General features: G+C 45.8%; 5 protein-coding genes across 5 annotated transcripts in view; 3 read left to right on the forward strand and 2 right to left on the reverse strand.

The window, feature by feature from the left end:
- The window catches only part of eepd1 (endonuclease/exonuclease/phosphatase family domain containing 1), a 22450-nt gene extending 2148 nt beyond the window's left edge, over positions 1-20302 (forward strand). Inside the window, exons 2-7 of the mRNA XM_084455216.1 lie at positions 11449-11500; positions 16320-16430; positions 18300-18434; positions 18586-18730; positions 19287-19481; positions 19820-20302. Of these exons, the coding sequence (XP_084311342.1) occupies positions 11449-11500; positions 16320-16430; positions 18300-18434; positions 18586-18730; positions 19287-19481; positions 19820-20010 (829 nt within the window). The 3' untranslated portion in view covers positions 20011-20302. The remainder of the gene's footprint in view (positions 1-11448; positions 11501-16319; positions 16431-18299; positions 18435-18585; positions 18731-19286; positions 19482-19819) is intronic.
- Positions 20303-24154: 3852 nt separating this feature from the next.
- Positions 24155-29249, reverse strand: matcap2 (microtubule associated tyrosine carboxypeptidase 2; the record flags this gene model as incomplete). Its single annotated transcript, XM_084455542.1, has 6 exons — positions 24155-24313; positions 24708-24805; positions 24920-25225; positions 26241-26373; positions 26985-27128; positions 28560-29249. The coding sequence occupies 6 exons, from the start codon at positions 29247-29249 to the stop codon at positions 24155-24157; spliced, it is 1530 nt and encodes a 509-aa protein (XP_084311668.1).
- Positions 29250-31503: 2254 nt separating this feature from the next.
- On the forward strand, positions 31504-40942 carry anln (anillin, actin binding protein; the record flags this gene model as incomplete). The annotated part of the gene is made up of 24 exons (XM_084455543.1): positions 31504-31521; positions 32874-33024; positions 33379-33860; positions 34032-34322; positions 34478-34820; positions 34998-35200; positions 35306-35410; positions 35518-35629; positions 35947-36140; positions 36250-36398; positions 36516-36666; positions 36947-37082; positions 37286-37483; positions 37587-37713; positions 37811-37859; positions 37966-38019; positions 38162-38206; positions 38397-38429; positions 38585-38603; positions 38698-38810; positions 39566-39652; positions 40278-40385; positions 40503-40675; positions 40828-40942. The coding sequence occupies 24 exons, from the start codon at positions 31504-31506 to the stop codon at positions 40940-40942; spliced, it is 3456 nt and encodes a 1151-aa protein (XP_084311669.1).
- A 1348-nt stretch (positions 40943-42290) lies between these two features.
- On the forward strand, positions 42291-52462 carry asns (asparagine synthetase; the record flags this gene model as incomplete). Its single annotated transcript, XM_084454777.1, has 12 exons — positions 42291-42302; positions 43885-44140; positions 44381-44618; positions 44885-45070; positions 45580-45681; positions 45784-45911; positions 46015-46141; positions 49617-49723; positions 49815-49915; positions 50563-50644; positions 51456-51611; positions 52253-52462. The coding sequence occupies exons 2-12, from the start codon at positions 43892-43894 to the stop codon at positions 52460-52462; spliced, it is 1686 nt and encodes a 561-aa protein (XP_084310903.1). The 5' UTR covers positions 42291-42302; positions 43885-43891.
- A 2594-nt stretch (positions 52463-55056) lies between these two features.
- tac1 (tachykinin precursor 1) lies at positions 55057-58624 on the reverse strand (the record flags this gene model as incomplete). Its single annotated transcript, XM_084455783.1, has 5 exons — positions 55057-55103; positions 55298-55354; positions 57284-57307; positions 57526-57628; positions 58511-58624. The coding sequence occupies 5 exons, from the start codon at positions 58622-58624 to the stop codon at positions 55057-55059; spliced, it is 345 nt and encodes a 114-aa protein (XP_084311909.1).
- Positions 58625-72089: the final 13465 nt, after the last annotated feature.

Genomic DNA, 72089 nt, shown 5'->3' on the forward strand with positions numbered 1-72089 from the left:
CAGTTATGGCGCAGCGATCACAAGCTCATGACAGAGTTTACAGTGTGGCCTGGCCTGTCTCCAGCCACTGGGAGGGAGGGAGGGAGTTACTGGAGTTCAGTGAACTCCTCTGTGCTTTGCTTACCAAAGGTTAACAGCCACCGCCAGCCAGCAGGGCCAGTATTCAGGAGCCCTGCAGATATTTGTAATCAGTCAGCAGTCTGTCCGTCTTCCCCTACACACACACACACACACTGGGCCGAGACTTGACTCTGAGAAAGAGGGAAGCAGCCCTAAAAGCTGGCTAGCTACCAAGAGGGTTAATGCAGTTCACCAGAATAGGGAAAGAATGGAGGTGACTCTGGCTGTCTCACACACTCCCAGTGCCTGGTTGGGATATCCCATCTCCCAGTGCCTGGTTGGGATATCCCAGAGCTGTTTTTACATGGAGTCCGCTTTCTGCTTGGGAGTTTTATTTGTGTCTGGAGTCCTTGGCTCTGCTCTAGCTTTTTTTTCCTCTGTGTAATCTTAACAGAAGAACCCGTTGAGCTGTAAAAACCCATTGGAGCTGTTCTCACTGGACTCTCCTCAGCAGAGAACTGTAATCTTATGCCACCGCGGTAGAATTCAATAGCAGTGCTGCAATTTCAGTTTTGCAACGTCAGTGGATTGCCATGATTCGCAATAGAGCTTGTGTAATTCCAACGAGCCTACTACTCAAATGATTGTCAAGCTATTTGGCTCAGTTTTGTCACAGGGCAATTTCCATTAGGATAACATGGGTATAAAGTAAGCCTGTCACTGTTGTTGACAAAATGCTCTTTGCCAGATGACGCCTGCAGGTTACCTGGGGTGAGGAGAATTGAGAGAATAAGTGGGTATGTTTTTGTACCCGGATGTCGTGTCTGTTTGTTTTAGCTAGTGCTGCATGTCTCTGGTTAACCCTTGACCTTTCTCTCCTGACGGGGGAAAGGCTGTGCTTGTTGCTGAAACCACGCACCAAGATGAAGAACCGCAGGCTATCAAAAGAGTGGCAGAGAGAAAGAGGGGGGGGGGGGGGGGGGGTAGGGAGAGTTTCAGTCTCATCTAAAAGATAGAATCACCTTGGAATGCGGTTTTACAATCTCAGTGAGTTAACAGGTTTATTATCCTTACTTTGTCACTTGATTGAACCACAGGTCAACAGAAGACAGTGTGTTGTGTTTACTTCGGTGGAGACAATCAGATCAATCTAGTAAACCATTTGCAGGTCATCCAGTATAATGTAATCACACCGTAACCACACAGCTCTTGGACAAATCTCAAAGACTTCTGATGAAACGATATTGGAAACATCTTGTGTTAGGACAGTGTTTTCTTTATTCCACCATCATGCAGTCAGAGATGACATTGAGCAGACTGTTGGTGAAAGACGCTAACCCAGACCTGTCTATTTATGGGCCTATGAGGTCAATATTATTATGATGATGATGATGATGATGATGATGGTGGTGTTCCTGTGTGGTCCTTGACAGGGATAGAGTATAGATCACAGCTGCTCCAGCCCCCTAGTTAACAATATTACTGTTAGAACGCTCGCTTTAATCCCTCCCTCTCCTGCAGTCTGGCTCCTATGACTTTCCAGGAATATGCAAGCAAGATTGTGTGTGTGTGTGTGTGTGTGTGTGTGTGTGTGTGTGTGTGTGTGTGTGTGTGTGTGTGTGTGTGTGTGTGTGTGTGTGTGTGTGTGTGTGTGTGTGTGTGTGTGTGTGTGTGTGTGTGTGTGTGTGTGTGTGTGTGTGTGTGTGTGTGTGTGTGTGTGTGTGTGTGTGTGTGTGTGTGTGCCCTCCCCAACAGACCCCTCAGTCTTGGATGAACTACTCGTCTGCCCCATCATCAAAGACCTTGATCTTCCGCCAACCTTTGAAGAGGGTCATAGTGCAGCAAGGTCTCTGAAAACAACAAGACCCCAGGCCTGACCGCATCCCTGGAGAGATCTTTAAACAGGGAGGCTACCCCTGCACCCGTGTCCTGTTCCTGTTCATCACACACGTATGGAAAAATGAAGCCATTCCTCAGCAGTGGAGGGATGCTAACATCATCTACATATACAAAAGCAAAGGGGACAAGTCCATCTGTGGCAACAGCTGTGGTATTTCACTACTGGCTGTTGCTGGCAAAGTCCTGGCCAAAGTCATTCTACACAGGCTAGTGAAAAACAACCCAGAGGAGCTGTTACTTGAGTCACTGTGTGGGTTCAGGAGGAACAGGAATACTTCAGATATGGTGCTCACAGCACGGCAGTATTAGGAGAAATGTAGGGAGCAACATCAGGACCTCTTCATAGCCTTCATCATCTTGTCAAAGGCTTTTGACACAATCAACAGGGAGCTTATGTGGAACATCTTCCTGAAGTTTGGCTGCCTACGAAGGTTTGACAACATCCTTCAACAATTCCATGGGGGGATGACCGCATGTGTGACCATTGGAGGCCAGGAATCCAGGCCCTGGTGTATGCCAGGTTCTTTTTAACATCGTCCTCCTGTGTGACATTGCTGCTCCACGAGGAGATCAAGAAGGACAGTGGGATGACTGTGGACAGACCGAGGGCTCCAAGTGGTCACAAAAATAACATCTGAGCATGTCATCGAGATGCAGTATGCAGATGACTGCACAGTTGTGACCAACACACCTTAGGCACTGCTGCAAGGGCGCATGGTAGGCTGGGTCTCTCCATGAACGTGGCAAAGGCCGAAGTACTATGCCTTCTACTCCCCTGTCTCATCTACCAACCTTAACCATCTCCTACAAACCACTTGCAATTGTGGAACCCTTCAAATACCTGGGCAGTGTCCTGACTCCTGACTGACGACTGCAGCATTGAAAGGGAGATACAAAACTGGATTAAACAGGCGTCCTCTTCTTTTGGTAGACTCAGGAGAAGGGTCTTTCAAAATAAAGACCTCAGCCTCCACACCCAAATATCTGTGTACATGGCAGTCGTCATCATAGCTCTCCTCTACAGCTGTGAGGCACGGACCCTGCACAGCCGCCACCTCAGGATGCTTGAGGTCTTCCACATCAGGTGTCTACAACACATCCTGAGGATAACCTGGCGTCACCGAGTGCCCCATAATTAAATACTCCGCAAGACCAACTGTGTCAGTATGGAGGCTACCGTCACCCAGCAGCAACTTCGCTGGCTCGGCCGGGTCATCAGGATGCCGAAAAAGCGCTTGCCACGTAAGGTGCCGTACATCTTGGCCGCCGCTCGGCAGGGGGCCAGAAAAAGCGGTGCAAAGACCAACTGAAGACCGTCGTGAAAAAGTGAGGCCTGAACCCGATCAAGCTGGAGAACACTGCTGCTCAACACTCCGTCCAGACGCAGCTCTGCCAACAAGGAGCGCAAAAGCTGGAGGAGGATCGAGGTGATCGACGGACCAGGAGACGTCTAAGGAGACATGAGGCCAGTAGCACATCCACACGCTCCCAGTCAGTGTTTTCACTGGTTCTCGTCTGTACCAGACAGTGGGGATCACGGATTGGGCTCCACAGTCGTGCGAGAACTGTAGCAGACATAACAGGCTCAGGAGGTAGAGCGGTTTCGTCCTGTGATCGTAGGGACGGCGGTTCGAATCCCGGCTCCTCCTGACGACATGTCATTGTGTCTTGGGCATGAATTACTCACATCTGCCATTGGTGTGTGTGAATGGGTGAAAGAAAGGCCTTCATTGTAGAGCACTTTGGATAAATGCGCTATATAAGTGCAGTCCATTTACCATTTACTCACAAGTAGCAGAGGCAGGACTGGCATCGTCAGAACAGGACGGACAACCTTAAGAAAGTAAGCGAGCAGTGTGTGTGTGTGTGTGTACGGGCCTGTGTGTTTTGTATCTGTACCTGTTTGTATGTAGGCCAGCCCTCTGCAGTTATTGAGTCCCCACCCCGCCCCGCCCCGCCTCCCAGGTCTGCATGTCTGGATTACAGAGTAGAAGGGGGGGATGGGAGTGGAGGGGCAAAATATTTTTCAATCTGGTTGATTTCAATCTGGTTGAAGATTTCAGCTTGAGCGTATACATGGGATACAAAGTAAACTGGTTGGGTGTTTTCAAACGCGCACGCAGCCGTGAGTGATTGCGTTACGATGGTTACAAACAGCTGATTACGGAACTGTCGAGCATGCCTTGATTAGTCAAGTCTTGAACATGCGCAAAATGAACACAGAACACAGCATCAATCCGTTTCAAGGTATACATGATGGACCAAACGGTTTCTAAAAGGTTTAAACTACCTCCTTGAAAGCGATTGGAATTTCAATCGGGTTGGGACATTTCAGTCGGATTGAGGTGTTTATATGACATATTTCCAAACCTATTTGAAACCGATTCAAACTGTCCATGTAAACGCACCTACTCATTCCTCTAATCCCTGCCAGAGCCAACCTGGGGCAGCATGCTGGGGAAGTTCACTTCACACCCTCAGCGAGAGAAGCTTTCCCCCAGCACGCAGCTGTCAGGGCGCACCGCCAGAGTGTCAGAAAATGTTTCACACACTCCCGGCTGCGTCCCGGTGGGGTTACAGCTTCTGAAAGGCACATTTTACATTCTGGTCTCACACGTCTCTGTCAGCATGTTGATGATGCTCCCAGTGTGTGTGCGCGCGCTGGTGGGGGGGGTGCTGCGACTCTGCCCAGAATTGCTGTTGAGGTCATCAAGCGTCGGCGGGTGTGTGGCGGAGGTCGGCGCTGACGCAGGGTGTTAGGACGAACGGCAGTGGGGTGAAGGCGCTCATGTAGAAAATTCCATTGGCGCAGCACTTTGTGGCGGGCAGCGAGTGAGGGGGCATTACCCAGCAAGCACTGCCAGGGTCAGTGCCAGGACGAGGCCCAAACCCCGATGCTGACCCCTCCCCTGACCAGAATGGACTGGTAAACAGTCAGCCCTGATACCAGTCTGCACTGGTACAGTTTCCCCTAAAAACAAGTTTGCACTGGTAGATAGACTGAACCAGTCTATGTTGGTAGTACCCTATTGCCCCCGAAACCAATCTACATTAGTACTCTAGAGAAATCTCCAGCTCTCCAAGGTCACATTCACTGCTGCTCATCCCTTTCACTAACACTATTATCTTGTATGCGTGTCTGTAGATGGATGGTGTCATCAGATTCTTATTAATATGAGGAGATATGTCAAGATCCTGTGTTCCCTTCATCGTGTCTCTGTTTTGGTCTCCGGGCCGCTAAATCATCGTAATGTGTCTGTTTGACAGAGCTGCAATTCTCCATTGTGATAATAACATTGAGGGATTACAGTCTTTCACTGCTGCAGAGCAAATCCTCGTTTGACCTTTTTGTTGGAAGCATTCTTGCTCACTCTCTTTTAGGAGCAAGGATGGTAGGGGTTTATCTGTGTGTGTTAATCTTATTCTATTGTGTTTTGAGGGGGAAATGAGGATTTGAGTGGTGACGGAACAGAACACAGCATTTGTCCCATACCCATGCCTCCATCTGAGAGTTCCCCGTGCTCACAGTCCTGGTTATGAAGGCCTTCCCTGCAGTGCAGTGCAGTCAGGTTATGTTGACAGCCGTGACTGGGTTGAGGCCAGTTAGGGAGGGAGCACGCCGCCAGGAGCTTTGTGGGGGAGGAGCAGGATATGACAGGGCCACTGGAACATCTTATTGTGATGATGATCACAGCCAGAGCAGAGGAAGAAGAGGGCGGAGTCACTCCAACTCCAAACCTGTTTGTTCTCATAAACAGGATCCGGGCAGTCAAGTGACGTGAAGAAACGTGATCTCATTCTCTCTCTTTCACATGCTAAACACACATGCATGGCAGGCATGGATGTGTGACCGACTTCATTTCGTTCTGCATTGTGTTTTGTGTGTCACTCGTTCCTCTGACCCATGTTAAGAGATTGTCCAGGGCGGGACGCGAACCTGCGATACTGTGCTCACACGTCGGATGTGCTAACAACTATGCCAAGAGAGATATCCCGCTCGGCAGGGTCGTTAGCTCATCCTTTATACTAGGGGAGTGACTTTCACTACTCGACAACTACTCTACTTTAGCCTCCTCATTACACATGGGCGGAATTGAATTAGGTAAACAAGGTTGTCTGAGACTGGTAAGAGCATACTGAGACTGGCAAGATCACACTGTGTGCTTCCTGTCTCGGAAAACCATTTTATCATAGTTTTTCCAACACATGTACGTATGCCACATTGACTTCCATTGTAGCCCAGTGAGACCCTGCATAAAAACTGCAGCTAGCTCAATACTGGAACGATCAGTGAAATTAAGGTCTCTACAGTATGTTTCAGGTTCATGGTAGACAGACTTTAAGGCACATTTGAAACAGCTAAAGTTCAGCCATTTATAAATCAAACGGATGCAGAAAAATTGATTCATGCTTTAATTTGAAGCTGACTCAATTACTGTAATGCACTCTTCACTGGCCTCCCCTCAGAAAACACTGAGACTTCAGCTCATTCAAAACTCTGCAGCCCGACTATTAACAAAAAACTAAGAGGAGAGAGCACATTAGTCCAGTATTAGCTGCTCTGCATTGCTTCCAGTTACATTTAGAGTTGATTGTAAGGTCCTTCTCCTTATACAAAGCCCTTAATGGGCGAGGACCAAGCTACATTGCTAACTCCCTTCAACTACATTCAAGAACACTGTGATCATCCACTGCTGGTTTATTAAAAGTTCCCAGCAACAGTCGGAAGAAGGTCGGGAGTACAGCCCGTGTCAATTATGGCCCAAAGCTATGGAGCGCAATACCTATAGATATCAGGGAAGCCAGCTCGCTAAATAGTTTTAAAAGAAAGCTAAGTGCAGTAGCTCTTCACTTTGGCTTTTAACTTACTCCTTTTGCACTTGCGGGCTACTGCACTTTTATTTATTTTTTAATGTATATCTCAGTACAATATTTTATTAAATTGTAATTTTTACAGTATTTTACTTGACTTCTTATCTTTATCTTTTATTGTGTTTTATCTTCCATCTTACTTCCCTGCTTTTTGTTTATTTTAAGTCTATTTTTACGTGAAGCACTCTGTGCAAGTACATTCTCTGTTGTAAAGCATTAGAGCTGTATTTATTTGTATGAAACGTTCTGTACAAATAAAGTTTATTATTATTATTATTAGGGGCCAAGCCCTGGGGCCTCATTTATCAAAGAGCGTGTTAATTCAGGTGTAAAAGAGGGCGTACGACGAAAACGAGAAAAGGGCGGACTGCCGCGTACGACGAGAATATTTACACGCTTTTCGGATCTATCAAACATGGCGTACACGCTGCTGCGCCGATTCCTCAATGAAAAATCCGACGGTGTCGTAGAAGACAGCGGACGTGCACGCGCCTCGTGTTCCGCCCTCTCCACGCCCAAATTCAACCATATATGGTAAAAACTATGACAGCGCACAACGTGGATACCCGGAAGGAACCGACATAATATAGCGTGGAGCAAAGGCAAGACAATTACGTTTATGGAAAAACGCAGAAAGAAGATAAACTTTTCGGAGACGGAGGTGCATGTGCTTGTTGGTGAGCTCCACGCGAGGAAACAAATCATCTTCGGAAGGTAAGCTATTTGTACTAGCCTACATTTGTCTGATTGCTCCTAAAGTTTAGGTAGCCTACTGTACGTTTCATGCATCTTGTATTTGGCGTAGGCTGCACGGACATTCTGTATTATGTGGCTGTGAGGAAAGCAAACATTCCGTGGTAGGCTATGATTGATTTAGGACCAAAAACAGGGAACGATAACACAGATGACCACTTCATAATGTTAGACCACATTAAACATTTTCCCCTCTGGGAAATTAAGACTCATCTAAATCACCCGGTAAATCACAGCATTTATTTGACTGCCAACAGAAAAACATATCAAATGAATATGGCTGCACAATGAAATGTTTAATGCATAATCAAGTTTACAGACAAACTCAAAGAAAATGACTGAAATTGTTTCTCCAGACTCTGACGTGGGGTTGGACTCAGAGGAGGGGGAGTCTGCAGTGGTCCTTGACCTGACGGTCGTGCCCCCGCCGGTTGCAGCCTCCACCTCCAGCGCCACGACCTCCAGTGCCTCCACCTCCAGCGCGCCGGCCTCCACCTCCAGTGCCATCTCCAGCGCCTCCGTCTCCACCGCCCACGCCTCCACCTCCGGCTGCCAGCGTCCCTGCCTCAAGGGTCCCTGAGGGCTGGGCTTCCTATCAGACACTGTGCTGGAGGCTCATGAGCCTAGAGGCCCAGAGGGACATGGCAGAAGGGATTGGGGCAGTTGTGGGGCAGTTGTGCAGCAGTTGGTGGAGGTCACCACACTACACCACCAGAGCCAACAGGACATCCTCACTGCACTTCATTCCCTCACACATGCTGTCACGGACCTCACACTGTCACTCACTACCACACTCACGGACCTCACACATTCACTCACAAACGCACTCACACACCTCACACAGTCACCTACCAACAGACAATAAAATGGTAAAAATGTGAACCTTACTTGTTTGTGTCTTCATAGCTGGCGCATGACCTCAGTGCGGGCCCTTTGGCCCCGCTGGTAACCCTCATGACGGGGAGGGGGCTGAGGGCTTGGGTCCTCATTTTGTGGTGGGGTCTTGACTGGTTCTCATTCTTATCAGCTTTGAATATATATCTTGGCAAACATAACAGAATGATGTACAAGGAGGGGACAGATACCTAGTGAAAGTACTATTGGTTGCTAGTAAAAAGACAATAATGAGGGCTTGGTATAAGGTGGAACCCCCAACCAAGGAGCAGTGGTGGGTGTTGTGGAGGAGATTTATGAGATGTATTTATGCGCTAAATGAGGCCCCTGAAAGGACGAGGATCCTATTGTTATTGGTAGGATTCCCTATTATTCTGACAGCTAACTCTGTGTGTGATTGGTCAAAAGTTTTCAAATTTGTCACACACCTCACCCACCTTGGAAAACTAGGCTCCAAGAAATATTGCATCGATTGGCCAGATGGTGGCACTAAAGGAACCGTTCTAATTCGCAAAGTTTGAACGGGTATATCTCATGTCCCGTGGCCTCTCCAAGGAACAAATTTGCCTCAAGAACCCATAACTTCCGGTTATATACATTTTCCGCCATTTTTTTTTTTTTTTTTTTTTTTAAACGCTTAAAATCGAACTTGTCCTACAAATTTGGACCGATCTGTATGAAACACGGTACACGCAATCTAGGGACCTATATCTACAGGACTATCAAGGCTGATTTTTGAAAAGTTACAAAAATATGCCTTTATGGGGCAATTCAGTTTGCAAAGTGATGCTTGGGCAGGGCTTATTACATAAAGGTGTATAATGTCTCAGTGGATAGACCAAACACCACCAAACTTTGTAGTCATGTCTGGACACATAACGGAAAGGGACCCTCCATTATTGGCCCAATCTAACCAAATGGGGGCGCTAGAGAGCTCATTTCCGGTCCAAGCCTAACTGCCATGCAGACATTTCCCAGACTTAGTACAGTTGTAGAGGGGCATGCTTTGATGTGTTTATTGCACTTGGCCCCTATAGAGGCTGCTTGCAGCTTTAACTATTATTATTATTATTATTATAGTATAATGGTAGCCTCCCCATTTGCGAATGGGCCTGGAAAGAAATTATTATATAATATTATTTTTTATTTTGTTTTTTTTCCACGGTGACCATTTCCCCTCACACCCGTGTTGTCTGTGGTTATCCTGCAGTCTCAGCTGCTCCTCCTCCCAGTCAGAGCACACCTGCACACACTCACTAACACTTGTTTGTTCATTGAGCAGGTCTGTTATCAGGCAATGTCGCATACAGGGTTAGCATTGCGTAATGTAATATGCTTTTGGAAGCTTGTTTTGAGACATGTTGAGCCGTTGGGCAGCTATTAATGCTGCCAGTTACAGGATCTAGTCCCCGAAACAAGTATAGACCCAAACTCTGTTGCAAACCCTTGCATTGACAGAAACTTCTGACTGATATTTTCTATTCTCTATCCCTGGCCTACCTGCTTTTTCTCCTATTTTACATTTGAGGACCCAGGCAATTCTCTGAAACATCCTTCATCTCCAGCTTAGGAAACCATTGTGCCACTCTTGGTACATGTTTCTCCCTTCGAAACACAACCCACAGAGAAGCCCAGTTCTCCCTGAGTCCTGAAAGACAGGGATGCCTCTAGCATCTCATGTGTTTCTCCATTGTGTATTCATTTATCTCAGCTGTGACTGAATCAGTCTGAGCAGCAGCTCAGCAGCTTCTGATGGCAGGGCCACCATCAAGCCCTGCAGCACCACAGTCCCAGACAGCGCGACGCCCTCGCCCCATTAGTGTTGTGACGTTGGCTTAAGTAGCTGACTCATTCTGGGGGATTTACTCTCCTGGTACGTGTCACGTATGGTTAGAATACGTATCCCAACTAGAACACAACCATGGGAAAAACGAAATTGCTGAAAATTGCATGAGGGGATTCAGTTTGATGAATGTCGGCTTTATTGTGGGAGACTGCTCGAGAGCTAAACTGCTCCTCTCCTGTGTGGTTGCAGCATTTCACAAATGGAATAGCGTTATGCAACCTAATTTCTCTCCTCATTTTAGGATTACTGGGTTAGAGTTGGTGAGGGCTAGGGCAGTGCCCCAGGCTTATTTTCCTGCACACTGCATCAATGTACAGGTATATCGCTCCTGGATTACTGGAGGTGTGTGTGTGTGTGCGCACGTGTGTGCATGCACGTTTGTGTGGACAAAGGCCTTCCTTTTCCTTGTAATCCACTAACTACAATAGTAGCACTTGGCTTCAACGGCCACCCTATTAAAAAAAACAAAGTCACTGGCATTTTTTAAAGGAAGTCTTAGTAAGGGAATGAACAAGGAACAAGGAACGTTTGCTCATTTTGTTGATTGCAAGCAGTGCCATGGAGCCAAGGAAGGGAGAGAATTGCTTGGAGAGAGAGAGAGGTGGGGGTGGGGGGCAAGGAAGGTAATCCTGCATATGCTTTGCAATTCATTATGTTTTTATTATTTTTTTATCACACTATCTAGTGGCCTGGAATGCAATTTTAAAGTAAACAGATGTTTATGGGGGTGGTAAAGCTTTCTTCCTCGCTGTTCGCCATGTTTGTATATTGTACACACTCCTATGTCTGTCCAAAGTCTACCTCTCGCTTTCTCTGTTCATCAGGATGAATAATGTTTGTGTAACATTCAGTTCAGTCTTCTCTCCTCTGCCTCAGGTGAAGTGATGAGTCATACTTTGGAGAGTCAGCTCTCTTTGCTGTTTTGTCAACATTGCTTTTATCTTTCTTCCCCCAGGCCTCATGTAGGTGACCTGTGTGTATTTCTCATAAGATGCCATGTTTTTCAGGCACCTCTGACCCAATCTCTCTCTCTCTCTCTCTCTCCCTCCCTCTCCGTCCTCGTCGTCCTTGTATCTCTTCCTCTCTCTCTCCCACTCTCCCTCCCTCTCTCTCTTTCTCTCCAGTATCAAGTTACTGGCAGTCCAACACCTGGTGGATCGAGAGGCCCTGGACAAGGTATGATGCTATTGAACTCCCCTGCACTCCTACTAGTACTATTGAACTCCCCTGTACTCCTACTAGTACTATTGAACTCCCCTGCACTCCTACTAGTACTATTGAACTCCCCTGCACTCCTACTAGTACTACTGAACTCCCCTGCACTCCTGCTAGTACTATTGAACTCCCCTGCACTCCTACTAGTACTATTGAACTCCCCTGCACTCCTACTAGTACTATTGAACTCCCCTGTACTCCTACTAGTACTATTGAACTCCCCTGCACTCCTACTAGTACTATTGAACTCCCCTGCACTCCTACTAGTACTACTGAACTCCCCTGCACACCTGCTAGTACTATTGAACTCCCCTGCACACCTGCTAGTACTATTGAACTCCCCTGCACTCCTACTAGTACTATTGAACTCCCCTGCACTCCTACTAGTACTATTGAACTCCCCTGTACTCCTACTAGTACTATTGAACTCCCCTGCACTCCTACTAGTACTATTGAACTCCCCTGCACTCCTACTAGTACTACTGAACTCCCCTGCACACCTGCTAGTACTATTGAACTCCCCTGCACTCCTACTAGTACTATTGAACTCCCCTGCACTCCTGCTAGTACTACTGAACTCCCCTGCACTCCTACTAGTACTACTGAACTCCCCTGCACACCTGCTAGTACTATTGAACTCCCCTGCACTCCTGCTAGGCATGTCTCTCTCAGGGTGGATTACCTGTACTGTTGGTTAAGGTGAGCAAAGGTCTGCGAGTACAGATCATGTCCCGTCTCTCATGGCTGTGCTCAGAGTCTGAGTGGCCCCGGGCAGGTCTGGATTGCTCAGTGTAAAGAAGGTGTTAGGCTCCTGACAGGAAATAATTATAAAGAGCCATTTGCTTTCTGCCTCTCACCCACTTAGATAAGCTCTTGCTCTCTGTCTACATTATGCAAATGTTCTCCCCACTCTCTCTTTCTCTCTCTCTCTCTCTCTCTCTCTCTCTCTGGCTGTCTCCCTCTCTCTTTCACTCCTCCCTTGTAAATGTCTTCTATTTCCAGTCTTATATTTGGGTTTGAACTGCGTGGCCACTCTCCTGTGCTTTCATGGCTAAAAATAAGCAAGGGATTGCTACATGTAGCGGGCATCTCCTGCAGGAGGGTCACTAGCCTACTTAGGGCACACTGACTAGTATGTTGTAGTTGGCTAGAATGCCTGCTCTGTGACTGGACATACTGAGGGATCCCCCACACCTCAAATGTTACATACAGTAAGGGATGGATTCTCTATGCCCCTCTTTGTCTATGGGATTAATCATATTACAGAACCTTACAGAACCTACAGATACATTATAAAGAGGATATGTTTGCATATGGTCACTGTTCTGGTATTTGGTATCATGTTACTTTATTATTTTACTTAATTTGTAATTTGATTATCCAACCCTGTTTTGATTGATGACTATAGTATATAATGATATTCACTCACATTACAGTGATGGTGTACGTTCTTAGTGGACACATCTTAAACTGGTGTTGGTGTGTCTGTATGAGCAGTTATCTGGTCCTTGGCAGATAGGAGCTGAGATTGAGAGTCTGGTCTGGCATGTGGTGCCTTCCTGGAGAGATAAGTAGGTCAGCAGACCAGAGCTGGTGTCTTAGCAAGGAGGAGAGGAGAGAGGGGAGGGATAGAGGAGAAGGGACAAGCGAGGGGGGAAAGGGAGAGAGGAGAAGGGACAAGCGAAGGGGGAAAGGGAGAGAGGAGAGAGGGGAGGGAAAGAGGAGAAGGGACAAGCGAGGGGGGAAAGGGAGAGAGAGAGAGAAAGAGAGAGAGAGAGAGAGAGAGAACAGGAGGGGGAGGGAGAAGAAAAGGGGGAGTACTGAGATTGACCACATCCAGAGAGACCCCCCCGCCTCTTGCCCCATCTCACCCTCGCATTTTACTCTCATCATGTTGTCTTTCTCTCTCTCTCTGTTTCTCTTTCTCTGTCCATTTCTATCTCTCTCTTTCTCTCCATCTCTCTATTTCTCAGTTTCTCTCTTTTTCTCTCTTTGTTTCTCTTTCTCTCCAATTCTCTCTCTCTCCTCCAGTCTTCTGATGTCTTTCCCTCTCTCTCCCTCTCTTCTGCAGTGCTGTGAGTCAGTGAGCAATAGAGAGTGAATGGCTGATTTCATGCTGCGTCCACAAAACCAGTGGGTCTGCCTCGTGCTCGGTTTTATTCTACTATGCAGAAGTAGGAATACACACACACACACACACACACACACACACACAGCATCTCACAGTTTAACTTTTGCGAATGCTCTTTTTGGCGGGTAGACAGTGTGGTGTAATTGATCAAGCTCTCAAAAAGCATCTCTTGCAGTTTCCGCATAAAACCAGGCTTTTCCTGTAAAAACCCACCCGGAACGGCCTCCTGGTGTTTATCCCTGTGAACGGCCTGTGCTTTGCGCCACCTGCGAGGGTGATCAGGCTCAGGGCAGTTCTGTCTCCCACACCGTCTCCCTGCAGCTGGCCCCCCCGTCACAGATGCTCCTTCCCTCCAACTCCCTAAAGGAATTCCTGAACTCCCTAAAGTAATTCCTGAATTCCCTAAAGGAATTCCTGAATTCCCTCAAGTAATTCCTGAACTCCCTAAAGGAATTCCATCTGAAATGTCAATTTTTCTGGCTTATTCGGGTCACCTTTAGAGTTTGACTTTTTGTTTCTTGAATATGCATCCTATTGGAATTGGAATATTTCAGTAACGGTTTACATTTCTGCGTGCTTAGTCACCGACTCACGAGTCATTCTCGGGTGTTTTCTTTTTTCTGTTTTGTAACCAAGGAATCCTCTGCGCGGTTTGTGTTATGTTTCTAGGCTGTGATGAATCATTCCTTAAAAAATGCTCTGGTTTTGCACCAGATACAGGCTGTACATTTACTGAATACATTGCATTCAGCTTTGCCACGCACGCACGCACACTCACTCACTCACTCACTCACTCACTCACTCACTCACTCACTCACTCACTCACTCACTCACTCACTCACTCACTCACTCACTCACTCACTCACTCACTCACTCACTCACACACTTTTTCATTGTAAGTGGCTTCATCTACTGAGGCACCATATTGGATCCGGTTGTCACGAGTAGTCATGTGCATCATCTGCTGCAGCTGTGACTCACACAACATGAGTAACAAATGGAAAAGAGCTTTCCGCATCTCACTGGCTGCTGCTAAAATAAGCCTGGCCGGAATTGTGGATTGTGTGTGAGAGGTTGTGTATATGTGCTTGGCCAACACAGGGGTGTTAATCAGCTATACTTAAGTGCCCGAGGCCTGATGCATTCTGGGAAGTGAACCTGACACCGGTGAAAATCAACGTCAACATCTACGTCAGTAACGTATCTGTCCAGATTCCATGGAACAGAAAGGCTTGACTGTTAGAATCCTAACTGTTCTCTCACTGTGTGAGATGGCAGGTCGTCTGCTCGTGTTTCAAATGTTGCTGCAGTGCACAGCCAACAGAGGAGCCAGGCTGTGGAAGATGGTGATGTTAATGACCTTTGTGGTAGTTGTGAAAGTCATGGCACACACACACACACACACACACACACACACAACAAAGAAAATATTCTTCCTCAGACTTTACTGCTCATCCCACCCCGGTCTCCATGGCGATCAGATGCAGTGTTTTATTGCTCCCTGTCTCCGGTATTGATTAACGCTGATTGCATTAATTAGATAATTAAATCTACCGCAGTGAAAAACGAGCCTGCGCTCCATTTAAGAAACGTAGAGTCAGGCTCTCCAGGCAGGATGGTCTTACTGTACACCCACTGAATTATGGGTGTGTGTTCGTGTCCAGGGAAGGCGCCGCCCGTCCTCGCGTCACCTCCGCGCTCCTGCCCAGATCACCCGATGATAAACATCCCGGCCGGGACTGCTCAGCGGCTGGCGCTCTCTGAAACGGCGCCGCGTCACTTATCGTATCCTTGGGGCCGCGTCAGCTTGAGTTGAGGTTGACGTTAAAGCTGTCAGGAAAGCAGCGTGTGTGTGTGGGGGGGGGGTGATCAATGCTTTACAGGAGGGCTTCCTCCCGGCCCGACAGGGGGCTGACTGCCTGACCAGCGGGATATGACAGCCGCGCTATAGGCTAATGATGTCACTGTCACTGCGCCGCTCCCTGGGTGGAACGGGGGAGGGGGGGGCACGGTGGGTTGACAAACCCGGTGTCCTCGGGGGGGGTTAATTATAGCCCCAGCCGCAGGTCAGAAGAGAGCAGGAATGTCGACCACCAGTCGTCTCCCAGCATGACCTCCTCATGGCCATGCCCCCCCCCCCCCCCCGACAGCTCCTCAGCGTCTGCCGCTGTCATAACCCCTGGTGTTACAACACTACTGGTCTCAACGTCCCTCCAAGACAGACGCTCCCTCTTTACTGAGTGTATTTCCTGTGTGGTGCTATTCCAGTTCAGTGCACTTTGCGTTGCATTTCAGTTGTTGAGCTACAGAGTCGAGAAATATCGGGAGTATTTGAAGACCAAGCGATAAGAGGATAAACACGCAGAGATGTGATGAATCTTTTTGATCAATGGATAAATCTGTCCTCTGATGTGTGTACAGTCTACTGTTTTTATCACGCTCTTTTACAGTATCATGTCTCTGGGATGTGGTTTTGATAGTGCGTGAGTGAGAGTAATGTGTGTGTGTGTGTGTGTGTGTGTGTGTGTGTGTGTGTGTGTGTGTGAGTGAGACAGTCGGGGGACAGGTACAGTCTAGGTGATGTGCTGCTCTGTGAGATCAGGTGCTGTGTAATAATTTAATTAATGAATAACTTTGCGTGTGTTCCAGTTCTGTGTGGAGCTCAACCAGGGCACGTTGGCCAGCGTTCGCAAGTGGAGAGGGCCGAGGGGGCTCTGGAAGAGCATCGCGTCTGAGGAACCTACAGGACAGGCTGACAAGGTAAGGGTACACCAGTGTTCGCTAGCATTGGATTACCTTCCTTCTCTCTCTCTCTCTCTCTCTTTGTCTCGGTCCTTCTCTCTTTCTCTCTCTCTCTCTCTTTCTCTTCCGTACACACGCACACGGTCTCACATCTCATCTGACCCAGGCCTCCTATACACTATCTCAATGTCAAAACCCAGACCGCTGAACAATGTACAAATGTCCCAGTGTGCAAATGTACATCCTTAAGCTTTACTGAAGGCCACCGGGCCGTGACGAAGGGACATTTCAAGGGCTCAGAGGTCCCAGGGACAATAAAGACTTGGGTTCGATTTAGTTACAGTAGCTTCTTATCTCTAATGTCTACCCAAACACCCCAGGCCTGTTCTATGAAGGTAACGGATGGCTGTGTTTATTCACAGTGGAGGCCATCAGTTGAGCTGGACCGGTGATGGAGACTGCAGCGGGCCTGTGTGTGTGTGTCTCCACGCAGCGATGTTTTCTGTCACTGGAAGATGGATGGTCCCCTGTAACAGGGAGGAGCGGTGTGGAGCTGGGCTTTGGCCAGACTCTGGATGGTCCCCTGTAACAGGGAGGAGCGGTGTGGAGCTGGGCTTTGGCCAGACTCTGCGGTTTTCTCAGGGCCTGTATTGTGGAGGCGTTCCAGAATAGCTCTATAACTCTTCCTCTGGCTTCTTCGTTTACAAGAGGACAGGATCTTGTGTGTATGATTCGATTACTTTTATAATGGGGTTTGAGTGAGCGTGTGTGTGTGTGTGTGTGTGTGCGTGATGCTCCACTCTGCTGAATCATACTTATTTCAGGTTGAAATTTAACAGCTATCCTGCCCCAAAGTGTTTTTTTTATGTGGCCACTGCAACATGAGTTAATGGAGTGTGTGTGTGTGTGTGTGTGTGTGTGTGTGTGTGTGTGTGTGTGTGTGTGTGTGTGTGTGTGTGTGTGTGTGTGTGTGTGTGTGTGTGTGTGTGTGTGTGTGTGTGTGTGTGTGTGTGTGTGTGTGTGTGAGTTAATGTGTACATGCGGTGTGTGTGCCTGTGTGTCAGCACGTGGAGTAAAAAGCCTTGAAAGACCATCCTGATCTCGCGAGCTCACATGCTGTTTCTCTACACGGATGAGACTGGCCAGGCTCAATAGAAATCTGTTTGTGCTCCGATCAAAATTTGGTTGGTCCAATCAGCCCCTAGTGAGGAACTACTGGTAGCTATGGGTGTGGTTTAGGTGTGACAACAACCTATGACGATAGCCTGTGATGTGGTTCATCCAATCAACTGCTAGTTTTTTTTTTTTAAGTGACTGCCCTTTTCTAAATGTTTTCCATGGATGACTTCCCAGATGATTATGCGTAACAGACCATCTGGCGCGTCAGGTTACCAGGAAGACATTGCTACGTAGCTCGAATGTGTCATGTCAGTTGCAGCATTGCAGTGTCCTTGTTATAGCTGCACTTTCTTTGTCTGCGGCACCTTTCACCGCGTGCATCAAACTGGGCCGTCGGGCACTCGGCCGGCTGTGGGCACCCCAGGTGGTGGTGATCTTCTCTAGGCCGAATACCCTACTTTAGTTGGCCTCATCCGCACTCTGAGCGGCAGCCAGTAGTATCATAAGGGTGTTGAGTGTCACTGTAAGGGCATGCATGTAGGCCATGTATCCCCAGGCTCTTTATAATTAGAGATGGCTCTGCTGTGCTTGATGGGGACGCTCATGCTTGAACAGTGAAAAGCCTGAGGCCTGAGGTTGAGACTTCCTTGCCCATATTAGGATTGACGCATACCGTGTGTACAAAAGGCTGCTTAAGTGTTAGGCTCTCATCCTCTGACTCCATCTCCCATGGTCCTCCCCTGCTCTCTCTCTCTCTCTCTCTCTCAGGGAGTCAGCTACTCCGGCTTCCTGTGGGACAGCTCCTCCGGGATCGACCTGAAAGATGCTGCCGTCCTGGAAAGTTCCGTCGTCAATGGCAACGGGAAGCATGCCCATCCCCGGCCGTACCTGGCTCACTTCCTCGTAAGTGTGACGCGTCGCCAAAGAGACTGCAGAACGGGTACTGTGTGTGTGTGTGTGTGTGTGTGTGTGTTTGTGCGGTTGCAAAATGAGTCAGAGCAATAGTGTACTGTACATAACCACATTCCTAAGACTCAGACTCTGTCTTTGTTAGATTGGCTCGTCGGAGTTGACCATCATGAACGTCCACATGGCAGCCCCAGCCCCCGCCCCCGCGGGAGAGTCCCATAGCAGGAACCACAACTCTGGGGAGCCCAAGACTCAGCGCCTGTCCTCCAGCATCCAGGAAACCCTCAAAGGTCGGTATTAAAGGCCCGCCCCCCCAGAGCCTTTTCACTTGTGGTCAGTCAGCACTTAGGCTCTATCCAGACTCAAATATTACGCTGATTGCGCTCCACAGCCTACATAAGAGTCTGTGCCACTTCGCCACCCAAGCTGGTGTTCTGAGGGCGTATCGACGGTTCAAATTTGAAAGAGTGACAGGTCATAGCAGCAAATGAGAGACGCTAACCTAGGTTAGATGGGTGTGCCATATGTATAGGTGGGAGCGCCTGATCACGAAAATCGTTACTGATTGGTGTTGCAGGGATTCCAATGAATTGCCAGGTTTTGAGCACTAGTTTGTGTCCCAGACCCATAGAGCTCTGCAGCATGCAGTAACATAGTTAGCGTAGCTTACGTAGTGTATCGGTGGAAGAACTTTCAAGGGTCTGGCGTTGAGACTAGTCAGCACTTAGCAACTGACCTGCACTCACCGTGTTCCAGGAGCAGCTTAGACCAAGATGTAGAGTTTGTGTGGAGAGCAACTGTAGTGACCCTGTGCTTACAACCCCCCCCCCCTTCTCCTTTCCCCAGGTGAGAAAGACCTGCTGGTCCTGGGGGACTTCGGCCTGCCCCCCCAAAGCTCGGAGCTGGACGTGCTGAGGAAGGAGAAGCTGAGTGCCCTGGTGCCAGCCTCGCAGTTCACCAACATCAGCACCCGCTCGCCACTGGGCTCCTGCTGCCTGGACAACATCTGGGTCAGCAGGGCCCTCAAGAAGATCTACTCAGGTGTGTGTGCGCATGTGTATGTATTGTGCTGTGCATCCAGTGAGTAGGTTACATCCGCGTTTGCTCGTGAATCCAGTCCATGATATCCTGGTGTGAGTGTGAATGAGAGGCCATTGTAAAGCGCTTTGGATAAAAGCACTATATAAGTGCAGTCCATTTACCATTTATCAAAATGTGTGCTTTTTTGCGCGCTTTGCAAATACCCACCAAAACATTGACCATTTTGCATTTGAATGTTACATTTGCATGTCTGTGTCAGTTTAATGCGGAGCTTTGGCACAAGGGCATGCCTACTAGTCTGGTCCTCACTGAACCTGTGTCTCTGCTCCCCCCTGCAGGTCATTGCATGGTGGTGCGAGAGGGCCTGACCAACCCCTGGATCCCTGACAACTGGTCCTGGGGGGGGGTGGCGTCAGATCACTGCCCCGTGGTGGCGGAGTTCTTCGTGGACGTGGCTCCCAAGGAGCTTAACAGGAACGGGGTGGCAGTGGTGGAGCGAGGGGACGTCATGCCCAAACACGAGCGGTGACAACTCCTCGCGGTGACACCAAGGAGGCGGCCCTGACCCGTGTCAAGGGAGATTGCACGGTGACATGTCAAAATGCCCTAGATCCTGCTTTGGACTGGTTTGCAGTGGAGCAAAGGGTTACCTGTCGAATGTGAAAAGCACCAAGATTGCCTTTTTCGTTCCCTTTTATCAATGTAGGTTAATCATTCTGTGTAGAGCCATGACATTGTTTTGAGTAAATTAAGAGATATATATGTGAGTTATAGACATGAATGTGCCAAATATTTTATAAATGTATATGAAATAAAAATGAAATTAGTAGATATTTCTCCTGTGTGTCCAGCCTGTTTTATATGACACTACAGAACTTTTGAAACACATACTAGCTGAAGACTATCTTACATGCTGGTTCTATTAGATTTGCAACTTGCACCTGTAGTTTGGTTGAGCCATAAAAAGCTGCTCTATTAATTTGTGAGAGGTGGCCCTTTGTACACACGTGTATGTGAGACGTCACCTCCTGCTTTTGTGATGTTAATGAGGCGTCTGGGCACGGTGCCATCAGCGGCCGCTGCCCGGCAACCAGGGCACCAACTCTCACAACACGCCTTTTGACCACACACAGATAAGACATATCTGTTGACGTAAGTGGGTAAATCAGAAGTACCGCTAAGCGTGTGACCATGTTGAAATCAGTTCTCGGTTCTCTTTTTCTGCTGGGTTGCAATTCTCTCTTCTCAGTGTTTGGTTGAATATATCATATTAGATCTAGCAGGTTTTTATGTCTCCTCTCCCAAAAATGGCCAAGACAAGATTGACAACTCACCAAGAATGACAGTTCTCATAACTCAGTATAAAGAGAAAGAACAGCTCGCACACTGCTAGGCTCACAACCCCCCCCCCCCCCCCCCCCCACTAATTTATTGTGCTGTCTAGTGTCAGAGTAATGTTTTGTGCATCATGCTCTTCATCAGACACTTCATCTGATGCTCGAAACGTTACTCAGACACTAGACGGTGCAATAAATCAGTGAAACCTAGCAGCAGTGTGCGAGCTGTGTTCTTTCTCTTTAACGGTTCACCTTTGGCTCAGCATCTGCCCAATCGGTTCGTAGATGTGCATGTTTCCTCCTACTCATAGGTGACTCTGTGAGATCATGAATGATGAGGGTCATTCTGCAGAAGACTCTATGAACTACATGTCCTATCTGACTCATCATTAACATTCACCAGTCAATAACACCACCACAGAGAAAATGAGGCGATTAGCTACTCACAGGACAAAGTCCTGCATTGTGTCTGACTGCTCTGCATTGACAGAGAGAGAGACAATGGTGACCTTTAACAAACTGCCGCTGTTCTGTCCTGGTCCTAGAAAAGGGATCTTGTGTAACTGACCTGTCGTGACCTAGTTAGCTAGGTTCAAGGCCTCCATTTGGAACGCAACACCTGAAGGTGAGGAAGACTGCCCTCCTGACAGCTGAACTAGATGATTTGAGAGCGTAACAGCCAGTTTTCATTTCATTCACAGTTAAATGCATTGTTGTCCTAGTTATCCTGATGGCATGCCATACATGACCATCATGTTTGTTGTTGATATGTCTGTTACTTTATGTGACAGATCCCACCACAGGGGATTACAGGATAGAAGAAGTCTTGTTCTTCTGGGGATATGGGGAAGCAGGTGTAGTGCCCTCTCCTGGCAGAAGAAGAGTCCTGCAGCTCCCTATCCAACGACCACCACTTCAGCTGACCACCACTGCCCTGCCCTATAGTTTACCTTCTTTGACAGGACATGGCTGTAAAATGTGAAATATTTATGGCGGGCTTCCAAGCCATGTGAAGGATTTTTTATTTTTTATAAAGAAGAATGGGAATGTGAAATTTCTTTCTTTTGACCTGCCTTGCACACATGGAAACTCATGCATTTCTCATCTTGTTTCCAAATCCAGGCTAAGTCGAGCCTCATTGTCGACAGTAGAACACAATAGGCTACAGCAAGCTTAAGTTGGACTGGCTGATTATACCCAAACATTATACCAGGCCAAATAAGCCAAGCATTGTGCAGTAGAGCAGGGTTTCAGATGCAGGGAGGTAGATGAGCTAGTTTTAAGCTCTGGTTTCACTGTGTAACCAGACTCTGCTGAAGCTCTGCGCTGATTGGCACCTACAAGCCCCGACATGCTGGACGAAAGGCTTCTGTCCGCACAGGTACGGCCCACACTGACACACAGGCCCCTTAATGAATATGACTATAACGCCTCTGCCCAGCTACTGACAGAGGAGAGGGCAGTGGTGTCTGTGAGATGGGGTAGGTAGGTTTGGCTACAAACTGAAGGTGGCAACATTCTGCTCTCATTACATGTGGCTCTAGGAAGCAGAGCTGAAGACAGACAGTAGTACTGTATCTGTCTATAACAACATTACACAAGCCTCCAAATACTCCACTCCAAATACACACCACCCAGGAGTATCTGCTTTCAATGGACTCCTCCTTCTCCATCACTTCCCCCTCATAGGGGCTGTAGGGGGTTCCCTTGGCAACCGCTTCCCCACAGTTGAAGACCCCCAGCCCCGCCCCGGGTATCCGTGACGTTCTGACCTCCAGGCCGTGTGGGAGAGTCAGTCCGGTCCGGTCAGACAAGAGGGGAAGGCGAGGGAGATGTAGTGTATTACAGGGAGATGTAGTGTATTACAGGGAGATGTAGTGTATTACAGAGAAAGAGTGGTACATGGAGATGGAGAGAGAAAAAAGTTTAGAGACGGAGGAGATAATAAGGGTGTGTGTGACTAAAGGCAGGTTGACATACAACAGCCGAGATGAGACACTAGTTCCAGAATGTCTCTCTCATCGTGTGTCTTTAAAGTTACCTTTAAAACCTTTAAAAAGGTTCCAATTTGCCAAAACTAAACTGTGAACCTGCGAGGGAGAGACTGAGGAGAGAGATACATAGATAAACAGAGCTGCTGTACGTTACCCTCTGTGTAACCACTGCATACCTTACACTTAAATAAGACAGTTACAACAAGGCCTTTCTCAAGGATGATTAATCCATTTTATTGGGGGTTTCCAGTGTATGTGAACATCAGAAAAAGGGATTCACATACATACAGTAACAAAACATCAATCAAGAAACACATGAGCATAATCAGGCATAAGGGCATTTAGTAGAGGTACTACCAACCTACCTCCCTAGCAGCATACCTGCGACCTACAAAAGGTCAAAGTGTCAACAGCGCAATCTTAGACATCAGTGTTCAGTTCTTAAACATGCATGAAAAGCAAGAACATCAACCTGTCAATCATTCCAGCAGGAGGAGCTCATACACAATATTACTCTTTGAAAACACTGGGTTTGTTTCTTCCCATGCAGGAAAGGTTGTCAGTGTTTGTACTGCCTACAGAACTGCTAGAAACAGAGCAGCTCAAAAAGGTGAAAGGTGAATGCTGAAAGTGCAAATAGTGAAACAGTGGCTGTGCTTGTGGAGGTCATCGCTGCAGCAACACCTTTGTGGAATCAGGCAGTACTGTGTACAACTGGAGGGCCACACAATCACACACACAATAGTCCTGCAGACCGGTGAATACCACTTCAAAACATTCAGGGTACAGGGTACTGAATCAGCCCCATGTCATCTCAATCCGCTTACTTCGGCAGGTACATCAGTGTGCTAGAAACAGTGGCATAGGCCTATACACTTGGCCTACGCTTGTGCTTACAGGCATGTGTGTGGGTAACCCTAACCCGGTAGCTGTCAGACACACCTCTCTACTCCTGTGTCTCTTACCCCTGATCCCAACAAACACAACCACCGTTTCACGGTCGATTCCCTGAACATCAACTGCAACGACAGCAATCAACAGTAAAACCCTGTAGAAACACGAGTACAGGAATTCATTAGCCTTTGGAAGGGAGACTGAAATACAAGTACACTGAGCTTGGAGGTGCGAGAGAGAGAGAGGGAGAGAGAGAGAGGGAGAGAGAACTCTCCATTCGTTACAGTACAATCTGCATGGTCACACAGCTACCATGCTTGGTGGTGGTGATGTTGAGAGACGCAGGGCTGTCATTGGAGGGATGTCAGTGACTGGCTTTAATGAGGATTTTGGGAGCTTGTTGCAGGCATGCTGGGGGGGGGGGGCACCCCGGTCTCTCTGGGCATGCTCAGATGAGGACGCGGAGCTCTTCATCGGTCAGCTGGTTGACCTCCATGATCTTCTCCAGCTGCTCGGCGTAGCTCACCTGGTCCTGCAGGAAGTGGGGGATGCGCACATGCTCCAGCAGTGCCAGGCCTTTCAGCCGATCCATGTCCTCGAAGGACACCTGAGCACACACAGGCAGAAGCAGTGGAGCCAGAGCTCACGATACCGTCGTCCTATACGGGCAGGGGCGGTCACGCTGGGCTGCGGTCACGCGGCGAGTCTGTGGTATACGCTATGAGTGGTCTGGGGTAAACACGTGAACCACGCTCCCTCTCAATGCCTAGAGTCTCTCCTTTCATGCAGAAAACGATGGTCTCTTCTGACAAACAGTGAATGAATCGATAATATATGAAAGTTTCACTTTTTGAATTAATGAACTTTCCATAATATTATATAGATGCACCTGTAAGCCTTTATAGGCCTTGCATACAGCTTGGTAAAGGGAACCTTACCGCCGCCCTAAATAAAGTCTTACAGCCATCTATCGTACGCAACAAACCTGAACTGTCGCTCACCTTTCCTAGGGCCATCAGCAGCTGGAAGTCAATCTTCTCTCTGTGTCTCAAGATCTTGAGGATGCCGTCGAGGTACACCTGGTCCTTACTGAAACAGCCTGCAACACAAGACCCTCATCAGTGCCGCGCTGCTGTCACCGTGGGCGCCACTACACCAGAGACTTCCCCACCGATACGCCCTTGTCGTCGGGTAAAGCCACGCCGCCACCCACCTGGCCGCGCCGTGTCCGTCTGGCCCCTCTTGGCTCGGACGCAGTAGTCCCAGCGCGTGCCGGGGTCCTGGACGAAGCGGCCCAGGTGGTGGAAGAGCTGCGCGAAGGACAGGCGGCTGGCCTGGTAGACGGTGTAGTAGAGCAGGGCGGCCCGCCACAGCGTGGGGTCCCTCCGAGACAGCACGCTGTGGATGCTGGCCAGGCCCTCCTCGGTGGGGTTCAGGGGTCGCAGGCTGTGCTTCCTCCTGCCCGCGCTGCTGCCCCACGGCTGCTGGCTGTTGTTGATCCCTCGGAAGTAATGTGTGCCTTTCCGACAGGAAAAAAAATCTAGAAGTTACATTTTTAACCTGAAGGAATTACGATGATATGGTTTTGCAGGTGGTGACCACAGACAGAGATTTCTCACGACACGTGGGGGACATACACACTACTGAGCCATATTATGAGAAATTCACACAAGTTAGCCTGTGATCTCAAATTTTCACTTTGATTTTCGGTATGATTTTGAATCCAGCCCTCAATGGGTTAATGGTTTTGGTTTCCATTAACTGTTCATATGTAATTTTGTTCTCTATGAATCACACTATGTAATCAATCAAGATTTTTAACTTGAATATTTCGTTCATCGAGATCCGCGATGTGATTTAAGTGTTCCCTTAATTTTTCTAGGCTGTACAGTATATATATATATATATACTGTATATAGATATGATATATAGTGTATCATATGTATACAGTATATAGATATCCGAAGGGACTGTATATGTTATTTAAAACGCCTAATGTATGTGGAGAAAATGCTTTACAGCCAGTGCTGTCACCTGAGAGCTGACCTCTTTCTCGACAAACGGTGCGAGAGTGAATTAGGCCAAGGACTGGACAGCCATCGCAGAATTACTGTGAACAACAGCTTCATTATTGAGTGGATGTGTAGCGTCTGCTCTTGTCCCTCTTATCTCCAAAGACCTGCAATTCCTCAGCAATCCTGATTGATTTCCCTGATCTAGGAGAAACTCTCTACAGCAAATTAGCCCTGCATTGTCAGACATTACAGGTTGTGAAGCTGCAAGATTAGATTCACCAATACTGAGCTTAAAGGCTCCCTCGGGCCAAGCCACAATATCCATAGAGCTATAACTGAGGAAATGTGGCTAGTTTCCTAAGTTAATGGTCCATGACTAGAACCTTCTTTGAGCTATTGAGCTCCAAGCGTGACGGACAGCCATTGAGCCCCACCTACGGTACACTGTACTACCACCCAAACTAATGAATTACAGTGATGAGGTCAGGGTTAGTGTGTCACTGAGGCAGCGCCACCCACCGATCTCGTGGCGTAGCATGCCCTCCAGCCAGTGCTCGCGGGCGGTGGAGATGTTGATGGTGAGGGTGGGCCGGCTGTTCACCACCGTCATGGAGGCCCTGGAGAGGAGGTCATCCGTCACGTGGACCACTATCTGACAGAAGGCCGCAGACGGTCAGGTCTCTTTACGTCACACTCACAAATCACAAACACAGCATGTCTGTTGGTTTCACTGGTCGACAGCGGTATTATGGTGGTGCTCCTCACGCCAGCTTGATGATGTCAGACAACGAGCGCAGAAGCTCTTTGATAAATGGCTCCGCGGTTAATAGGGATGACTTCCCCCAGGGTGACAGCAGATTTGACTTTCCCAGGCAGTTCTACTTTGACGGCCCTGTCAACCATGCTGAATAGGCTAGAATGAGCATTTCTGACACATTCCGGGACCTGACGGTCACAGACAACAGGCTGCAGCCAGAGTGAAACGCCATCATGTCCCAGTCCTCCCAGATCACCTCTTGAATACTCACACGTGGCATTGGCATATTGTACACAACTAGACACAACTATCTCCCTCCCACCATAATATTATATTCGATACAGGAAATCAAATAGCTCACCGTGCTTATCTGAATGTGAAAACCCGAGAATGTGGCACTTGTATTTGAATGTGAAAATGTCGACAAACGTTTCAATGGTTTTTCTACATAACCACAACGCAGGGAAGAACCCCCTACCCACAAGCCCGTCCACTCTCTCTCTCACCTCCCCCATGCAGCCCTCCTTCTCCATGTACTTCTTGACGTTGTACCAGATGCGGCCCCTGGTGAGCAGGCTTCCCCCCGTGGCCTGCTCAAACCTCTCATAGTTGCCGTACTTCCGCAGGGCCAGCTCCATGATCCGCACCGCCTGAGAGGAGGACAAACACTCGCCATCATCACGCGCTCTGCGCTCTGCTCGTCAGCCTTCGGTGCACTTGCTCTGGAGATTTTAAAGGGATCTTTACTAGGATTATATACCTAAATGGTCGCCTGTCAGGAATAGCACTGTATGTGTTTAGCGACAAAGAAAAAGAGGACATTTCTTTTTTGGAACTAATGTCATGATGTTCCTGCAAGTTCTGATTTATCAAAAAATATAAATAAAAAATTAAATAAAAGGAATAGCACTGTATAGTGCACTCTGCCTCTAGTCTACTTATTGTTGAGATGTTCTTTTCCTGTCTGGTGCTCTAAGGCCATTGGCCAGCGCTGTGGAATAAGGCCAGCGCTGCTAGCTGAACGGCCACTGGGGGTTCTTATGCAATAGTACAGTCACTGACTGTTATTCAACAGTCATCTATTATTCGACTATCTAATTATCACATTCAAGTCTTGAGTTACTGCCTCGAGTCAGAGCTGCCCTTTCAGCCAAGACATAGGCCTAGGTTAGCCTACATTTCTCTTTGTTAATTAATACTTTATTAAACATCACTCAAAACAAGGAGTCCTATTCAGCAACACTGGGGCAAATGGCCACACAATGGGAACGTGTAAAACAAGAGCCAGAGAGTAAGATAGAAAACATGAGAGCACAAACTGTCTCGTGCTCCACAGGATCAGCTTACTGTATTTCTTGAGGCGTTCACTCAACAAAAGACACAGCACCTCTCTCTTACCATCTCTACACTAGTGTTACCCGGGTAGCATGCAACAGAACACCATAGGCCAGCTCTTATAATCTAACCTCAAAACACTCAGCTACTGTACAGGACACAGGCCAATATGCCAAGCAGGGGCTATATAGTGTAAGGTTACAAAGTGCTAATGTTCTAATGTTCCTGTAGCCAGTAGCCTGTAGCCAGACAGTATCTGATTTTTGGCATGTCTCTTATATTGTTTCAATCATACTCTTATCGGCCTGTCGATTCAGAGTGGTTTCATTGGATCTGCACAGAAATAGCTTAGAGTGGATAGTGCATAGAGGGATCTTTTTTGGTCTTAATACCAATCAGTGCGCTTCTGTTTTTCCACCCCCTGGCCTGCTAAGCAAGGGTTTTAGGGACTTTTTCTGAGCTAAAACACTCAATCTTGTTTGACAGGACTTGTGTCTCTGCTGCCCAGAATGGACAGTGAAAGAACAGATTTGCTTCACCTGAGTCGTGAGAGACAGTCTCTCTGCCTGAGCTCTCTCAAAAACCAGCCAGCTCAGCAGCAACCCTGGGGTAAGATCAGGATTGGCCACCTGCGCTAACTGCCTGACTTATGTACGTACCTGTCTATCTCTTAGCCTACTTTTGCTGGAAGTAGTTTCTTAGCTGTCTCCTTCCTAGTCTCGCCTGTGCGGTGGCATGCTTCTTACCTGTGTCAGAAAGCGGCTAGAGGCGTTGTTGTGTCGAGCCAGGACGAGCGGAGACACAGGGTTGCTGTACTCAAACTGGGGGTTGCAGGTGAAGTCGGACTTGAAAAACCTGGCCTTCTCCTTGTCCACGTTGGACGGCTTGATGGCGGTGAGGATGCAGGGCTTCCTGACAGAGTTCTCCCCCTCCCGGGCGATCCCTCCTTTGGGCAGGGACGGGAGCCTGGTCCGGGGCGCGCTGGAGAACACCTTCCTGGTCCGAGCGGCGGGGCGGGGGGACAGGCCCATGGTGCTGCCCAGCACGGTTATGGTGGGCACCGGCCTGGGACCACTGTGGAGGCTGCCCGAAGACAAGACATGATGCGACAGCCGGGTGTCCCCGCTCCCCTCCCCCCGGCCCAGCGGCAGCAGAGGGGCGACGGACGGATGGCGGTTGTCGTTCCTGCCGGACGTGGAGGCGCATCTCGCGGTCCTCTTGGGCCTCCTGACAGGGGAGGACTTTGGGCTGTGCCTCTCCTCGTCCTCAGCCTGCAGCAGCACGTTGTAGCTGCTGGTCCCAGTGGTGAAGAGGTCCTTGAGAACGCTAGAGGACAGCTTCTCCAGGCACATGGGCTTGTCAGCGGGGCTCAGGATGTACTTTTTGGAGAGCTCCAGCTCTGGCCAGTGGAGCCTCTCTGAAACCAGAGATGACATGACGAGAGCAGTGGTGGCGATACTGAGGGCAGAGATTCTCACATTCACTTGCCTTCTAGGATGTACCTACATGACCAATCATCTAAGGTGTGCGAGACTGTTCTGTTCTACTCCCAGTTCAAGTAGCATATGCTGTCAACGTGTGCACTGAGCTGAACTGCGCAATTACTGTATAATACGTTTTATTGAGGTTCACACACGGTCTGCTTTTGTGGGTTGGCATTACCACCATTACTCATCTCTTGGTTACAAAGTAAAAATTACCATCTCCTCCTAAAACAATCTCACTGCAAGTGACCTGACAGTTTCCTCTATAGTTTTAAAATCAATCATATCAGTAGTAAGTTGTGGGAATATCTACTATGCTTCATTGCGTTCTGTGCACAATGTACAGTCCATTGTTATAAACCACATTATTCTCATCATGTCTCCAGCCTGACAGGATAGCCAGTGCAGAGCCTGGTGACGCGAGTCCCAGTGAAGCGTCATCACACTCATCTTAGATTCTCTGCAGAGACAGGGGCAACCATGTGGAATCCAAGCATCCCAGCACAAACAAAATGACCTCAACAACAGCAGGATGGCAATTGATGTTTGGATGGATACCGAAACAAATCATTAATGGACAGATGGATCTGTCTGTAGCTTCAGTTTATGAAGTGGTGGTCAGTGGTAGACTATGTCTGTTAGAGCAATCTTTAACTAAAGCAAGCTATACTATCCATGTCATTCATGTCCTCGCCATGGGCATTGAGTTATCTTGATTATACAGCAGGATGATTAGGATTAGATTAATATGTAGTAGTCTACAAATAAGAGACATCACGGAAGAAAAAAAAAAATTAACTGAGCATAAACTGAATAATTAGTGCTAGCTCTGTCAGTTTAAGTAAAAAAAAAACTAAAAAAAACAACAACAAACAACAAGTTCTCTAACGTTAACTTACCAGTGACCTTTATTGATTCGAGCATCTCTCGCTGTCAACTGACTTTCTTGAAGCTCGCTCTTGCAAAGCTAGCCAGACCAGTTTGAGCAAGACAAGCAAGGAAGCAAATGCTCAACAATACAGTCGCAAATAAATTGCTAGCTAGCAATCTACCCGATAGCATGAAGATATCTAGTCTACATAAGAACTTAATGCTCTATTTGAAAGCATGGTGTTCTATTTAGACTGATCCGACATAGCTAGCGAAGTCGTGCTGCTGAACCTGAACATCCAGAGCCGCAGACGGACTGATATAAAAGCTCTAGGCTGTTTCCATGGTACCCTTTCTACGTCACATAAGTACGGCAGCGTTGATGGGAGATGTAGTTCCTCGAAATGTAAACTACAGTAGCTCAAATGATTCCAATGGTAATTTTAGAGCATAAAAGTTCAAAGCGTGAGATAGACAGATACGTTAATAATCCCCGTGGGGGAAATAGCTCGGTATTCTACCATGGTTTCAATGGGCCCTATATACTCAACGAAAGGTGGTTTAATTGTCCGACTTATATCTAATTTCTTTGATATGCTTGCTCTGATCCAATCAAACAATGTTTATTTCAGTCCATCCTTGAGACCATGCACTCGTTTGATAACAGGCCACCGTGGAGCAATGCAACCTCAGTAAATCTCTACACACGTCGACAAATGGTAGCCTAGTCATAGGTTTATATATATATATAGGAGGTCTCGGATGGATTTAAATAACCATTTATGTTTATTTCAATCCATCCGAGACCTCCTTGAGACCACTCAAGGAGGGATGTCGTTAAACGTACCGCCGTGGCCACTTTGAGAGATATGAGATGCCATGCAACCTCAGTAAATCCATAGACATATGTACGCATATGAGTAAATCCCTACACATGTCAACAAATAGTCATAACAATGGCTTTATGGAAGTAATACGAACAGTCCAGTCTCCCGAAAGCTGAACACACCACCGGCACGCATGCACATTATTTACTCATAGGTTGGGCAGATCCAATCACTGACGGCGCTTTCAGCCCATCGTTCTCATTGGCCCTCCTGGAACGCTAGCCCCTCGTTCTCATTGGCCCTCCTGTCACGCTAGCCGTCGGAGTCTGCGCAGTGAGCGCAGCGCTGAAATTCAAATTCGAACAGATGTTTGTGAGGAGGAGAAAAAAGGAGCAGCCGTCCTTCAGCGTGTGGAGAAACGACGGCTCACTAGCTGTCCTTTTTAGATAACGAACACTAGTTAGTAAAGGCTATAGTAGTCTATTAAATCAATACAAACTTTATCCGGAATGGATCCATTTACTGAGGTAAGTTCAGGGCAGTGGCTAGCTAATGCGTTGAACGTTATTTCAACCCACCTAACGTCAGTGCTCCCTAGCTAAGTTAACTTGTTAGCGAACAACGTCGTCAGCTAACGACGTGTCTGTATTGCTTGCTTAACTGTTTGCTATCTAGCTACACGATTCAGTGTTACATTGCCCTTTAGCAAATGACTGACTAGCGCATTGACTTTTTGTGGCATCTGGTCTAGAAATGAAAGCAAATTTCAGCTAAAATAGGCTAATGTTAGCTAGCCAACGTCAACATTTAATGTACTAGTCGTCCAGGCAGCAGTGGAAACTAACGTTACCTAGCTAACGTTACTTACTTAATGTTAGTTAGTTACAGCTAGGTAGGTCGTTGGTAGCCCTGCAGCACATATGTCATTATTACTAGCTAGCTATGTAACTAACGCTAGTCAACATTCGCCACGTATGCAGAAACTATCATAAAAGCGGATGTGAGATGTACTTTAGCTAGCTAACGTTAGCTAACAGTTGCTGGACTTGCTATTTTTAAAATGATTTGCCCCTCCCTCTCTTTCTCTGCATCTGTGTGAAGGCAAAATACATTCATTTCCAATTATGGGAATAACAGTAAAGTGACACATTCTCTCTCTCCCTGGCCCGGGAAGGCTCTGGAAGGTGTCCAAATCAGACCAGCTAACATTAACTGTAACATAACTGACGAATAACTGAGAACTGCACTTTTTGAATGCAGTTTCACGCCATTGCTCTAGTTTCCCCAATTCTTGCCAGGAACCAACCAATAGAATTTGAGAGTTCAAAATCCAGTGGCTCATTCCTCAGGAATGACACCACACACACACACACACACACCACAGTTTTCCACCAGTCACCCGAGCTGCAGTGGACAAGCAGGAATGTGTTGAATCGTGTGCTGTAGCCAGTAAATCAGGCATGACTGTTTGCCTGGGGAGGCCAGTAGTAGGGAGTTCTTGCACATAGATGAGAAGAGCAGGCGGGAAGAGGGAGGAGTTTAAAGGACAAACATGCAATTTGTCTTTACAAGATGACTCTTGGAATCCAGGAATGTATTCTTAATGGGGTTCTTCTGCCTAATGCCATAAATGCTATAATGGGTATTTTTTTGGAGACCCAACTGCTTTTGGAGAAATCCTATAATCACCACACAGTACTTACTGTTAGTGTTTCCAAACATAAGCAGAGTTCCCAAATATCAATACTCCCTTAAAATTTGTAGCTAGTAATATATTCTAGTACTGACACCCCCTACCCCCCCCAGCAGTCCAGTAAATCATACCTTTCTGGTAAGAGTACATTGTATTCATGGATGTGTTTTTTTAAATCATATTCAGAAACTCCTGGAGCGCACACGTGCCCGCAGGGAGAATCTGCAGAAGAAGATGGCAGAGAGGCCCACTGCAGCCAACAGACAGATGTCCAAGAGGGCCAGGGAGCCACTAGCTGAGACCAACAGCTTGATCTGCGAGCCAGTCATCGAAAAAGGTGAGGCCACATTACAATCAATCAGCAATACAACAAAACACAGGACAAAACAAAAACATTCTCATTAACTCGTCATAATGCCCATTGGTGGTTCAGTGCTCCCTCTGGTATCTAAAATAAATATGACAGTTGGGTATTGTTTTTAAAAACGCAGATGTTTGCATGGCCTTCAGGAAGTTTTAAACTTCCTGCCCTACATGACCCTCCCAACAGGAAGTCTGACCATTGATAATGTCTCTTGCATACAGTGTGAGCAGAGCCTGGAAATGGACTGTGGCCCCCGGGTTAGATTAAGCCTTTTGATGTAATTCCAGGACAGTAATTATCCGAATAAACTATTTCTTTCTACACCAGCCCCGCACCCGTCCTCCAAGCCCTCACCGTCCAAACGCAGATGCTCAGGGGAGAATGACCAGCCCACGGTGGGGGAGGAGAACTGGGAGCCTGCCACGACCCATCCTGTGGTCCCAACGCTGACAGACCCCCAGACTGATAGGAAGCCCCCAGTGGGTCCAGCCAGTGTCCGCTCTGCCTCCTCTATGGAGAGAAAGGCTGTACGCCCTGTCCCCGAGCCAGTGACCGTGGTACCACCACAACCACCCCCAGAGCAGATCCCGGCCACATGCACAGCTCCAGAGCCAGCGTTGATGGCTGTGAGTGCTGCTTTTGAGCCCCAGAGGAGGAGGGATGTGGAGATGCCCCCCCCCAGCCCAGCCCGACAGAGGACCATAGAGGAGCCCAAGGAAGCTCCCACCACCGTTGGCATGAAGTCCCGTCTGCAGAGACTGGCTGAGCAGAGACAGTACTGGGACTCTGAGGGTATGGGCATGGCCTGTGTACTAGCTTCTAGTGTTTTCCATGGTATATAATAATCATAAGTTATGATATTTGAGGATACTTGAATATAGATGGTTAGTGTTTGATGAAATGTTTTTTAATTAATTTTATTTAACTCCACAGGTTCCTCTGATGTGGCCCTAGAATGTGCACCTCTGTCACCTGTCAAGTCTCAGAGAGAGGTGGTGGCCCCGGTTCTTGTCCCCTTGTCCTCAGAGGCCCCACTGGGGAGGAAGGGCCGTCTGGCTAACCTTGCCGCCACCATTGGCTCCTGGGAGGAGGACCTCACCCAGTCCACTCGCAAAGACAATGCACAACTGCAGCCTGGCACCGCCTCTGGCGCCATGCCAGCTCGTAGAGATGCTTCTGCTGTTGCTGCTGGTACCAAACACAGCTTTGCTGGAGACCATGCACAGCCCAGCTACACGGCATCCAGCAAGCCCATGCCCAGCTCCAACCAGGTGAGTCATACCGCTCCCAATAGATTTGTTTGAATGTGAATGCGATGATACCCAAGTTAATTTAACATCTGGGTTCTCTAATTTGTCTCTATTTGGGTGTTAGGTCGAAGTATCCTACATGTGGTCATTTATGTCCCCATCTCGTCCTGTTCCAGCAGCCTATCTACTCTCCAGTCAAGTCTAGCAAAGTGGTTCTACCAAGCCCTCAGAAGACTGAGGTACCTGCGGCCCGGCCAGCTGTACCGTCAGGCAGAGGTCTGCCCTCCCCTGTGGCCAGCCCCCAGAAGGTGGGCCCCTCGGCAGCACATGTGGCTCCCAGTCCTTTGAAGAACCAGGCCCTTGCCAGAGGCCCCGATTTCAGTGCTAGTCCCAAGAAGCCAGACTTCCCTACCAAGCCTGTTACCGGACCCTCTGTCCTCCAGAGCAGAGAGAGGTTTGCCAAGGACACCACCAGCACCAACACCCCCCTGCAGCAGAAAGCCCCAGCTGGAACACCAGGTGAGAAATGTTGCACAACTCCGCCCTGTTGTAGGCTGACCCGTTTGGTTTTGTGTATTCGGCGTCTGGTATCTGTCAGTATTGTTAGGGTGTGGCTCTCCAGAGTAATGTTTTAGTACAGTGTGCTTTCTGCTATCTCCTCCACTCCATGGTCCATGACTGTTTCCCTTTCCACAGGCGTAAAATCGTTCCTGGAGCGTTTTGGGGAGAGGTGCCAGGAGCGCTCCAACCTTAACTCCCCCGTCAGTGGGGCGGCTCAGGCCAAAACCCCCACCGTGACCCCGTCTTTGACTCCCAACACCAGGCTGGTCCAGGAGAGGCTGAAGGCAGCACAGGCCACCAATACTACCACCGCCGATCTTACCCAGAAGCAGAAACTGGTGGGTTCACAATAATATGCACACTTTTGTGACTTTCGTTATGTGACTTTCGTTATGTGATCAGACTTTTTTCTTGAGAAACTCACAACCATCTTGTCATTTCAGGAGCGTGAGTCTGAACTGGCTCAGATTCGCAATCGCTTCCAGAAAGAGAACATGTGGAAAAACAAGGACGAGGACCCAGACACCAAGAAAAACACTGAGACCACGGTTGGTTGTCACTAAATGTATATATTGTATGATTGCAACAATAACAAGTAAATGATAAATGTGAAGCATTAGAACGAAATCTTTTTTTTCTTGTCTGTTGCTCTCAGGAGGTGTTGGAGCAACCCGAGGAGAGAGAGGCTGTTGAGTCACATCCAGATGATGAACACACAGTGCCCCCTCTGGAAATCCTGAACACTGCATCCAAGTCCAACTCTGCCGGTACAGTAAAACTATGGCCCATATTCCTGTACTGTATTCCTGTCTTATACAGGACTTGTTGCACATCAGCAATGACACATAATGAAACGTAGCCCTGTTTAATTTCTCTTTTAAAGTCAGTGGATTGGTCGCCACAACCCCAACCTCTAGCCCCCTGAAGAGAGTCGAGTTTTCAGTGGAGAAGCCTTCTGAGGACAAAACCCCAGAGGAACATGACAGTATGTGCAAAAGCTTTTACAATGCATCATCTTTTATTGGTCAGGTTGGCATATGATGCCTGTACTGACTGAATCGGGCATGTTTCACCATCGTCCCAGGCGAGGAGGTGGTCAGGGAGATTGAGATGAACGTGGACCAGTCCATAAACTCTGATGTCATCAACGAGCTGTTCGACGGGGTCCTGGAGGAGAGTGACGAGGGGGAGGATGAGGAGGATGGTCTGAACATCTCCTCCATGTCCCTCCTGACTCCGCTGGCTGCAGTGGTGAAGAGCCCAGAAAGGAGAATTATGGTGAGTATGAAAAAAGTGCTGAAATGATTGGATTATAGCCGCCTTTATCTAGTTGGTATATTAAGTATATCTGTATCGACTAAGCACACTTTTTTATATCACTACCCAGACGTCCACTCCAGCCAGCTCATTCAATGAGAAGAGTAAGACCCCAGACAGTGTGTCCAGACCCAGCAAGTTCCAGAGGACCCGCATGCTCCGAGCTGGCTCCTCAGACGACATCGATGCCTCTGATGATGACCACAACCTTCCTTACAGGTACCCTAACCTCCTCTCTTCTCAACTGTCTTCACGCGGCGCTGAAGATGATCATCCTCCCCGTTTCCCCTTGGTACAGCGAAGCTGCGAGTGACGTCGTCGTCCTCTGTGTTTCAGTGTTGATGCGTACAGGTCCATCAGGGTCAAGGAGACGGCCGAGAGGCCCCACGTGAAGCAGGTGATCGTCAGGAAGGAGGACGTGTCAGGCAGAGCCGAGGAGGGGAAGGGCTCCGGCGGCCACGCCACCAGCATCAAGCAGAAGATGAAGGTAGAGATCAGAACAAAACTCCCCGCAGCTGTTTACTTTTTCACTAGTTGTTTATGATGCTTCGCTAGAAATATGACTCCTCACACCCTCTCACACTAAGCAGCCAGTTTGCAAAGTCGAGAATTGAATCAGGTCAGCGCATATCAAGTGTAATTTGCGCTATGACAACTGGACTAGAGAGAAAAGACGACCGGAGTCACACCCCTGAGTGCCACAGATATACTCCCTGATATAGAACAGCCCGTTGTGTTTAATTAAAATATCTTCTCTCTCCGTTCAGGTCCTGACCAATGACATTAACCTGCAGCAGACGGTGATCCACCAGGCCAGCCAGGCCCTCAACTGCTGCACAGACACGGAGCACGGGAAGGGCTCTCAGGTGGAGGCAGAGGCCGAGAGACTGCTGCTGGTAGCCAGTGAGTGTCACTCCACTCAACACACTGGGATCCCCATAACATTACTGGCTGCACCCGTTCAAACTGCAGTGTAGTCGCACTCAGTCTTCACTCATTTATCCCAGAGAGAGATAATCTGAATACTAGCCATTTATGCTAATTAAACCTAAGGTTAGTGTTGTTTATTATTCCAGCGCTAACCCAGTCCCTCCTGTGTTCCACAGCGGAGAGGCGTATGGCCCTGAAAGCTGAGCTGGATCGTCTGAAAGGGGAGGGTCCCGCAGGCCACAAGAGGGGTGCCGGGGGCTCCTCTAAGGCCCAGGAGGACACAGGGGTCTCTGCCTCCAAGGGCTCCATCTCCCTGCTGGAGCTGCGCCTGCCCCTCAAGGCTGACTTTGTCTGCACCACAGCCAAAAATCCAGGTGAGAAGCCCTGGTAGTGTAGACCCAAACAGAAACAGGTCCACCATAGTAATTGGAAAATGTTATACTGGTATTGCTAATTTTCCCACTCTACCCTTTCCAGCGTCAGCCAGCCATTACTTCTTCATCTTGATTCGGGCTGGAGCAGAGAACATGGTCGCTACCCCGTTAGCCAGCACGCGCAGTGCCCTCAGCGGTGATGCCTTGACCTTCTCCACCAAGTTCACCATGTATGTCTCACTCACTCCAGAGTTTCTCTCTCAGACGGACTTGGTCTGTGGAAGATGGTCGTGATGCGTGTTTCAATTTTTTTTATTTAATTTGCAGGTCTGATGTTTCCAGTAATTTTGAAATTGACATTGAGGTCTACTGCCTGGTGAGTGTTGAGACGGAGACAGTGATGGATGCATAAATACAAATCTGCACATCACAACATATTTTTGGCTGAAACTGAAATCTCTCACGTTTGATTTGTCCTTCAGGTACAGAAGCGTGAACTGTCCACTGACAAGAAAAAGAAGCCCAACAAGTCAAAGGTATCTTAAATCTACTAGACATAGTCTCCCAATTTGAGATGGCAATTTCAAGTGGCTGCTAGTTTGTGTCAGGATTACAATCATTGATTCTGGTATTTGAATGAAGGACAACTTTTTAAGATGAGCTGATGTTTGTGTTCAGATGATCTGGAGACATGTTTATGAGGCCCATGAGTCGTGCATGTCGGTATGGACTTTCTAATTCCGAGCCCTCACATGGGTGTGTGCTGGTATCGGTGCTGGATAAAACACCACTCCCAGAGAGCCTGAGAGGCCCTCAGTCTTCCCCACACATGGTGGTGGTTCTGGGGTGGATGTGTAGTTGGATGGACCTCCATTCCAGTGAAACATATTCTGATCTGTTTTCGTGTTTCTAGGCCATAACCCCAAAGAGATTCCTCGCCATCACTGTAAGTCCTCTCGCTCCACTAGTCCACACTACTATACAAATACCAAGCAATAACAGATGACGTTACGTAGAACAGTTTTTTAAAAACTGTGGATCCAGTAGTGCATTGTATTGTTGTAATGTGTAATCCTTCTCATCTTTTGTTTTCCTTTGTAGAAGAGTAGCCAGACACCAGGTAAGAACCCATCGTCAGTGTGAGCAATATGGACTGTAGATTCTAGTAGCGTGGCTTCAGAAAAAAAAGACACCCACACAATTCTTGTTTGCAGTCGTGGCCAGTCCTGGAGGCCCTAACGCAGTTCGAACCAGTAACTTTGTCCTCGTGGGATCACACAAACTGAATCTGGCCTCAATTGGGAAAAACAAATTTTCCTTGGAGAAGGTAAGGAGAGCTCACCATCTCTTAGTGCTTTATTACTATCCTTGATATTCACCCACTTTCGCTGGGACACCTCTACTGTGTGTGATAATGTTGAGGGGAATTGTGGGACAAATGCTAATGGAGTTTAAGTGGACAGTTTGGCCCCCGAGAGTATTGTATTTGGGCCTCACATTGACACATTTGTGTAGGCTTTGTTCCCGAGGGACGAGATCCACACTGGCCTCTTTTGTTCTCCAGGACGCTGCCACTCTGACACACAGCCGCTCACTCACACATGTTTCTCTCTTTTAGATCAGATATGAAGGAAGGGAGAGAGAGCTACTCAGTGACATGTTTCACAACAAGGTTTCTACTTGCCCCGTGGCTAGTTCACATCTGGGCATTTCTGTATGTTTTGGGGAAGGCAGAGACAGGATTTGTGTGGAAATACTAATCTTGTTCCATTGTGGCACTAATATTCTAACCTTGATCATACTGCAAGTCATTTCATGTCCTATGAAAAGAAAAATTGTCTGGATGCTCGGTTTGGTTTTTGGTGATGCTTTGTCTTTGGTTAACCGGTTTTACAAGCATCTTACCATCCCACTATTGAGTTGTCCCTTTGAGAAGACTCCTGAAACTTGATTAACCCTGAAACTTGATTAACCCTGCCCTGTCAACTCAAACCCGCCGAAATCAATGGAGCCTTTTGTTAAGGAAGTGTTCCTTGTTTTGGTTGAGACCTTTATTAAAATCAGCCGCTATGTTCTCTACAGGTCCCGTTCCTGTGTCCTGTGGAGGGCCACATCTGCCTCAAGATGCAGTGTGAGGTGGGCTCCAAGGTGGAGGAGAAGGGCTTCCTGGTGAGTGCTCCTAACAGACGGATTGCCAATGTGCACAACATGTACACTAGGGCTGTCAAAAGTGCCATGAAATTGAGTTCAAATGTATTCAAATTAATTTAGTAGAGTTCGAACGATATTCGAATCTATACATTAAAAAAAAAGAAAATATTTTTTATGAATATAATAGCCTAATAAAATAACCCTTGACTGTAATATTGTACTGTGAACACCGTTACCCCTTGCTGAGGTGTTAACTTTCATCTTTCGATAAGGTGCTGGGTCTGGATTATTGGATTATTACCCGTAAATAAATTGTAGCCTATAAATGTTATTCATGTAAATCGCTGCATAATTTTTGATCAATCATATTTATTCATATTACAATATTCAAATTCAAATTTAGGGTCGAACTTCTTTAAAAAAAAATAAAAAAAATAAAAAAAAGATATTCAGATTTTTTTTCAAACTTCGATTTTTTTTTTTTACAGCCCTAATGTACACACACACACACAGAGAGAGAGACAGTAGGACCAGTCATGACCTATTACATGATACCATTGGCTATTTTAAGCCCCATGCCTCACACAGACTCACACACGGTGACTCCCAGCATTCCAAGCTCACTTTTTTGCTCTTTTTGCAGACAATGTTTGAGGATGTCAGCGGGTTCGGAGCCTGGCACAGGAGGTGGTGCGTCCTGTCGGGATACTGCATCTCCTACTGGACCTACCCGGACGACGAGAGACGCAAGGTGAGGCTGAAGCAGCGCAGCTGTGACCTAGTTACTGGTGCTAATGTGTGACTTAAGTCTCACAGGTCCTCCAACACAAAATGGGCATTTCTCATTCTTATTATTCATTTTTCCCAGCACCCGATCGGTCGCATCAACCTTGCAAACTGCACCAGCCGGAAGGTGGAGCCGGCAAACCGAGAGTTCTGTGCTCGGCCAAACACTTTTGAGCTCATCACTGTCCGACCACAGAGGGAGGACGACAGGGAGACCCTTGTCAGCCAGTGTCAGAACACCATGTGTGTCACCAAGTAAGTCACCAGACTGCATTATTAGCTTATGCCTCATGATCTGCTAGACAGCTGCCATCTCAAGGAGGGTCTTCCTATTAACCTGGCAAAAATGTCAGTAATACACAGCATTGCATAGTCTTAACATCCTAATGTTTCTTTTACCTGCACAGAAACTGGCTGAGTGCAGACACCAAGGACGAGAGGAACCTGTGGATGCAGAAGCTCAACCAGATCCTGGTGGACCTGCGCATGTGGCAGCCGGACTCCTGCTACCTGCCTCTGTGAGCATCCCCATGTCCTCAGTCACCAGGAGTGGAGGGCCACTGACACTTTGGCTCTGCTTTCGTGGACTTGTGACACTGCAGATAAGTGCAATACAAAAGGAAAGTTATTGAATATTTACTTGTGGGTATTTGAGCGATGGTAATCAAGACACATAAGTTATTAATTTGAACAAAGCCATGCTTTCATCAGCATTTCAGTATATGGGAGGATTGATGTTTTAGCACCATCCCCGAAACCTAATGTTTTTCCTGTGTCCAGTATTGGGAGGGATACTTATGTGTCTGATATTTTCTGGGCTTTTGGTGCTTTCTGCTACTACTTTATTCTCTGCTGACAACATATGGCTCTACATAAAAACTCTGACATATTTTGTCTGATTATACATTTAAATCTATATTTTACATGGTGAGTGCACAAATCCCAATTTCGTATTAGGAGTTAAATTCTGTGTAAGCTCTACTTCTTGCTTGGAAAACTGCATGATAGCACTGAACACTGGTAATTTTAGGTTAGTTCCTGCAATGCCTTTCTCCTTGTTCAGTTGTAAGCTAGCTTTAGCTAAACCGATTCTGATAAGATGCTGTATTTATCATTTGGAGCACCATGCATCGAAAATATTCTGCTGTCATTTATACTGCCACCAAGAATTAAATTTGTTATTGTTTGTTTTGTGTAATTGTTTTATACTGTTTTATATTTTTGTGCTCACTCTACAGTAAATCTACACAGTGCAGGCGATGCTCTTGATGCAAATTTGTATGTACAGGTTTCTAGTGTCTACTAGGTAAAGCTTATTCTCAGTCCCAGTTTAAAGCATGTGCTTGGACGATCCACATTGTGCTTTTGCATATGTTCAGGTATTTGCATGTAAAGGTGTAATTTTGATGCACTAAATGTTTATGTAAATTGTCAGGCAAAGTAACCAGAAAAAGCACTCCAAACATTCTGCATAGGTTAGGTATTTATGGAACAATGACACTTCAATAAATGCCAGCTTTATCCTAATTGAATTGTGACTTGTTCTGTCATTGCTTGCGTTTCTTCCCCACTTCTCAACTTGTGCATGCTGATAGTATCCTACACGGATGTGAGTAGCGCCGCAGTAGAGCATGTTCAGTAGAGCATGTTCAGTAGAGCATGTTCAAAAGTGAACAGATTACCGGTAGTACCGTAGAGGTGGTGTTGCTGATGCAACCAAACATCTCCCGAACGTGTCCAAGCCACGCCCCACCTGCGATCTCATTGGTCTGTTCACCGGTACTGTGGCGAGCCGGTCTGCCTGCAGCGTCATCTTCGTGATATTGTTGCAATCCAGCTGCTAGAGTTGATCATTCTACCGCGGAAGGGACTACTGAACAAGGTATGGGTTTTCTATTTTAATTTAGTTGAAGTCGATTTTTATCAGGGCTTTTTGTGTGTGTAGCCTACTACGAAACCCTCATGGTGACAGGGAAAAATAGTGCGTGGCCACGAAATATTGCGAGGCCACGAGTTAATATAATGAATGATAGCGTATATTAGGTCGTGGCCACAACTTTATTATTGAATGGCAACGACTTAATAAGGTCTGTGAATAAATAAGATAATTAAGTCGTGGACACGAGTTAATGGCGTGGGCATGAGATGTTAAGTCGTGTCCACAACTTTCAATATGATATCACACAGCATGAGGAAATCTGCAAGGTGGCTGTCTTTTTTTTAATGGATGGTAAATGGACTGCACTTATCCAGCGCTTTACAATGCTCTCATTCACATTCACACACATGGCGGCAGCTGCCATGCAAGGTGCTAGCCTGTTCATTGGGAGCAATTTGGGGTTCAGTGTCTTGCCCAAGGACACATCGACATGTGTTGCAACTTCAATCTTACTATTTCCATTTCTCGTCTAATTTTCCGCAGACATAAATTAGGCTACGGGTGAAGGGATGCACCTCAACAGCTGTGCCATGAAGCGGAGATAAATCAGCTCATGCAGGCTGGAAACGTGGAGCATTTAGCTTTATAGGCCTATTAGGGTAGTAGGGCTACTCGTCATAGTCCGTCAGCTTCGTAATCACTTGCATTTCCAGGAAATGTAGAATGGCGAAGTCAGCTAACATTTTATAGGGCTTTATGTGCTTAGTTTACACTCAATAGATAATCAATTAAGAATGTTAATTCACAGCTACTTACATTAATTGATGTGTCATATTAGCTTAATTCCTCTTACATAAAAGTTTATTACACCCCATTAGTATCAGAATTGGCCTTGTGAGTCCATACTGATCTCGCAAGTTAACGCATCAGGTTAGCGCTCCACTGCTTTCAGCACAAACATAAGAAAATCCACCCACAGTGTGTGTGAGTGAGTGAGTGTATGTGTGTGTGTGTGTGTGTGTGTGTGTGTGTGTGTGTGTGTGTATCCATCCCCCTCCCCCCACCAAGGTCATAGTGCAGCCCCCAGAGCAGCTGGTAATGTTATGTAGACTAAACCCCGGCATCTACTTTAAGCATGCTGGATAGTGTTGCTGATGGCATATGGCTTTAGAGGTAGGCTATGTGGGTAAACCATTGGCTTATTAAAGATTCACCAATTTGCAGTGATGGTGCGTGAATAAAGAAACTAGGTAAGCCAAGCAAGGTAGCACGGCAATTTAAAAATTCTGATCACCTATAACTGCAATTTCCTGCAAATATCTACAGAACCCTGTATATGGATAAAGGTTAAGCCTAGTAAAAACAGGAAAGAACTACTAGTTCAACCAACATCTTTCAGCACATCAAAACTCGTGATGAAGATTATGGCCACAACAGAGATTATATAGTGCACGTATCATTGAAATACACGACTTACCATACAGACTGGTGACCGAACTAAATGTATACAATTGCATTCATGAGCAGGTGAAGTAAACCATTGTTTGCAACCATTTCCCCACCCCACATCTCCATGTCTTTCCAGCCTCAACATGTGTGGAATATGGGCCTTATTTGGCAGCGATGAATGCCTATCAGTCCAGTGCACCAGTGCCATGAAGATCGCCCACAGAGGCCCTGATGCTTTTCGCTTTGAGAATGTCAACGGCTTCACCAACTGCTGCTTTGGGTTTCACCGCCTGGCCATCGTGGACCAACTGTATGGCATGCAGCCCCTCCGCATCAAGAAGTTCCCCTTCCTTTGGCTGGTCTACAATGGAGAGATTTACAACCACCATAGGGTACGGAGGCCATTATTGTCCAGGCTTAGTGTGGACATGCCCTTCTCAACAATGTTAAAGTAGGTCAAGACACTCCTCATTCTAATGTGTTAGTTGCAAGGACAGGGAGGGAATTGCCACCAGGAGTGACTGTTCTCTGTTCTTAATGTATACATGCACTACTTTTTGGTTTGTTAAATTATACTTTACTACACAACTTCTCCATATGAAATTATAAAAATGCTCCAACTTTCCCCTCAGCTGCAGAAGCAGTTTGAGTTTGACTTCCAGACCAAAGTGGACGGCGAGGTACTGCTCCACCTGTACGACAGGTTTGGCATCCAGAAAATGGCCTCCTTCCTGGACGGAGTGTTTGCCTTTGTCCTGCTGGATACCACCAACAGGAAGGTGTACCTGGGGAGGGACACGTACGGAGTGCGGCCCCTGTTCAGACTGTTGACTGACGATGGATTCCTGGCGGTTTGCTCGGAGGCTAAAGGTAAGGGTACACAGGGATAAGAAAGGTAGGACTTTAATAATCCAATAAATTCAGAATAATAAGCCGAAGGTATTACACAGGCAAAAAGATAAGAACCATTGGAATTTAATTTTGATTGATTTTCCTTTTGCCACAAGCGGGACAGCTTGTCTGTATGGCGGAGGCAGTGCCTTATGTTTCTCTTAACATGGGGTCCGTCTGCACATATTTTGTGTTTGTGCATTCTAATAAAGCATTTACAATGTATGTGTGTGTCCATTTGCCAGGCCTGACCCAGATCACCCACTCTATGTCCACTCCGGCTAAGATCACACCTTTCCTTCCGGGCCACTTTGAGGAATTCAACTTGAAGCCCAGTGGGAAGGTGGAGTCTATTCAGATGGACCGCTTCCACTGTTGCACAGATGAGCCTAAACACGCCTGCTACGACAGTGTGGAGAAGCTCCCCTCAGGTATACAAGCTATATGATGAATATTATGAAAGTATTTTTATACTTGGTTTAAAAATAAGAGCATGCGAGTGGTCGATTCAAGCTGGTTTCAAACAAAGACAATAGATTTATTCGGAAATACGTTTTTGCAAAAGCGGTCTCTCACACAGGAAGTGTTTCCATAGAGAGCAAGGATACTGAGTCAGGGAGAACTATTTATAGGGGGGTACAGGGGTTGTGAGTGATGTCACAGACCAAATGGTCTTGATAAACAGAGATTCTATGGGAATGGAGTTAACTTCTGGTTTCCACAAACGTTGTAAAACAATAAACTCTGAGAACTTCAGGAACATCAATCAAGTAGGAAAACAGAAAAACTATTTTTGGAGTGAACACATGGGTGATGACTTGAATTTCATTAACAATATTCATTGATTATTATTCTAGTAGGCTGCTGAAGTTTGGTACCGAGAGTAGGCCTTTCATAACTAGTGTGGTCAGAGAGTGAGACTTGGTATTCTCCTCTACAGGTTTTGATGAGGACACGGTGAAGAGCAACATTCGGGCCTTGTTTGAGAATGCTGTGCGGAAACGCCTGATGGCCCATAGGAGGATTGGATGTCTTCTGTCAGGTACAGTGGTTCTTACAGACTTTTTTGAGGTTCATTCAGTAGTTCAGATAAAATTATCTTCTACTGTAGCTTGAGCATGTGGTGCTTCTTACTTTTAACCAGGTGGTCTGGATTCAAGCTTGGTCGCAGCAACCCTTGTGAAACTGGCCAAAGAGGAGAAACTGAAATACCCCATTCAGACGTTTGCCATCGGGGCTGAAGATAGCCCAGATATCCTGGCTGCTCGCAAGGTTAATCCACCTTGATGAAGTCGCTGTGGATTACGAATGGTTTGCCCATGTTTAAGAAACATCCTGTGTAAATACTGTACGTTTTTGGGGTGTTTGCCTTCAGGTGGCGGCTTATATCGGCAGCCAGCATCACGAGGTGAACTTCACAGCTGAGGAGGGCCTTCGAGCTGTGGAGGAGGTCATCTTCCACCTGGAGACCTATGACATCACCACCATACGCGCCTCCGTCGGTGAGAGAACACAGCGTCTGGTCTTGAGAGAAAAAACAGGCAGAACTATCTCAAATTATCTAAAAGCTTCAAAGAACGAAGTTGGCCTGCATCTCATCTATTGCCCTAATATCAGTTGGTTTCTGGGCTGTTTTACTTCATCAATGTGTCTACTGACACGTTCAGTCAGGCTACATTCCTGTTCCTCCTGGTTGGTTGATTTGAATTCCACTGGAATCCAGGGAGATTAGTGAGTCTGGTTTGTAAACGTTGGCTAGAAGTAGTTCAGTTCAGTTCTCATCAGCACAGGTCTCCCGGAATGATTGGATGAACTATTGGAAAAAGCCTGACCTTTATTGTTTGGTATTACTGGTACAACCTAAACAGATGCTATATAATCAAAATTAGGCTCCCTTGGCCTAAACTGGACACTGATTAATATTAACAGAGCATGTTGATGAATCTCGTTGTCTTTTATTATTGTCCTTATTTCAGCTCTGCGTTGTGTTTTGATTTCCATAAAAGACGGCCCCCAATCTCACACAATACCACACAGTCCAGTGTCTCCTTTTCAGGTGTATTCCAAATGAATCTCTCCAACACGGGATTTGAGCCTCAGCAAAAGCGGTTTATTCCAGAAGGTTTTTATTCCAGAAGTATTCCAGGATCATATTAAAAGGCATTTCTCTGAAAATCAACAATATTCAACAGTCCCTCCTAAGATTATACGTGAACACGCAGAATCATTATGATCAAGAGAAATGTTGACTTCCAAAACCTAAACTTGAACAGCCATTATGCAGAAAGAAAAAGAATAACTGAACAGAAAAGCGTGCTTTAGATAAACAAATGAACAGTTACATAATATCCCAATCGTTGCTTCCCCTAGCAAGATTACAATTTCAAAGAAAAACAAAATAACTATCTATTAGATAGAGACCTTGTCGCCACACTCGTCTGAGTCCATTTCTGCCCCATTCTCCATCCATGTCCACACCTCCCCCCCTCTCAGTCTCTACCTGCATCACCTTGTGGTCAGTGACAGTATCAATCTGATACGGGGGTGCAGGTTGGGCTGAGGACAAATGGGCTTGTATGGTATCTCTGTCACGAGCTGTCTGTTCTGCTGCTTGGTCAACCAGAGTGTTACCTCGACTCAAACTCCATGAGAGTGTCCTTAATCACTGTCACCTTTTGGCAGGCTGATGGCCTCCATTAGCTCCTTAACCAACTCTCCATTCTTAATGGGCGTCCCTAAATGCTGACAGGAAACCTCTCTGTTTCCAAAGTTCTCCAAAGTCATGCCATGTGCATACCGACTGACTACATGGATGTTTGCAGTCTTGCCCTTTAAGTGGAAAGTGATGGGAGACATTTCGATTAGGTGATTACGCAACCCTGATGACAGGTGTTTGGGAAGTTGTGTAAACCCAATTGGCGTTCAAATGAACTGATATTGATCTCCATCAATATTAAAAGCTGTCCCCGGTTGCACCTCTCCTGCAAGAGGGACGCTAAGCCTTGTGTCATGTTGATGACTGAAACCCATTGGTGTTCAGGTTTCAAGGCACTGAAAATGGTGGACCGGTCTCCACCAGGGGCTCTATCTTATCCCCATACTCATTGGCCACTCTGTAGTTCACACAGAGGCGCCATTCACCTGAAGGTTTCAACACAGGCCACGCTGGGCTTTTGGAGGCCCTGTGAGTTTCTTCAGAAACCTTCTATCACTTCTGTCTTTTGCGGACAGAGAGGACACGGAGCGGCATCAGCTTCTGAATAATGGGGGAGCCGTGTGAGGGTGAAAGCTGGTCTCTGAGATTCTGCTCCCACAAAGATGACAGCGTTCTCTTTTGTCATCCCTAGCTCTGAATGGGATCTGTGGAGCTCTGGCTTTCTCCTCTACTCTCTTGACCTTGGTGGTGATTGCTTTAGTTAGAGTGTCACCGACCAACGGGTGACTGGCCTGAGCCATGTTCACATCACCTACATCGCATGGATATTTTACACTAGCCGACCAGCATTCTAGATTGTCATCTGCACTGACAGTAACACCCCCCGGTCGTAGGGGGCGCCAGTTCGAAACAGCTGGTGGGAGTGTTACATCTACAGTACGATCCCTCCTCTCTCTCCTGAGCTTGAGAGGAGGGGGCGGAAAACTTGGGCTCCTCCTTTAACCTCTCGTAATTTCTGTCCTCATCTAACAGCATTGTCAGCCCCGCCCCCCTCGAGTGGGACGGGCTCACTTTGGTAAGATGAGACAGACCTCCGACCATCATTGATGGTGTTCTATCTCCTCCTCCGACTCCCCTCTCTAAGCCTACTCTGCTCTCGCTGATAGTCAAGCGACTGGCTTACTGTAGTTTGGCTCTGTGGCTGTGTAAGGGAGGGGCTGAGTCAGGAGCGAGAAGGAACGGCTCCAGCACTCCGCTGGAGCAGATAAGGTCTTGGTTCACACAGTATGATTTTATCACAGTGACCTAACCAAACCGCTTCCCTAGACTGTGTATATATACATACGAACATCCCAAAACCCCGGTCTTTCACGGGGGCCTTCTCAAGGACTGGCCAATCCTTAGAAGTGAAATACCCTCCACCGATCTCTCGCGTGGGCAGGCAACCCCAGGGTGATAACCCTGCTGGTCTTCCTTAAGAAAGTCTTAAGGGCCTCATACACCTGTACACAGTATTTCATGCGATAGGTACCCCAGGATGTCCAATATCCTGCTGGTCTTCCTTAAGGCAATTCCCTGTCTACCACAGGCTGTCCTTAAAGGTTACACATAGAGAAGTGGTCTACTTCACATAACAAAACAATGCACGCACTTTGGCATATACCATCATAATTAGGAAATAGCTAACAGGATCATATTAAAAGGCATTTCTCTGAAAATCAACAATATTCAACAATGTTAAACTCTTGATGATCTGACTTCATTTTACATTACTGTGCACCCTGTTTCTAAATACGTTACAGAGGTAAAGCTTGATCCTACCCTACAATTATGATGAGAGATGAGAGAGAGAGAGAGAGGACAAAGGAGAGAAAGAGAGAGAGAGGCACAGCAAGAAGAAGCGGCATAAAGATGACAAAAAGCCAAGTCAAACATTCAGATAAAGGTACAATAATGTAAAAAGTACATTATCCATCAATACAAATAGCATCATATTATTTCACAGGAAGTGAGCCTCAGATAATGACAAAACATGAGAAAATTTTACCTGAGGTACTCATCAGGACATCAGGAAAAATGACTATCCATCAGAAACTCCCTTTTGTGAAATAGGGGCATATTCAGGGTAGCTATTGACAAGGAAGATGGTGTTTACCCCATTGCATGAAAATGTATTTACCTCTAGATGGTGCTAAAACCTTTCATAAGAAAAAGTGATTTTTAATGTCAGCAACTCAAGATGGATGCCTCATTTATTTGATCTTATGTCTCCCTGCCGTCTCTCTCTCCATCCCACTCTCTCTGATTCTGTCTCTGTGCAGGCATGTACCTGGTGTCAAAGTACATCCGGGAGAAGACAGACAGCGTGGTCATCTTCTCTGGGGAGGGCGCAGATGAGCTCACGCAGGGCTACATCTACTTCCATAAGGCACGTGTCTTCCAGCTCCGCACTCTACAGCTAGTCAGTAGGATCCATGATGTCCTCATGCTGAGAGTGTGTGGCGTTGTTGTTATTCCAGGCTCCGAACCCCAAGGCGGCAGCGGAGGACAGCGTCCGTTTGATGGAGGAGCTCTACCTGTTTGATGTTCTCCGGGCGGACCGCACAACTGCTGCACATGGGTAGAGTTACGCCTCCATCTATCGGCCCATCCATCCATCCATCCATCCATCCATCCACCCATCCACCCACCCATCCACCCATCCACCCACCCATCCACCCATCCATCCATCCACCCATCCATCCATCCATCCATCCATCCATCCACCCATCCATCCATCCATCCATCCACCCATCCATCCATCCATCCACCCACCCATCCACCCATCCACCCATCCATCCATCCATCCATCCATCCATCCATCCATCCACCCATCCACCCATCCACCCATCCATCCATCCATCCATCCAACCCGCCACCCAACCCGCCATCCATCCATCCATCCATCCATCCATCCATCCACCCATCCATCCATCCATCCATCCATCCATCCATCCATCCAACCCGCCACCCAACCCGCCATCCATCCATCCATCCATCCATCCATCCATCCATCCATCCACCCATCCACCCACCCACCCACCCATCCACCCATCCATCCATCCATCCACCCATCCACCCATCCATCCATCCATCCATCCATCCATCCATCCATCCATCCATCCATCCATCCATCCATCCATCCATCCAACCCGCCACCCAACCCGCCATCCATCCATCTATCTATCAACTCTTATTGGTGCTCTCCTTCCCCTCTTCTCTTCCTAGTCTGGAGCTCAGAGTGCCTTTCCTGGACCACAGGTTCACTGCATACTACCTCTCCCTGCCTGAGGAACTACGGATTCCTAAGGTTGGTGTCTTTTTATCAATCAGTGTTCAATCAATGACGTGTATCATGTATAGGTCCCACTCCTCCCACCTGAAACACACTCTGATGATGCATCAGCAGGGTTTTTCCTGTATAGAGGATTTTTTGGCGCCCCCCCCAAAGAGATTTTAGTCAGAGCCAAAGGAAAATCACCAGTGCCAAAATGCAAAAAGAATTAAAAATAGCAATTCAAATCCTCTCCAAATGTGTTTGATAGCTTGTTTCAAGTGCAGCCCATCCCTCTTTCTTGCATTGTCGATGGTTTGGACCACTAGTAATTGAGATAATTAATAGACAAGTTATCAGTATCTTAAACATTTTGTCTTCATATCCATTTTGTGTCATCACGACAGCGAAGAATATAGACCTAATAAAACAGAGATTTCTCCCCCCAAATTGTGTGCGCATCACCTCAGACCCATTCTGAGCTAGGAAAATTGAATAAAGGCTTTAATTTTCACGGAAGAGTGCCTTGGATTTTTTGGGAAATCCATTCATGGAACCCAGACAAAGAGCACCTTCCAGATAACATCACTGCCTACAGCCAAGCAGTGCTCCTTGTCCCTGCTGTTCCTGTTTGTGTCTTCTCCTCTGCATCCCAATATTAAGGCCTGTCTGGTAGTTATGGCGGGACTCGACCTTTGTGGATGGAAAGTAATGTGTTATTCTAGTGTATAGGTAGGTAGGTACTGTAGGTAGGTACATGTAGGTAGGTACAGTAGGTACTTTATTGATGGTATGTTGAATAAAGATTCAATATTGACTGACCGTGTTCTGTGTTCTGTCGGAGCAGGATGGTGTGGAGAAGCACCTCCTGAGAGACTCGTTTAAAGGGCTGAACCTGATCCCAGACGACATCCTGTGGAGACGTAAGGAGGCCTTCAGCGACGGCCTGACGTCTGTGAAGAAGTCTTGGTACAGCAGCCTGCAAGACCACCTTGAGTCTGAGGTGTGTAATAATAATAAAATAATAATAATAATAATACATTGAGTTTATACAGCGCTTCTCATCTGCTGAGACAAATCTCAAAGCGCTTCACAGATAAAAGACTACGACACTCATAAAAGACTGAGGCTTGCCAGCAAAAAGATCAAAAAAAGGTTTTAAGATCAATAAACTAGAATAAAACTAAAAAAAACAAAATGAACAAAGAAATAGAATGAAATAAGAATAAATCAAAATGAAGTAGAAAGGGGATTAAAACTAAGGTGGGCTAAGGTGGGCACTATTGGGCTTACAAGGTCTGCCGATAAAAAGGGTTTTAGGGCAGTATGGCAGGGGCAGTTCTGAGGGAGGGAGTTCAGAGGCGCGGACAGAGAGAGCAGAAGGCTCGGTCTCCCATCCTCCAGAGACGTGAGGGGGGGTGGAGCAGAGGGAAATGGCTAGAGCAGAGGGAGCGAGAGGGTTTGTGGGTGGTGATGAGGTGATGAGGTCACTAAGGTAGCGAGGAATGGGACTTTGAACTGGACTAGGAACCTCCTGTAGTGGGCTGGGAGCCAGTGGAGTTGACTTACAATAAAGCACACACACACACACACACACACACAGTTTCTTATATAGCTCTTTCTGCCTGTATCACTTCTTTGAAGGTCAACGACTGCCAGCTTGAAAAGGCGCACAAAACCTTCCCCCATCTCACCCCGAAGACCAAGGAGGCCTACCACTACAGGCAGGTGTTTGAGAAGCACTTCCCTGACCGCTCCGACTGGCTGTCTCACTACTGGATGCCCCGCTGGATAAACGCCTCCGACCCCTCGGCCAGAACCCTGTCCATCTACAAGCCAGACAAGGACCAGTGATCCAATGACACCTCTGCCCGAGGACAGCAGCCAGCGGTCACCTGTCCCACCGCTGATGCACCTGCTGTAGCATTGCTGCTGGTCCTCCTTCATGGACCATTAGACCTAGAAGAAGAATAACACGTGTGTTCTTACAGCTTCAGACAATCGCTAAATCTCCTAATTGGACTTTTGCTCATAATTAGAGGCTGCAGACTCAGCCTGTCTGTATACTCATGGTCTATCTAGTAAGTGCAGCTTAGATTTCTAAATGGATTCTTTAGTGAGTCAAGTCTTTCAACAATATCCATTTTTTCCCAATAATACTTTACTATAATTCTTCAAAGTCATACAAAGAACAAAAAGTATTTTAAGTTGTACTAAGAAACATAGTAACTCTTCAAAGTATTTCTTCAGAGAATTAAAGCAACAGCAACCGATGCATCAGGGAAGGCGACCACAAAGGGATGAGTCCAGCATGCACACATCCACTCAGGCTTCTATAGGCATCCCATGTCTGCTTCTGGTTAGTACGTCATCTATACATTGTTTCTGGGCAGCCAGCCAGTCTACATATTCCAATGCACACAGCCCGTAGCCCCTTCTGGGCCCATCTACACCTCGCACCCATGTCCACCCTTAATGTCTTCAGGACCTTATGTACCCCACTGCATAGGAGATGGGGCGAGAAAAGAAGCAAGTGAAAGCAGAGAGAACAACACTTAAAGTTCTTCATTGTGTAGAATTGTGTGTAGACTTGGCGGAAATGGAATATCATTTCCGTAAGTATCATAATTCTTTCGTTACCTTGGAATGAGTCCTTTATATCTACATAGGGAGCGGGTCCTTCCACAGAGGCCTCCATGTTGCAGCATGTATTTAGTTGGTGGCAATCTGCAACCTCACCAGCATACTGTTTTGTCATGATTTAGGTGACATTCAAGAACCAACTTTTTCTAATCAGTGAGGCGTGGCAGAATTGTGCCAGAATGTCCGGTAAAAAAAAAGAAAAAGAAGCCTTGTATTGTTTATTGTTCCAAAGTTATGCCCCTTTTTCAGGAGTGTTGAGACCTGGAAGTGCCTATCTGAGCAATGGTAGTGTATCTCAGACCTAGATTACAAATACGTTCCATCCCTTTTGCCTTTGCCTGAGTCTGCCTAGGGAGTGAGGTGGGTGGGTGGTTTTCATTGCAGGTTTTCCTTCCAAAATAAACATTTTACAATATTGAAACCTTCAAAGTATGCATTGTCATACCAAGCTATACAAAGGCATGTCATTTTTCTCATAAGGATGGCAATACTTCAAGCCAAACTACAAGCCCCAGATAAATGTGGTTAGCTGACGAGTTGCCTCCATGTTGTTCATTTTGTGACTACTGGGCCTCAACTTCAGAGGAAGGGGCAGGACTTCTCCACTCTATTGTGCTGTATGTTACTTCTATAGAATGTTGTTTGAGACAGCAGTGTGCTTGTGCGTGTGTGTGTGAACACAGATATGACAGACCGCTCCTGACTGTGACTGGGGTGTAAGATTGGAGTTGAATGTGTGTGTGCCAGACTGATTTTAAGTTCATAAAATGGGTTGCATGAGGACAACAATGGAAACAAATAATTCCAATATTGAATTGAATGCACACCACAGTGTATTTACTTAAAGTCACTTTAAGGTGAATGTTATAGCTCAGTCTGAAATAGAATTCTCAGTCTGAAATGTCATCCTGTCACTGATCTACTAAATTAAACTAGTCGAATACCATGAGACTATTATCTGCCTTGTGTGTGTGTTCAAAACGTATGTACGTAGTAGGCTACATTTCTAATGAAAGGTTTTCTTAAAACACTATAGCCATGCAGTCTTGTCCCACGCACTGTATAAAGATTAATTAATTATGTCTAAACTTGCAGACTTTAAGGCTGCACCACCTGGAATGTCCTCCAGAGGGCTCCCCATTCCACCGTATTTACATGTACAGTGCAGTGGTGTACTTGGATAGGGACTTTGCAACTGTGTGAAAATAAGAAATTACCAGTTACACCAATAAAGAAAATAGTTTTAATATATCAAGCCACTATCACACACAAGTATCCTGTCATATCATGCCATATGTTTTGGTTTAAAACATGACATGGGTTTAAATTCACCTTGAACTGAAATGACGACATGCACTGATAGTGCGGGCCGTGTCAGAGTGTGTATTTACAGCACAATCGGTTGTGATCCGACAGTTACGAGGCACTATACAGTGAGATTGGCAGTGCAATTTTCTACAATACCCTGGGGTACAGTTTTGCTTTGATGGTCGACAACAACTGCAATTTCTCTGTGACACTGCAAATGGTGCTACTAGACATCAAATAACACATATTTCTGCTTGGGGTTGGTATGAAATTGTACCGATGCCCTCCCATCCCCCTTGTGCAGACAAATCAAATTGGCACAGGTATAGTACTGCTACATCACCACAATGGAAAACCAGAATTTTTTTATTAGACTTACAATTTTGACCGATACATATTTTGGAGAAAAGAAAAACAGAATCAGGCACCAGCTTTCCGCTCTGGAGAAAAAGACTTGAGGAGAAGCAGACCAAGGGCAGGGGGCTGGTCAGGGCTGGTCAGCGACGCTTGTCATCGTTCTGTATTGTGCTCCACTCGAATGAGTCTGCATACAGAGAACATGATGACAGTATGACTTTTTGACTGTTTTGACAATTACTTTCCTTTGTATTGTATACAAACTTAAGTATGACTACATGTATAACATGTACATAACACTACAAGTAATTGTAGGGAGGGATGCCCATTGTGGTCATAAGGACTTAGTAAGCTCTTAGAAGTATTAAAAGAATCGTTTACCTGGCTCATCTTGGCTCCTTTTTCCCATCAGTCCAACAAAGGAGTTCAGTTTATGTCCTGAGAAGAGAATAAGCAGAAAGACGTGAACCTTTACTGACGGTCAGTATCAGTAGTTAATATTACAGTATCAGTAGTTAATATTACATCAGTGATGTAATGAATGGTCTATAACTCCATGAGAGGAGCTCACAGATGGCTGATGGCTGCACACAGCAGGTGTATAATGCTGGTAATTTGTGAGATACTGGGCTGGTAAAATTAAGGAATCCCTTCTTGATGAAAAAATTATGTTGTGTTTGGCGGGTAGGGTGGGGCTTCGGACACGCACATCCTGTGGCACACTTGCGTCACACACACAGACTGACTGGCGCCCCTGTCAATCACAGTAATGGCGGGGGGGTTATAAAACTTCAGCTAGACCCCGGGGGAAATATCCTCATTGTCAACAATCAGACTTAGTGAGATTGAGGGCACAAGGTTAACTGTAAGCAAATACCTAAATATCTCCCTTATTCGTCATAGTGTGATCAACAACCTGTATAGTGTGACCCTCTCCATTTACGGCCCTCAGGATAATTCTGCTCCATTCCTCTCACTTTAAGAGGACAATTTCCAAGGGGTGGATCCTTTCATTATGAGGGTGGGTAAGAGATGCTCTGGTCTATCTTTCCATCACCAGTGCAAACAATCTAATTTAACTCCTAAATGTCCTTGGAGCATTGATTGAAGCACTCTCACTCTCCAGTAATGATGAGTGATTTACAGTCATGCCTACACTCGGGCTATGTGCATAAGCCACTTAATGCTGCACCATTGTTGCATCGCTGAGTGGGAGCATCATTTAGAAAATGCCATTGAGAGAGCGGGAACAAATCACCCCCCCCCCCCCCACACACACACACACGCTCTCCTTTCTAAAGCCCCACTCTGGACTGACTATAAGAGACTAGTGAGAGTGCTCTTCAAGGCAAAGTTATAGTTAATTGCCTGGAATCCCTCAAATATTCCCATAAATGTGTGGGCTGAGATTTAATTAAACCGGAGGAAAAATGATTTTCTTCTTCAGTTTCCCATTTTGTCTTAAAAACACTTTGCTCATGCCATTTAGCTGTGGTGTAGGCAGAGCTGGAGAGCCGGTACTGCTGGCTGCCGTCATGACGCCTCACTCCCTCACTCTCGCGCCTTGCGCTTACTGGGCACAAAATCTCTATGGTGGGTGCCTCTATGGTGGGTGCGTTAAACCGAAAAAGACTACCGTGCCCGAAATGAACGCTGAACATCACAGAATCTGCCTTAAATATAGGCTATATTACTACTGGGGATACAAACATTAATAGGATACTTCTCAGTCAGATAATATTATTCTCTCAAGTGTCAGCTGATAATCAATAATACCTTGCTATAGCCTATTCTGATTGTGACTCGAAAGTGATATACTGTAGCCTACATTAAACATGCTGCCCTGATGAATATAGCACCCTATTAAGAATAATGTTTTAAGTGTATAGTTATTTCACTCAGACAGAACACACAATCAGGAGTTGGTGGGGGTCAGTCATATTTCGGCAAGCCCCTGCCAAGCCCCTGCCAAGCCCCTGTAAATAAGACATTTTTGCTATCCTGAGAAACGGTCGTTTTTCTGGTGGGGCAGTCGTTTTTTCTGCGCAACACCTGTTGGCCCCCTGCTGTATGGAAAGTGGTCTCTGGCCACATGGGCGCTCTGTTGCGGAACATGTCCCCACTCTTGCTCATGGTGTTAAAGTAATTGCAAATTGCCACTTTCACACCTAACTTGAGGTGGCAGATTTGCTATCGTCACGGTGCTGAGCTCAAAAGAAGACCTAAAGGGACTCTGAATGGTGCGATCTCAGTGGTCCTCAAGACAGTTATGTCCCCAAACATGCAAAACTGACCATTCTTTTTCTAGTTATCTAAGCAAGACATTAAGATAATAAAGAATCAATACGGAAATCGGTTCACACTTACTTTTACGGGTTATCTGTGCATTTGCTGTTGAAGGAAACGGAGAAAATGCTATTGTGGATTATAACTTTTTAGTACGCGCGGTAGCTCCAACAAGAGCGTTCATAAACGAATAGTAAAGTATGAAATTATTAAAACCACATACAAGGAAATGCAGTTTATGTGACGTGGTAATGTGACACCTCAAAAGGAGAACACGGGCCACTCATTATAGGAGGCTCTGAGATGGCACCTGATGATCTTACCTGAGGAGCGCCTCCCCATCAGCCCAAAGAATTGATTGGGCCGAGGTTTCCTTGTCATTCTCCGCAGTATCTCTCTGAACGGGACAGTTGAAAGCCGCTCGTCCTGAGGGAGTAAATCACATTATCGTAACATGAGACCTAATTGGTCAATTGGACATCTGAGGAGCGGAGGTTGTTAGGCTATAGGTTAGGTCTACTTGTGCGTAAAAGGTTTCATGATTTTAAAACACATCAAGTCTAAAGGAGGCTACCTAATCTAACTGACCAATATAGGCTAAGACCCACACGCCCCATGCGGATTTCTATAATCTGATTCTATTTTTATCGCATGGGATAATAAAATAAATATATGTATTTTATTATCCCATATATATATAAAATAAAAATGTGTCCAAGAAATAAGCATTCGTCCAAGACCAATGACGGCTATAATGTCTAAGTGCATATTGTGGTGGTCATTTATCCAAGTCTCGCTAGTAAAACGACCTATGCAACTCAGGGATAAGGCAATGATCATATGTCTGCTGAATGGCTCCAATCTGCAGTTTATGAGAAAAAAGAGCCGCCTGGCAGGCGACCAACCCGCAATGTCAAAAAGAGAACGTGCACTACATGTGAATGGAGTTCTAGTCTTGGGAAGAAGTAATCAGCTCCGGACATTGAGCTTATACATAACTTCCATTGAATTGGAGCAATCCATTTCAAAGAGCATTTTCCTCGAGAGACGCGTGCGTAAAGACATGTGCCCAACATCCTAAAACAATGTGGCAGGCATCATATGCATTTTAGAAATATTACAATATTGACGCTATACAAATAGTTTAAAGCCACTAAAGCCAAAGGCAGGTTGTGTTTGAAATGTTTTAAAAAGCATAGCCTATTGATTGCTGTATATTTCCATTTCATATAATTTATTTGAGAATACCTTTACTAAAATCTAAACACTGATACACAAGATATTTTCCGTGTGGCATAGACCATGTACCTGGATTTGATTACTCTTTGTCCAGTATTCTAGATCTTCTGTTGGATCAGTTTCCTCACAAAAAACTTGGGCGATAGCAAGGAAAGCTATCAAAAGCGGTAGAAGTAATTTCATGATGCAGCAAGCTGTTGCGCGCGACTCTTCAAACCTAAACTCTTCTTCTTGTGGGTGAAAGCGCGTGATGTGCCTTTATGTTCAAAAGCAAAAACAAAGTAGAAATTTGCAACCACGCCGAAATTGAGCCTTGACTTGTTTTCTGATTGCAGCGAGCACTGATTGTTACACCTGTGGCAAGGATATCTTCTCCATACAGGCACTGAAAGCGTGCGCAGAAATGATCCAGTCCTAGGATGCAACCAGCCCTCCACTCTGTTCCGATCGACGTGCCTTCAGTTTGGTGCTGTCGTGGTTCGTGACCAGACTCTGGGCTGCGCACTGGGCTATATAGCAAGGGCTATAGCAGGTGATATTTTTTTAAGCTCTAAATCAATTAAGTACATTTACTTGGCAGGAGCTCTCTCAAACCTGTATGACTAACATCCTGTTTGGTATTTTGGATAAGGTTGACTTTACAACATTCCACTACGACCTCTCTGGCTCTTGTTCTCGCTGTAATCGGTGTGTTCAAGTGTATTGCACAGTGTAACGGACTGATGATGACGCACACCGAAGTTGCACACCGAAGTTGGACTTACGTAGTCTTCATGATTATCAAAACTGGCGCTTTCTAAAATAAACTTCCCCTTCATTTTTAACAGGACAAATACGAAAGACAATAGAATCTGTGATCGATTCAGGACAAATAACCCAAAACAAGCAATCTTTACTGCCTAGCAATCTTTACTGCCTATTCCATACAAGGTTTCTGTAGGGATATTCTACCTTATAAATAAAAACCCAAGCGATAGTGTGAACAGGGTATCCACTCTCTGAAAACACATTTCACTCGTCACACATCGTCAACACTTTGTTCAATGAGAAATATGAATTTCCAAATCTTTCTGTAGTGATGACCTTAACCAACAGACTTTTTTTCATTACTGTATGTCACTATGTTTTCCATAGCCTTCACTGAAGGTCACAAAAAGGTCCTTACATCTGCCAGGCCTTGGTGTCCTAGTCCAAAGAGGAACCAGACAGAAGTACTTGGCAGGCCTACAGCTTCTCATAATAAAAGCATAAATCATGGCTCTGGAGATGGAGAAATGCTGCCTGAGGGCGAATGACCTCGCAGACTGGAGCTGCGGCACTGATTTCCATCAGAAAGGCTGCTTGTTTAAGAGAAAGGGTGTTTTCTGTGAAAGAAAGAGAGGTGCACTGACCGCCCAAGTTCACCGTGTCCTAGCAGCTCAATGAGTGCTTGACGGCTCAAGTGTCTTCATTATCCCTTTATTTAACCATGTGTTAATGACAAATGCTAATGTTAACTCAGATGGGAGACTGAAGATGATCTGTCATCCACAGTGATTCATTGTTATATTCACACATTCAATTAATCTTTAAGTGTAAGTGTCATTGAGGGATTCTTTGCATTAATAACAATACAATAAATAAATCATAATCTGTCTTATGGGAACAGTCCTGATTGAAAAGAGAAAATTGTGTTTTAATATATTTATCCCGATTCATATCTTTACTGGCAACCACTGGAGACATTTAAGTCACATTCATTATATGAATCTAGTCCTAATGCTGTTGGATGTTATGCCACATAGAATATTGATAATATTTGATATTATCAATATCAATTGATATTCAATATTTGTTAAAATTAGGAGTTTCGTACATAGGTTTTTTTTCCAGAAGTCTTTATCTGACAAGAGAAGAGAAGAAAGTATGTCGGATGGATTTATGCTGCTAATATTCATTACTTATCTCTGCCGAGAGAGTCACAGAGAGCCACGGGACAGGAATTAATCATCCCCACAACTGTGACTGCTCATCCAATTAACAGAGAGAAGAAGATAGAGAGGAAGAGAAGGGTAGAGACAGCGAGGGCCAAGAGGCGGGAGAGAAAGTGAGAGAGGTGGAAGGGGGTATGAATGAGGGAGGGAGACAGGGATGGGTGAGTTAGTGAGGGAGTGGGGAAAGGCCGAGTGGATTTGAGGTAGGCGTGAGCTGTGGAGGAAGGATGAGAGGTGCTGATTGTTTGGAGAGTGCTGGAAAGCATACGTCAGTCCTGAGTGACTGAGGTGAGGCTCGCCGCTATCACTCCCGTGTACGTAATACGCATGGGCGGGGTCTCTCCGTCTGGTCCCTATGAACACGCTACTTATCTCCATCTGGATAAGGGGACAGAGGACTGAGCAGGACTCTGAGATTACGTGACAACCACCACAGAGCAGCTGCATCCCCTAGCGATGTTCTCTGCTCAGGCTTCTCTTGTTCTCTCCTGTGTTGGCCTACAGTCAAAGACAGACAGGTACGATATACATAGAAAACATGAAATCTAAAGCATCTGAATGCGTTTCTTGGATGTGTTCGTTGTGTTCTTCTGTTATGACTTGATAAAAATGCAGAACCAAATGGGTGTTGGCTATACAGTAGAGAGATATAGAGGACAGGTTTGTCTGGGTATCAACTCAATATCGATTCATATACTCCATATGTTTTTGACTGACTGAAGTCTCATTTGGGCCAGGAACGATACAGAGTGTCAGGGCACTAATGAGAGAGATATACAGTGGGAAAACCCCGGGCCACGACGGGAAAAAAATGTCCGACCTTTGAATAAATGATGAAAACACTTGATGGCTTGTTTGAATAGCATGCACATATTAGCGAGGCTCTGTCGAGTCACAGTGTCATGTCCACCTGGCATCAGCGCAGGGCAGGAGATGTGTCCCCCAAGGCCCGTGGCCCCCAGACTCTGCAGCACTACTTGCACATGACTCTTGATTGTATTGTACATAGGATCACACTGCACATACATAACACATTGCACATATATTGTATATAAACACATCGCATGTACATACACATTGCACGTCATGTTGTAATGGCCCTTTACTTCTTGCACTATTATATATTTTGCACTGTCCTGTCATTTGCACTGTTCTGTCTTGTTCTTGCACCCTGTCTATAGCTGTCTGTTTATTGTATGCACCAACAGTCCAGAAGAAATCCCCAGTATGCTTGAAAACCTACCTGGCTAAAAATAAATCTGATTCTGATGTACTCCGGTCTACCTCATGACATTCAATCAATGGAGGCAATGAATGCTGTAATTTAGCAGCCATTCTTCTCACCTTCAGTGTACAATGACTAACTATACTGCTGTTGTGGACAAAAGATTGTCAAAGAGTCAATTAGTGTATTTCTTTCCTTTCAGGGGGAGTTTCAGCATCATTCAGATTGCTGGGTGAGTCAGGGACAACGTCATTCCTTTTTGGCTTGTCTCCAGCGCTGTCACTGGTGTGACAGAGTGTGTGGCTTAGTAGGGGGAAGTTTGCTGAAGGACATGTTGAGGACATCCCAATCATAAGTAATGCCTCACTGAATGCTTGATAATTGCAACGCATGGATGGATTTTTAAACATTACATTACATTACAGGCATTTAGCTTCTTAAAGTGCCCACAAATAATTTTGTATTAAGTGGTGAGAATTTCCGAAATGTCCTTCTACTCTCAAATTTAAGTATAAAAGCAACATATCAAATTTCTTAAGACTAAGAATCACTCTTACTCTCCCAGTTATTTAAGAGAGCTCCAGAAGTCTCTCAACTGGATAGGAGTTGCCACTAGAGGCCTGTGATGGCACTGAGAAGACAGAGGCGTGCGCAAAACCTCCAGGAGAGGAGGGTTAGGGTTAAAGGCGACTATTTCAGCGCGGCTTTTGGAAAGAATGTTATACCACTTCTTCTCACAGTCAGATGGTGAGCGAATGCAGGAGATCTGCGACGCATTCAAAAGTGTGGAGATGTCCTCCCATGCCTTTTTCTTGTCAGCACTCATTAATGTGGGATTGAACCTGCCTTTTATAATATGTGCCCTTTCCTCCACTAACTCCACGAGTTGCAGCCTTGTGTTTGCCTTTCTTTTAGAATCCATGGTGTCTGTGATTACATCATTGAATGTAAAGTAAACCAATTTGTCATCAGGAAATGATGGGAACAAATGGGAAACAGCTAGTGTCATTTACTAAGTGAATATAATTGTTTATTTCGAAAATTCCTTATTTAACATTCTTTATTCTTTATTGTGCTGAATGTGAACGTATCTTAAGAAGTTTCTCACAATTAATTTTGACATTTCTCTGAGAATACTCTTAGATAAGAAATCAGATTCAGTGATTGGTCCTTGCCTGGGGTTTTCCAAATATGTCATCCAGGAAACCCCTTTGCCTCACAGAAAATGTCGTAAATCAGCTCTGAGACTGACACTTAAGATTTAGTCCTACACTTATTTTACTCTCAAGTCAGTTCTTAGCAGTGATCTGAGGAGTAATTCTGAGAAGTTTGATAAATACGGGCCCAGAACTCACAAGTGCATCTCCTTTCTAAAACAAGTCACTAAGAGCATAATCTAGTGCTGAAGGCAAAGTGCAAGAATAGCAATCTAAAATACAATAGGTGCTTAAGAGGGAGAATTTTTAGTTTTGAGCCTGCGGCGAAAGATGGGCAGCGACCACTGTGGGGCCAAGACAGAGAAGAGCCGTGATCGTGTCGAATGACCGCAGGGGCCTCGGAGTGACGGGGTAACCAGTCGCCCCGAGCTAGCAGAACGTAGCGGTCGGGAGGGGGTATAGGGTTTGACCTTGGCCTGGAGGTAGGAGGGGGCTGTTCCTTTCATTGCCCTGTAGGCTAGTATGATGGATTTAAACTGGATGTGAGCCGCTACAGGGAGCCAGTGTAGAGAACGGAGAAGGGAAGTCATGTGGGAGCAGCAGCTTTCTGGACAAGTTCCAGGGGTTTAATGGCTGATGCCGGGCCCCAGCAAGGAGGTAGTTGCAGTAGTCCAGGCAGGAGATGACCAGGGCCTGAATGAGAACCTGCGCCGTTTAATCAATGAGGAAAGGGCGAATCCTCCTGATGTTGTAGAGCATGAATCTGCAGGAGTGTGTGACATGTTGTTGTGCGGAGAACGACAGTTGGCCGTCCAGGGTCACACCCAGATTCCTCACAGTCTGAGTCGGCGTCACTGTGTCTTCAATGATGATGGCCAGGTCCCGGTGCGGGCAGCCCTTCCCCGGGAAAACCTCTCATTACTGAGAATGCAGGTGATGAATATTCATAGTCAGAGAGACTGCAGGTCTAATCTGCAGGTCAGCTGAGAAGCATTGGGACCTGGTAGTATTTCTTCTCACAGCCTCAAATGTGGTATTCCAGCAGGTTCCTGTTTTGAGCCTCAAAATACTGTCATAAATGGGACACCTCAAGATGGCTGTGCGATACGGCTGTGAAGAGGCTTAACATTTCCCCCAAGTGCCAACCTTCTCCTCTATGCCTGTGATTGGTGAGAGCTCTTGTATGTGAACAATGGCTTTGGGGGCGGGGGCAGATTAGATGGGCGTCAGAAAAACAGCAGCAACTAATCTATATACATATAAGGGGCAAGGTGAAATATATTTTTCATGGAGCTCAAAATTCCTTCCGATGCCCTTCTACATGAACATTGATGTAATCTTCTGGTTGAATGTGTCCCCCAAGCTGTGGCCACACCTGGTAGAGATGTACTGGACCTGGTGTAGGCTGTATTCTGGAAAATACCAGATAACCAGAACACATGGAAAATAGTTTTATCAGCAACTACTACTGAACATTTTGTAATGTCGCCAAAAGTTTTAAGCCAGGCTGAAGAGTGAATTGGAATCGAGCTGAAGTCAAATTGAGTGCGGTGAAGTACGGCCACTAAATAATAAATCTATCTTTTAACAATTGTACTTCCTGTTGTAGGTCTACTGCACACGTACATAATGCTCAAACAAACAATAACAGCAGCAGCAGCAACAATGATTGTTTTCTATTTTGGTTCCCCAGAGAGTAAGCAGATAATGGATGGTGATGGTGATGGAATGCAGTAGCCACACACATTAAACAACCACTGGGAGTTGTACCACTTTACAACCGTGCATGAATGAATCATCCTGGTTTTTGGAAGTTGATCAGGACAGTTTCCATTCAAGAACCCTGCTGGCTGCTTTTAGAGGGGTATTAATTAAGGTGCTGTACTTAGACTGGTGGAACAGGGTGCCCGTGAGGCTTGCCAAGTCTAATGGCTCAGCACTCAGTCTCTTTGTCTCTTCCACCAACCCTCTCAACCCACCAGCAACCATCTCCCCTCCTCCCTCCTCTCCTCTCCCCTCCTCTCCTCTTCCCCTACCCTCTCTCTCCTCTTCCCTGCTTTCCTCTCTTCTCCTCTCCTTTCCGCCTTCCCCCTCTCCCCTCCCTGCCTCTCCTGTTCCATGCGTTCCTCTCATCCTCTCCCCTCCCTGCCTCTCCTGTTCCCTGCTCTCCTCTCTATATACCCCTCTCCTCTCTAGTCTGAATATGCTGAAATATGAATGAGGAATGAATCTGAAGCTCTGGCCTTTTCATTGACAGTTGGTGCCATCAGTAGAACCTTGAGGCTATGGAGCCTTGACTACTCAAGTCTGAATGTCTCCCATCAGATTTAATGGTGTTAAAGCCTGAAACTAGAATGGGTTGTAGGTGTAACTGTAATACGATATTGATTAAATGAGCTAGAACTGAAGCTGTTAGCTATAATGTCCATTGGCACCTTCCTATCAAGTCACCGATAAAAAAGTAATCATCCGTTGTTTGGTTCCTGATAACCTTAATAATAATAATAATAATAATAATAATAATAACCTAAAATGCATTCTCTCAGTCATCAAACTGACCATTACCTGGTACTGAGAACAAAGGAACCTTTATGACACTGTTTCAAGATGTGATCGATAAGTCATCTTTATTGTGAAAAAAATATTTTTTGTCTTTATAATCTGTTTTATGTGTTGCCAGTGCCAAAGACAAATTTCCATTACATGCAAATTTAATGGACAATAAAATGTTTCTTATCACATTGCATGACATAACAGTGGGTCCACCAGAGTGAGTGGACGCACCCTGGGATGACATCACACCATCGTCTCCAGCACTGACGGGAAGGACGGCCTGTTAGGTCCTAAAGCCCCAGACATCATCAGTCATGTTCACACAGGAGAATACGCTGGCAGGACCTCCCCTTGGAAGTACTGTTTGTGAGAGAGAGGGAGTGAGAGAGAATGTGTGTGTGTGTGTGGTGTGTGTGTGTGTGTGTGTGTGTGTGTGTGTGTGTGTGTGTGTGTGTGTGTGTGTGTGTGTGTGTGTGTGAGAGAGAGAGAGAGAGAGAGAGCGAGAGAGAGGAAGAAAGAGAGAAAGTATGTCTGAGAAAGAGAGAGGAGAAAGGGTGGGGGTGGGACAAGGGTGTTGGACTCACTGTTCTCCATCAACATAGCAGAATTGCAAATACGCTAAGGAGATTGCATATGAAATGCTTTACTTGCGTCTATAGAGGAAGGGACAGTAGTCCAGATGCTCCAATTAGATTAAATAGACTACTAACCAGTAGTGACATATTCCTTGTTGGTCCCTTTGACCTTTCAAACGGTCAGGGCTTTTCCTGAGTTGTCAAGACAAAAGAAAAGAGACAAACCACTTGTTAAATTGTCCATAATTCCTGTTTTATGCTTTAAGTTTCAGGCAACGTGAATGTCTAACAAAAAACATTCCTAAAATGGTTATTTAGTAATCCAACCCGTCACAAAAATAAGTACCAGTAATTAGCCAACACTGAAGCTAAGTATACTCTTTAAAAAAAACTATTATCGTGAATCATACAGCAGATGTACACTGTCTTTTACAAGAGCCAAAGGAATTAATTTCAGATTTGTAAATAAAATGCTCTAATCAGCACAAGGAAATTATGGAAAAAGTGATAGTAGGAATTGACCTTGCTATCTTTACAAGCTGGCTATAGACAGTATGCCTGTATGACTGCTTCTGTGGGATTGGCACCAGTATACAAACAAATATTATTTAATTTCCTGGCTAGGTAATGAACATAAAACTAGGTTCTGTAAGCAATAGGTCTGCAAAACATAACCCTGACAGAAGTTGATAACTTCATCTTTGGTCTGAGAGCTATCACTCCCAAAACCAATCAACGGGGAGGGAGGAGTAGGGGGAGGGGGGGGGGGTTACAAAGTAAACCAATGAACCTACTGAATGATCAGTCGTTTCACTTCATAAAAGACTCACTTTGTTTTATCTCTGGACAACGGAAATTACATTACCTTCCCTGTTTACCCTGGCATCTCACTTGTTCTATTGTTATACAGCGTATCACTGCTACACCCACTGATGAATGGAAAACATACCCCAGGGGCTGAAGAGCCGTGGTAATACTGGCTCTGAGGTGACCACCTGTAAACATGCGCCTTCGGTCTCATTATGATAACATTTTGTTTGTTTGGTGCCATGAATCAAGGACAATGTAAACATCCCTCCACTAGAAAGCAGTCATATCAGTCATCATCATGTGCTTCTTAGAGATCCAGGAAATTCAGTAATTTCCATTCAATGACAAAAGATCAACATCATCCCATGTACTCCAGCTCAGTTGTGATTATGTGAGCTGAGTGTTTCATGTGAAAGCTCATTCCCACTGTTTACACACCCGTGGAGCTGAAGCAAATAGAAAAAGGACTGAGAGCAACAGACGTGTTACAACAGCTTAAGACAACATTGTGCCTCAACCCCAAAAAGAGTGGTATGTGATCTGCTATGGAAACAGCTGCTTCATTTTGAATGTGATGTTTAACAGACTCACTCTATTAACACATATAATTCAATATTACATGAAAAAGGTTGAATTGCTGATCTTTGCATCTTTGGTTTGGGTGTCAACGATCCGTCACTTTGAGAACTGATGTGGGTATCTGTATCCACTCTGATAGATATATTAGATTAGATTAGATAGATAGATAGATAGATAGATAGATAGATAGATACAAAATCACTCTAGGCTTCTGTATTCCCCCTCCTGTCCTCTTGTCACATCCAACAATAGCACAGTCATCCGAGAACCTCTGCAGTTGTCATGTCTCTGAGTTGTATCTGAAGTCCTAAGTGTAGAGTGGGAACAGGAAGGGAGACAGGACGGTGTTGGGCCCTTGTTGGGCCCCCGTGTTGCAGACCACTCGCTCTGGAACAGCCCTGAATGACCTCACATACTGAGGTCTGCCAGTCAAGTAGTCTGTAATCAGATTCAGGCCACCAGAAGAAGCATCTCTCTTTCTCTGTCTTGTTGGCTTACAGCCTATAAACAAATCAAAAACTGTATCTATTCATCTAAGTCACATTAATATTAATTACATCGATAGGTTAGGATAATGCCAAACACTTGCTGATGATCATGGTCCTGATGTGACCTCTTCTAAACCATTAATTAAATGCTTTAGTTTTTCCCTGATGGATTGCTGTGCTAAATAACGATTTTCCTCTTTTATAGTGGGTGCAGATATGAGAGGCTGCAGAAGCTTAGGATGGATTAGATGGAGAGCAAAACACTGTTGCTGCTGCTGTGTGTGTGGGTGTGTGTTTGTGCGCGCACTTGTGTGTGTGTGGTTCGTGTGTGTGTTATTTTTGTAGAAATCGGCTCACAATATATTAGATGGGCAGGCCAATATCGCATCTGGATTAAGGAGGAATTATTTAGATTGCAGGTAGTCTCCATGAGGCAATTTAAGATCAACCTGTTTTTAAGGCTTCAAGTCTTCGCACAGCCATTTAGTCATGTAGCACGTCTCAATCTTTAATCCAGTTTGCCAGATTCCCCTGTAATGAAATTCCCACTTGGCTGTACAAAAACCCATCCCACCACATCCCTGCGGTGCTTGCCTTGGCACCCTCCCCCTGTTCCCTTGCACCCTTATGTTGACGGTGTAAATCTTTGTTGTCATATACGATGTCATCAGCTAAGCTGTGGTCAGGCGTGGTGGGGTGAGAGTGAATATTCCCATTTAGTTAATGCACACCGCCTCCCCACCCACAAGCAGCTAAATGACTCACTGTCTCTTGAGGCACAAGCCAGGCAACTACATCATTTCTGATCAGGGATTTGTTTTTAGCCCTCTCTTTCTGTAATCAGTGTTTTGTTTTTTTTACGAGAAGTCGTGTGAGAGTCATAGTATATCGTTATCCTCATACGATATCCTGGAATAGGATATTTCTAAGCAGATGTCCTCTTCTATTTTAGGGACTGTTATTTGGAGAGATACTCATTTGATATGAGCTATGTCCCTTCCCAATGTCTATGAACTGAAGGACTCAAGTGTTCAGTGTATTGTAATTTGTTGAGGTTTGTTGACAATGTTGCAGGGAGAGAGGTTAGGTTTTTGGTCACGCGTGTTGGTTGGTTGGTTCTTTAGCAGGATTATGCAAAAACTACCAGACCGATTTTCATGAAACTCAGTAGAGAGGTGTAGTATGGGCCAATTTAGAATCCATTAAATTTTGGAGCGGATCCAAATCACTGGGCGGATCTACAAATTAAAACAAAACTTGGCTGCCCAGATCACGCAGTGGTAGAGCACAAGACTTCCAATACTGGAGTCGCCCGCTCCGGCTCGAGTTCAAATCCTAACTGGGACATTTTTTTATCTTTCTTTTTTTTTTTTGGAATGTTGCCTCTTCGTTAGAATGAGGATTCAATAGACCGTTCCTATTTAGAAGGCAAGTTCAGCCCCCCCTAGTTACTGTTGCTATGCCCCACAAATTAAAGCAATACATAGCGTTTTCTCTGAACTGCACCCCCACAGGCTCTGCAAGTAAAGGCACTGTCGTACTGTCGTAACGTTATCAGATTGTCTTTTTCTTTTTCTGGCTTCCTCCGTGATGTTTCGCTTCGGTTTTCTCACCTCCGCCATGATATAATTGAGCTAAAAAATGCATGATATCCATAGACACCGGAATAGTTAGCTACTACTGTGTTGTTTAAGCACAACGTTCACTTCGACTGAATGCTGCATCCCGGGGGCGCAAGTTTTTTAAAGGTAATAAATGTCAATGTATTATCTTTCTGAGTAGACTGGACGATTCAGTTTACTTTAAGTAAATCTAATTGGAGAATAAGCACCAGACATGTTTGTAAAGGTCCAAATATTGCAATGTATTGCTTTAATAAAATGTCTACTGAACAGCACATACCTAATGATTCTCTTAAGGATTCCTGACAATATTGCTGTATGTTATTTGCCAAATGCCACTACTTTGTCTAAGAGAGGTCTACAGAAAGGCCTGAACTATTTTACACAAGGATATATCCATGAGATTTGGATTTCGGACAGAGCAGGTGACAACATAGCTACTGTACTGTATAGACTTAGACTTAGACATCTTTATTGACAATGTAAAATTTATAATAAATACATAGACAACACTATTATCAAAAGGATAAAAACACAATAAAGCTGTAAGCTTGTTTCCATTGCGGTCCTTAAAGATGGATGGATGGATGGATGGATGGATGGATGGATGGATGGATGGATGGATGGATGGATGCATACATACATACGGTTTTTATGCAGGCTCTCACTGGGCTACAATGGAAGTCTATGGGGCACACGTAAATGCATTGAAAAACGATGATGAATGTGCTTTTCTGAGACGGGAAGCACAGGGTGTAATCTTCCCAGTCTCAGTATTCTCTCCTGTGAAATGTATCACAATCCGAATATGTTTAGGTGTTTGGAATAACTTGCACATAGTCCTCTATGGGAACAGTGAAAATAAGCGCCAGAGGAATGCTTGTGTCCAAGCCATGCCAAACATGCAAAAACATTCAGATTGCGATACATTTCACAGGAGAGCATACTGAGACTGGTAAGATTACACCCTGTGCTTCCCATCTCAGAAAACCACTTTATCATAGTTTTTCAATGCATTTATGTATGCCCTATTGACGTCCATTGTATCCCAGTGAAAGCCTGCATAAAACTGCAGCTAGCTCAATATGGAACGATCAGTGAAATTATGGTCTCTATGTTTAAGGTCAGATAGACCACAAATAGGGCTAAATGTTCAAAATAGCCCTTTAAGAAATCAAGTAACCTTATTGATTATTATTCTTTGCGTCATTGACAGGTCGGACAGGTTTATTCAGATTTAGATAGATATGAACTTTATTTCTTTGCTGTTTTCGCAAACAGTATTATCTTATCCTTCTATGCATGTAAAACAAAATAATATTGCTGCTGTTGTTGGAGCACTACTGGACATGTAATGGTAACTTTCCGTAGGCTCATATTTAACATGTCGGACCATAGCTGACTGATTCCTGACTATCCCCCGAATATTACACCCTTCATATATAGGCATAATGCATTATGCAATGTCTAAAGAATCATAGTTTCTAAAAAAAAAAAAGGATGAGGACTGATGACCCTGCGCCTGCTGTGTGATTTTGAAATGGAAAAATTGGGTATTAGGAGTTAGGAACGACATGTTATTTGGCCAGACATTCTGTTGTGTGTTGCTGCTTTCTTATCTATCAATCACTGTCTGATTATTTTATCCACTTACACATTCAACAGCTGCACATGCTGATCTAACAGGTGTCAGTGCATCACTCGTTTGTACATCCTGCAACTTGCCCACACTGACATCATACCCAGGTCCTCCGATTTGCATTCATACATGACCACCAAAAAGTGTCATAGAAATTGTAGTTTCACTCTACCTCCCTCAACGTTTCACATGCCAAACACCCCTGTCCCCTACCTTTTATAATGATAAACACCCCTGCCATGGTTTTATCATTACAACAGGAAGGCAACTCCAGGGGGGGACACACCCCAGACTTTCAGTCTGGCCTAGAGTAACCTTCCATTGCTCTATTGTTCCTACCTGAAACCAATTCAAGATTTATCGCCCTTTCTAATATCAGTGTCTGAACTCTTGACCACTATTGATGATGTCTGCCATTTATTATGACGTGTACAGATGGGTTAGCCAATCAAATCTCTGGAAGCGTCATAACTGTGTATTGCTTGAATATAAGACTGCACAACACATTTCTGCTTCACTTCTGTCGGATGAACCACTCACGTGCGTTATCCTGAAGTCCTTGTGCTCGTATGTTTCCTTAATAAATCAGACTTAACCTCTTTGAGCGAACCTTGGCAAATCCAAAATGGTGCGAGTGGGCAATATGTATACTGAGGAGTGAGTTTAACCATTTCAACTCGGTTACACCAACAAAATGGACTCATGGGCGGAGGTCTGTGCTCTCTGAGCACCCTTTCTTAGTTATATACTATTATGCATAGAGAGGTGCATTGTGTATCAGCCTTAAGAGAACTGGTACACAATTAACATTTAAGACCTCCCTCACAGAAGAGGATCATGATACCACAGGACATTATTCATTCTTTTTTTCAGTTCAGACATTCAGTTCCTTTTCTGTTCTGTTTTTTTTTGCTGCTGGAACACTCTCAGTGTTTACAAGCCCTGGTGTTTACAAATGGCCACATTTTCTGATAAATTGAGGAAGTGCTTTTTGCATCAAGGCAAATTCCCCCTCTAGACAGTTAAA

Source organism: Borostomias antarcticus (genome assembly GCF_949987555.1).
Source record: "Borostomias antarcticus genome assembly, chromosome: 21".
In the NCBI taxonomy this organism is placed as follows: domain Eukaryota; kingdom Metazoa; phylum Chordata; class Actinopteri; order Stomiiformes; family Stomiidae; genus Borostomias; species Borostomias antarcticus.